The 71,845-nt window shown below is 47.7% G+C and overlaps 1 protein-coding gene across 1 annotated transcript; it reads left to right on the top strand.

Annotated features, from left to right (window-relative positions):
• The first annotated feature begins 40,310 nt into the window (after positions 1–40,310).
• Positions 40,311–50,313, top strand: BOD1 (biorientation of chromosomes in cell division 1). Its single transcript, XM_061188482.1, has 4 exons — positions 40,311–40,788; positions 44,349–44,473; positions 48,286–48,482; positions 49,462–50,313. The coding sequence occupies exons 1-3, from the start codon at positions 40,552–40,554 to the stop codon at positions 48,479–48,481; spliced, it is 558 nt and encodes a 185-aa protein (XP_061044465.1). The 5' UTR covers positions 40,311–40,551; the 3' UTR covers position 48,482; positions 49,462–50,313.
• The last annotated feature ends 21,532 nt before the right edge of the window (positions 50,314–71,845 follow it).

Here is a 71,845-nt window from a genome sequence, read left to right as displayed (position 1 = left end):
AACAAATGCAGCTTCTCAAAGGCGATATGAGCCTCCCTCTCTTGCAAACAGATTTCTTATCATATGACTGCTCTGCTGTGAGTGAACTTGCATTTCTCTTGCATAAGAGAGCAATTTCCTGAAGGTAAAAAAAAGGGGAAAAAAATCCAACTGCTGGCCGCTCCTCGTTTTCCATGTAAATATCTGGAGCCTCAGCTCCCAAATATAATGGGAAAGAAGCGGCTTTATTTTGGGAGGATGAATATCAATCTTTCAGATGGCAGTGAAATGCTTTCTTGCATTTGTTTTATTTGGCGGGACTCACAGCAGGAAGAAATTCGTTAACAATTGTAAGGGTTCTCCAGGCCAAAAGATACCTTCTGGTAAGATCTCCTAGCAGCTTAGAGTTCAACAATAATTAACAAATTAGAAAACTCTGCCATTATGGCCGAATATAAATTAGTGGCCTTAATTTAGGAGGCTTAAAACAAGGAATGAGATCTTAAAAGTAATAAAAATAATAATGAGCCTCAGGATTAAAAAAAAAAAAGGAAAGTGTAATTTCTGAAGTGTGCTCAGAGGTGTGAAAGGTGACAGCAGCCATCGATTAAATAATGAAGCACCAGCTCTTTGACAGACATTGGCCATACCATGAAGTCTCAGGGGAGCCTCAGATCTGTCTTGGCCATTTCACACTCCTTCTAGGTTCCGGCTACCAGCTTTATCCCACCCAGAGAGGACAGTGAGTCCTGTCCCGGGTCGAGTGTGAGGGTCAGCTCTGCTAGTGGGGGTGGAGTGTCAAAGAAACAGGAAAGAGGGAGGGAAGGAGACTAGGAGGGAAGAGACGACCATTCTACAGTCATTAACTGATTGAATAAAAGCTTGTTACGTATCCATTATGTGCCACTCACACTAGGTGCCCAGGAGACAATAGCGAGCAAAGCAAGACCCCACTCCAGCCCTCTTGGAGCTTATGGAGAAGATAACTTCAACCACATAAATACATAAATAAATAAACACAAGACTGTTGTTTTGCTGAGTGTCACTGGGAGCACATGGGTGCAGGAATAACCAGGAGACAAGACCTGTGTGGTGGGCAGCGTGTCCGGGGTGTGAGGGAGTTTGGGGTGAATGGCCACTAGGTTTGAGTGCTTTCACATGCCACGTCCTGCCTAAATATTCTTACAAGCATCATCTTATTCACTTCTCACACCAGCCCAGTGGGGCAGATGCCATTATAATCCCATTACAGACAAGTCCCCTTAGGCTCAGAGAGGTAATATTGCTCGCCCAAGGTCACAGGGCTTATGATGAGGAAGAGCTCAGACTCAAAGCCGGGTGGACCTGTCTCCATCGCCCATGACCCTGAGCAAACAGCATATACAGTCCTCCCAGGAGTGGCAGAGATAGGCAAGGCCAACCTCCCCGTCCTCGCCTCCCTGCACTTGCCTCCCCCTCCTCTCTCAGGCAAGCACACACGCACACACTCATGCTCTCTCACATGCACACTCACACACACTGTCTTACACACACGCGCGAGCGCGTGCACACACACACACGCACACACCCTGCCCTCCTGCTCCCAGAAGCCAAGGTGACCCTCAGCTTGCTGCCAGCTTCCCCACTTCCTTCCTCCCCAGTTGAAATGTTCCTTCGGGTCCAGTGTGACTCAGGCTATGAGCAAAGGGAGATGCTGAGCTCCCACCAAGGGTGCAGCTGAGCATCCCTGAGGAAGGGGCATCTGACCTGGACCTTGGAGCGTGAACAGGCATTTGGCCAAGAGAGCAGAAAGAAGAGCTTTCTGGACAGCTGCACGTGGAAAAGTGTGGGCATGTGAGAAGCAGAGCACATCTGGGGAAAGAGGATAACGTCGGGCGGCTGGCTCAGACGTCCCCCTCCCCACTCCCCTCAGCGCCCCCCCCCTGCAGCCTGCTTCTCCCCAGGATCCCCCGTCTCAGCAGAGGTACCACCAGCCCCCCAGGGTCACAAGCCACAAATACAGGCGGCACCCTGGCACTTGCCCACTCACTCGTCCAAGCTGTCACCAAATCCTCCTAAATATAACGCGAATCTGCCCACTGCTCCGCCCCATCTTTGCTGCTGCCGCCCGCCTTCCCGCACCCCCCAGCTCCTCCTGGACTGCCATCACAGGCTCCTGACGGTGCCCCCGCACCCATCACCCCGCGCTCCTGGAGCAGGCGAGGTGGCCTTCATCTCTGCACATCAGAATCCCTGCTGGAAACTGCTTCCCAGGGCACCGCTCAAACACTCCTCCCTGACAAAGGCTCCCGCCCCCAGACTAGGTCAGATCCCCTGTTTCATGCCTCATGACTCGCTGTTCTTTCCCTCCCTGACGCTCAGCAAAGTTGACACTTCCGCACACACATCTGTGATTGCTCGGTCTGACACTTGGAGCTACAGGAGAGTAGGTACTGTCCCCACCCATCCCCGGTCCTACACACAGCAAGCCTGCTGTAAATTTTTTTTGAGTGGATGGGTAGATGCTAAAGCCTGGAAGTATGGCACAGATGGGACCTGTAGGCGAGTGGGGGAGAAGGACGCATTCCTGGAGGGTCTCAGTCACCACACCGAGTGATGCAAGGACGGCCTTGGCAGTCTCTCTGGGATGGAAGGGCTGCACTGACCTCCTTCTTCCCTGGTGCGGGCAGACTTTGGAAAATGGCTTTGGGCTCACTGCAGGGCCCCTCTCTCCATGAGCAAATTTGGACTGCTGAGGAAACAAACCTGGGGAAGGTATCTGGAAGGCGAGGTGCTGACACCTGCCACCCATAGACAGGCGGCACCTCGGTCCCTCCCACAAGCTTTGATGCCCAAGGATGCCCAAGGCTCAATAGGGCCCTGGAAGCTGGCAAGGTGGCCAGCTCCTTCCTTGGGCTCCAGAAATTCCAGCCAGGCAGCTGGGGAAGATGGGGGGATGCCTTCTTGGTGGGCTGTACAATGCTAATAACATTTCTGCAGCTGCCCGAGAGGCAAAGAGGTAGATAGTCTTACTCGTGATGACTCCAGGCCCCCAGGCCAGCCAAAGGGTCCTGGCAGTCATATCAATGCATCCAAGAAAGGAGGATCCTCTGGATCTCACACCATGGCCCAGCCAGAAACATACCATGGAAAACATTCATTCATCCATTCCTTCATTCACACGGCAGACGCTGACAGTCTTCCTTGATCCGGGCCCCGGGGCTACAACAGAGCTGGTGCTGTCCCCGTGGTATTTAGAGCTGGTGCAGGGTGAACAGGTGGGGTGCTAAAAGAACCTGGGCCCTGGGCATGTTTGGTTTATTCTTAAAAGAAAATGGCTTCCAACATTTAAAACAGGCAATTTCACATCAAAGTCTAGATTTCTGGCTTCTCTTAAAAAAAAAAACTGGAGGATTCCATTCCCTCTTGGCATTAATTTCTGCCGTCCCACTAGATGGTCATGAGCTCTGCACCCCATCAGCGCTCCCACTCTCTGTGGACTTACACTCAGTCCTATTAGCTCTCTGGCCCCTGTCAGCACCTGAGACGGACAGTCAGTCATCAGATAATCCTCCTACTGGGTGATCACGTGTGCGATGAGGGACACAGAGGAAAAAGAGAAGAGGGTTCCTGAGCCCTTGGCCTGATGGGGCTGCGGCCCTCCCACTACGGAATGCAGGGAAGCCTCCTGTTGGCCCCCGTTCACCTGGGTCACCCAATCCTGTCCTCTGAGGTGGAGGAGCTTCAGACCCAGCAATGTTCTGGAGACCACAGCAGCCAGGTGTGGAGCAGGTCACCCGGGCCTCTTCCCAGTTCAGATGCCATGGAACACATTTCGAATTCCGACAGACGTCCCCCCCAGCTAATTCGATGGTGATAAACCCATCTCCCTAAACAGGTAGCATCTTCAGCAACACCAGGCATGACACCCACTGCACCCCTGATCTAAAACCCTCCATGACTCTCCATGGCCTCGGCTTGATACTCAAGGCCTGCTCCAGCTTGACCTTGTGTCCTCCTTACCTCACCCTACTCTTCTGTCCCACAGAGCCTGGTCCCTGCCAAACTGCCCCAGTGTACATCTCCCAGGGAACGAGCGTCCCCTTCCCTACCCTAGTTCATCACTCCCACCAACACCTTCCCTTCTCCCTGCCTTCATCTGTCCCTTCCTGACCTCTCTCCCAAGGACCCAAGCCAACCCCTCCAGGAGGCCTTTCTGAGGCCCTAACCGAGTGTGACCACTCCCTCCTGAGTCCTTGTGTTTAAGTCAGGTGGTTTTCCATGACAAAACCCAACTGGGAGAAGAGACTCACAAATCTATACTTGCCAGGGCCAGAGCAGACCCAGGGCTGGTGTAAGGATGGCAGGAAGCTGCCTATCTCTACACCTCTCACCCTGCCTCCCCGCCCACCTTTGGGCAGCCTCTGTCCAGGTGGCAGCCCCTGAAGGACCCAGGCTCACTTCTTGCCAGCATGACAAGTCCATGGAAAGAGCCCCCTTTCCCATAGCTCCAGCGAAAGTCCTTCAACTGACCCTCAGCGCCCTGGACCACTCACTGTGGCCGGAGAGAAGGGTCAGCCACGCCTAGATCACATGGGGTGAGACTAGAGGAAGCATCCTTTCCCAAAGGAACAAGTTTCTGGACGAAGAGGGCTTGGACGCCTTCCAAGCACACACAGTAGATGTCATCGGCTCTTTTGCTGTACGTCTCTTTAATTACGTACCTTACTCCGCCAGGGCCCACGGCTGGCTCACTTTTGCCGCCCCTCCAGGGTGTGGCTTTATGCCCTACACATAAAGCTTATGGAATTAAACTCTAGTAATTGACATCATCTCTGCTAAGAAAGACCCTGACATATATGTCCTCAAAGTGCCGTGTCTGTTCATTTTCTCTCTAACAGACAAAAACTGCCTGAGAGCAGGCCTGGTTTCTCTTTCTTCAGTGTCATCCGTGGTCTACCACAGCACTGGGCACCTGGCTGACCAACAACTCTCTATTGATGAGAATCCTAGAGCACATCACCGGGAGAATAGAGGCTTCCCAGTCGGACAGAGCTGGGTTAAAGTCGAGGTTTCTTCCACCTCTTAGTATCCGTGCCTTTGTCAAGGGATCAGTCAGGATTCAAGTGGGGAAGAGGCCGCTAGGGTCATGGGATAAGGGCTTTATTATTGGAGTTCGACCTTACACCTTGTGGGAGAAGGAAGGTTGGGAGAGGGGAGTGGGAGGGTCAGATGGCTGACGGGCTGGTGGATCCGGGAAGCCAAATGGGACTGGGAAGGGGGAGTTGGTGGGGGAGAAACCAGGGGGCTGCTGCCTTCGTGCATCTACCAGAGTGTCTGGGGGAGGAGAGCTGGACACAGAGCCAAAGAGAGCAAAGGCCCCCAGGCACCACTGGCCCTTCAGCATCTCACCGCCACCACACCCAACGAGGTCCGAGCTGAGTATGGCCGCTGCTCACCTCCACTTCCGGATTCTCGCACACACGTCTCCTTTCACCAGTCACACCCAGAGCCATGCAGGGAAGAGGATTCCAGACAACACAGTCCAAATCACCTCAGTCAAATATTGGACCCCTCTGATCCTCTGTTTCTTCATCAGTGAAATGCGGATGTTACTACTTAGTGCAGGACACAACAGGTACACAAATTTCATTTATTATAATAATTATTTATATACTAAAAAGGTATTATTACTTATTAACCTTTGCCAGAATCTGGTTACTAACGGAAACTTCTGGCCCTTCCCTCCCACCATGGCAGTGCCTTTAAGAATTTCCACCCCAAATCATTCAGGTAGAGAAAGACAAATACAGTCTGACCTCACTTAGACGTGGAATCTGAAAATGTTGAACTCATAGAAACAGAGAGGAGACAGATGGCTACCAGGAGCTGGGGGGTGGGGAAATGGGGAGGTGCCGGTCAAAGGGCAGACACTTTCAGTTATAAGATGAATAAGTTCCAAGGATCTAACGTACAGCATGGCAACTACAGCGAACAATTTGGAAAGTTGATATGAAGGTAAATCTTAAATGTTCTCACCACGACAACAACATGGTGATTATGTGAGGTGAAGGATGTGTTAACAAGCCTTATTAGGGCCAACACTTTGCAATATATCCATGTATCAAATTATCACATGGTACACCTTAAGCTTACAAATGTTACGCATCAATTACATCTCAATTAAGCGGGCAAAGAAAATTCCATCCCCAAAGCCCCCAAGCTCTGGCAGTGGCCTCAGAGAGCAATCATGACTAAGTTTAAGTCTCAAATTTGAACCAACATTAATTATTGCCCCAAAGGAGTGGCCTATCTCTGTAGTGCTCTGGCCTTTCACAGAACAAGGGTCCTCTGGTCCATGGGTCCATTTAGAGGTCATTCCCATTTCCCACTCAGCTTGCATCTGGGGTCATATTGGTATGAGAATTGGACAGGTGGCATGAGGTTCTAACCTTTCAGGTGTAGGCTAGTCACCACTTGCAGCCTGGGGAGAGCTGCCACTTCCTTGGGGAGCCCTGACTCCACAGCTCCTATAGCTACAATTTGCCTCCCCAAAGGATAAACCCAAACGAACACCTTGCCAGGAAGCAACAGCTATCCTGTGACTTCAGAAGACATCTTTCTCTGGGAACTGCAGAGCTGGGCTTTAAGGCCCGTGGGCCACCTCCTGGGGTGGGGCTGGAGGGGACTGGGAGGAGGAAAGGACTTCTCAGCTGCTTGGGGGAGACAGGGAAAGAGAGAGAGAGAGAGAGACAGAGAGAGAGAGAGAGCAGTTGTAATACCATGGCAACGCTGAATACTCCAAATAGATTTGTTTAGTTCAAAGACTAATATTCAGGGAAACAGGATAACTTGCTCTGGGCTGCTCACAGGTCCCTAAAGGCTGGTTCAGATGAGACCTGGGCTGGGTGGGTTGAGACCTGGTGGAAGGGACCCACTTCCTCGGAGCTGGGGAAACCGAGGCTAGGAGAGGGGAAGGAACCGGTCCATCGTTACCTAGTTTGTCAGCAGCAGCTCCAGCAAACACGTCAACGGCTCATTTGTTCATTTAGGCAACATATTTATTGAGTGTCTACTATGTACCAGGCGCTATTCTAGGTGCTGGCAGTATGGCGTGGGATACTTGAAGGGTCCATTGCTGGTAGAGTGAATGTGTAAAATTACCCCGTACCAAGCTTGCTGCAAGCGCGTGCGGTGCGCTGCTTGATCCTCGCAGACAAAACCCAAGCAGGTGCGATCCCGTAGTGCAGCCGGAGCTCAGGCACTCGCCAGGCTCACCCACCCAGTCTGCCTGACCTCTGCGACCACAAGGTGCTTTCGCCTCTTTCCCACATCACCACCACCCACACACTTGACTGGAGTGACTCTGAGCTCAGAGCCCAGAGACCCCAGTCACCTAAACCCCTGGGAGTTGGGTCACTGGGGGCTCTGAGAGAGGCACATAGGAAAGGATGCTGGGAACGTGGGACCGCATGGCAGCAGGTCCCATTACAGTAGGAGGTCACTTGGGTCATGAAAACTGGGAAACAGGACTTGCTCTATAGTCAGAAAGATCTAAGTTCTTTCAGAAAGGCAAGTCACTTGACCTCTCTGAGCCCCGGTTTCCCCATCTGTACAAAGTGAGGTAAAGAGGACAATGCACACAGAGGAGCCTGGTCCAGTGCCTGGCTCAGAGCAGGCGCTCTCTCAACGGCAGCTGTGATGCACTCACCTGGGAATGGGCAGGGAGTCCCAGGGCAGGGCCTCTTCCACAGGGCCTTCCGGCTCTGGCCTACCGGTGTGTCCCATCACCATCCTTCTCCCTAAAAAGCTGGGGAGGCCAACCACTGTCCAGGGGTCCAGCACAGCCCATGCTTGGCGTCCACTGGCAAGGGGCTGGCATTTATGAACTGCATACATTGACAGTAGCACTCAGCCCCATCTAGAGAACGTGTCATCGCTGCGGCCCTTCCAGACTGATTCATGGGGGTTAGCGATGGTGACACCGCACTTCTGATATCACCTTACAGTTCACAAGTCTCTGTCACATGTATTAGTCACTAATCCCAGGGCCTGAGTTTTAGAGCTGAAACATCCCCAGGAGGGCAAGAATCATCTAATCCAGCGGTTTACCAAGCCTAGGGGCTCATCAGATTTACCTGGGAGCTCTGCAGATGCTAGCATGAGAATGGTTTCCTTTTGCATGCACACCGCTGTACCCTCCAGCTGTACAAAAGGGTATTCAGTAAAGAGTCCCCCGGTGTCTCCTCTCCAGAAGCAACCACTCTTTCTTAGGTACCTTCCAGAAGGCAATCCATATATGTGCAAGCAAAACTATTCTCTACACTCCTGGATGCCCAGTCCACACACCATTTTGCTTCCTGTTCTTTTTGTTATCAGTGTATTTTGGATGTTTGTATCAATATGCCAGGACATGAAGATATAACTAATTTTTTTATGACTGCATAGTATTCCGTCGTACAGAATTGGCCCCTTATCGATGGACATCTATGGACATTCTAATTACGTGCTCAAACAAGGCAGCAGTAAGCTTCCTAGCACTTACATCCCCTTATATGTAAATCTTTGTGTACTTTTGTGAATTCACTAAAGGATATTAGGGAGGTTTAAAATGACAGATTCTTGGGCCTTCTCAAAGATATTTTGATTCCATTGGCCTGGGGTGACACCCAGGAATCTGAATTTTGGAAAGCACTCCAATAATTCGGATGGACACCCACATTGGGAGTTTCCTGGTTCATCTTGTAAAAGTGGAGTGTGCTGCCCTGTGAAACTGAGTGGCCTGAATCAGGCCGCTGATGCCCAGGTCAAGTGCTGGGTCCACTGTAGTACCCTGGTGAAAGGCCTTGCGTTGTCACCGCTACCAGTGACCAAGCATGGGCATCCCTGAGCACGTGCCAGGCTCTCCCCAAGAAGCAGTGATCATTAGTCAAGTGGCTGTGGAGCCTGGCTAATCCCAACCAGTCCCAACTTCATGTAATTTTATTATGTTTAATATCCAGATGGACACACAAAAAGCCAGTAACAGTGGCTGCCTCTGAGGAGAAGACTGGGCATAGGGGAATCAGGGTAAGAAAGGGGACTTTTCAATGATTAACATAGGAATTATTATTATCACTATTACTTTTAAAATCTGCTGAGTGAAAAATAGAAATAATCAGAGAATAGCTGGGTCTACTACGTTCACTAACCATATGATGTTGAACAAGTTGCCTCCCATTGGAGCCCTGGTCAGGCACCACTACAATACTGGTGGGCAGCAGTAAATGCTAAATCAGTTCATGGATGTGAAACACTTGACATAGCTGTAAACAGCTACCCAAGCAGCAGCATGAAGCATCAGGAGACAGAGAGAAGTGGGGGAGGTTTTTACCATTTTGTAAAAGGGCAGAAGAACACATAGAAACAAAGGCCATGAGCTTGAGGTTGGCCATAAGGCAAGGTCAAGGATGAGGACAGCATGACCGCCCAGACTTTCTGAGGGCCTCTGAGGCCATCACAGGCCTGGATCAGGCTCTCTGCAGAAGCCTCCACCTTCAGGTCATGGACCCAGTAAGCAAAGTCACTTAGTGGGATGTTTTCTGCCCAGGATGGCTCCATGGGACCACATGTATTCAGGGAGTACAACGTCCCTTCAGACTGCCAGGGGCCCCGTGCCTGGGATGGAGACCCATGGCTGGCTAGGCCTAGGGAAACAGGGGCTGCCTGCCTCTCAACAAGGAGTTTCCCTGGTTGGCCTTCCCTGGGAAGCAGCAGCATTTCACAAGATGAGAAGAGCTCAGAGAAGCAAAAGCCAGTTGGGAGGTGGAAGATGGGCCAGGAGTTCCCTGTGAATTATCTTAACTATGGAAAAAAAAAAATCGGAACATTTTGGAACCCTTTCTAGAGCTTATAGTGAAAAAAATTGCTTTTTTTCTGTTGGAACAAAGGCAGTGGGTATGTTTCTCTCTCTAGAGCCTAAACTGGGATGGCTCTTCGGAAAGAAAGTCAGACACTGGGCTTCTGTGGGTCAGATCTGCCATGCAAATGTCTTCTCCATCCCACTTCCCCCCGACTCAGACAAAATTGAGGGATTTGAATACTCAGTGCTTTTGAAGTATTGAAGGAGCTGGTGCTCTTGGGCCAACCTACACACCTAGCAGCAAAAGGCATGGCCTTCATGACGGCTATCTCTTTTAGATGAGGCATGCCCTCTCCTGTTTGCCACAGACCTCACCATCCCCTATCACAGCACAGCAGCCTACATCTCTCCCACTATGCTACTGATGTAGCCCCTACCTTATGTCCTACTATGCTAAATCTAGCTACCATGCTAAAGTCCTCAGTAAGAGTCAAACCAAATCCACTGACTCGCTCTAAGATGCATTCCTGTGATGTTGCCAAACGGTTTGCTTTCCAATTACTGATTTCCATTATTAATTGCTGGCAAAATTAGTTTCCACGGGCACATCCTGGCTGTAAGTCAGATGCCCTACTGTTTAAGGACTGTGTGATTGAAGGAAAGCTGCTTGATGTCTCTGAGCCTGTTTCCATAGGACTGATATGAAGATAAAATTGTATTATTATTATGTTTCACAATTTTGTAGATTGATTCAGTGGTTCTTTTGCTTCACATGGTGCAGCTGAGGCTCAGGGATGGCTGGAAAGTCCAAAATGGCCTTGCCCATATGACTAGTAGTTAGCTCTGACCATCATCTGGGATCTCAGCTGGAGCTGTTGGCTGGGAATCTTGGTTCTCCTCCATGCACCTCTCCACATGGCTGCTTCTGCTTCCTCATAGAATGGCCGTGAGGGATATTGCAAGAGGTGAAGACAGATGCTACAGCTCTCTTAAGGCCCAGAAGTTACCCAGTGTCACCTCCATCACATTCTGTTGATCATAACAGGTGTGAGGGCCAGCCCCAAAGGATTCAACGCCAGGGCAAATGGACTCCGCCACTGGTGTGGACATAGCAGTTCTCCTCACGAAGAGGCATGGGAGGTAGGGGATATTTTTGCAGCCACTTTAGAAACACAATTTCCTCCAAAAAGACTTTCGCAGTGCCTAATACAGAGAAGACTGTCAACAACGTTAATTTCATTCATAACACATTTAGTAAGTGCTCACTGCGTGCCAGGCCTTAACCTAGGCACTGGGAAGATGGAATTGGTTCCAATCATCAGGGAACTCACAGTTCCAGGTGGGAAACAGGCAAGCAAAGCAGTAATTACAGCACAACATGCTAAGTGCTTTGCCAGAGGAACGCATGGGGATTGGAAGGTGGATTCAGGCTGGGCCAGCGGAAATCAGCCTGGCAGATTGGCTGGCTCTACTGGGAAAGAAAGTCCCTTTTCACAGGAATGTTAGGCTGGCCGCAGGATGCCGGCAGCTGCTGCAGGCAGCCCTGCCATCACATGGGATCGGCCAGCGCCCGTCTTGTCATGTATGGGGAGGGCTTGTGACAGATGCGCCAACCAAATTTCCTTTCCTGCTAAAGTAATTTGGGTTCGGGTTTCCCTCACTTCTTGTCAAAGAGATCCCTACAAACACTCCACTCTGGCGGCCCTCATAAACTAATGGAAGGGACCGACGTGCTGCAAATAATCATGCTTCAGTGTTGTAAGGGGTAAAACAGAGATGGGGGAGGGTTATTTTGAAGGGAAGGACTGGGTTCGTTTTCTTGGAGGCAGGTAAAGAAGTTCTGGACCGTTTCCTGGAGGAGGCCACCCACCCACATACCTACCACAGGGCTGGTCATGTTGACAGAGGCTCTGTATGTACCAGTGGAAGAGGTGGCAGAGTCTTAAGGCAAAACTGGTAGAGACCAGGGGATCCCGTTTTAAACCTGCCCCCTTCCTAACTTCCTAAATTCCAGGGTTTTTAGAATTGGCCGCCCTGGCGTCTGTGTGACAGAAACAGAATCTCCTTAGCAAAAGCAGAGTCTTTTAATAGACCTCCAGAGGTTAATGGGCCTGACAGATCTTTGACATTTATTGGATTTTACAAGCTAGTGGATCCGACTCAGAAAGCCGATCAGATGTTCCAAATCGATGGCCCCTTTGGGGTACTGTCTTCACACAGAACCATAACGAGGTGACCTTGGATGCCGGAGTCGTAAAAGAACAGAAAAAGGACGTCAAAATCCTAGGAAGTGCTAAACTGATCAAGGCCCACACAGTGCCCCTGGGGTCCCTCCGGCCCAAGATGCTTTGCCCATAGAGTCAGTAATCGCGCATCCCTTCCACCTCACCCTGCCTGAACAGCTACAAGCACCAGTCTCCCTTTAAAAAAATCCCTTCCCTCATTCCACAAACATTTGTGGGAAAGCTTCGTTACGATGTCACTGAATAATGAACATTTCCTGGACCACTGCTCTGCACTAAACACGGTTCAAGCAACAGGGGACCCATATTTTCACACCCTTTACTGTGGGGGAAACTGAGGCTCAGAGGTGGTGAATAACTTGCCCCAACTCTTAAATGATAATAATGATTATTTATGTTACCATCAGTAATATTAAACGACTGCCTTTTATCAAGTTATTGTGCCGTGCACTGTTACATACTTTACTTGAACAATCTCATTTAAAGTTCAAAACAATCCTAGGACATAAATACTATCATTTTATTTATGCTATAGGTGAAGAAACCGAGGCTGAGAAAGGTAAAGCTGCCCAACTTACAAAAAAGGAGCAGAGTCTGGGACTTCTCTGGTGGTCCAGTGGTTGGGACTCCGTGCTTCCACTGCAGGAGGCGCGGGTTCGATCCCTGGTCGGGGAACTAGGATCCCGCACGCCACACAGTGTGGCCAAAAAATTTTAAAAAAAAAAGAAAGGAGCAGAGTCCAAGCAGAACCCAGATCTGCTCAAATCCAAAGCCCGACCTCTAAGCCCAGAGCGCACCACCAGTCAGGGATGAAGACCCATATGAGGGCATCACAGCCTCCCCGGAACAGGTAGGATGGAAAGGGGAAAGGCCTCCCCTGAAAGACAAAGAGGAGAGGAAAGGGAATCCTGAAGGGGCAACAGGGCTGTAAGAACAGGCTGAGAGCCATGCGCATTCCAGATCATTCCACTGAAGACACTGGTACTCGCTGAGACCCCTCTGTGTCTTCTCTAATGTGTTACTTTTGTTTCCTAACTGATTTGCCCCAGGATTCCTCAGCTGTGGTGAACATGTGTGGTTTTTCCTGCCCAGAATCCCGTCTTTTGGAAACGGTACCCTGATTTCCTGTGGGGGACAGCTCCACCCACTTGGGTCCATGTGGGTTTTATGGTCACCTTGAAGTAGGCTTCTTTATTCTGTGCAGTCACGTGTGGCTCATCTTAGTTATAGAAATGCCAGGCAGACACTCATGGTCCTGGGGGAAGGGGGAAGGAGGGGCCAATGGCTGTCCCTCTTCAAATCCCATGGAACAGAGCTACAGGGTGGAGATGGACAAATCTGCATAGAAGCCGTTGGTAACTGAGTATTCATTTGAGTGGCTCATTTTAGGGAGAATTCGCCATCCCGTGAGTCTACCCGGCGGGCAGAGACCACCTCCCACTACAAAAGCTGAAATTCACTTCCCAGCCTCCCGTGTAGCTAGGGAGATGGCACGTGAGCTAGGCTTCTCCTATCAGACATGCCCTCTCAGGACAGCATGGGCACTAATGACACAGGGAAGCAGGGACTGTATGGAGAGCATGGCAGCCACGAGCTGAATCCGGTTTCCAGTGGCAACATCCGGCCCAGATGCAGGGTCCAGCCCTGCTAGTGTTGGTGGTGCCAGTGGCAGTGTCTGTACCCAGTGGAGGAAGAGTCATGTGGTTTTGGAAGTTGTTCCTAGCTGAGCGACCTCCAAGCCTGGGTCTCTGGCCCTCAGAAAGACTCTGGAAGCTAGCCAACAAGCAACCTTTTAGAAATCTTTTCCTGCTTCAACTGGCCAGGTTTGGTTCCTGTTTCTGAGCAGGGACAGAGAATGCAGAGCTGGCCATGAGCAAAAGGATGCAAGAACTGGTAAGGTTCTCCAGAGCTCGCCTCACCCATCTTTGACTGCAGCCTGACCCCTGGAGACCAATGAAGAACTTGAATCTCTTGCACGATTCCAAGGGAGGGAGAGATGGAGCCAGGAGAGAGATTCTAAACCTTCTGCTAAACTGGGCAACTGGGCGCTACGGTGTGCATGGTAAAACGACACGTGACCTCTTTCATGCACCAAGCTGGGGGAAAAGTTAAACCGCTCCCATTCAATAGTTTAATAAATACATCTTCAGAGGTGAATTTCAGGCACTTGTGGTTAGTTGAAGGAGGGAGGGGGGAAGGATGTGAAAATTTGGGGCAATGGAGCCTTCCCTGGCACTGAGGAAAGGATAAATCCATTGCCTCCTCCACTCACTGGTTCTGGGGCTAAGTGATCTGGACATATGGGTTAAACTGGTCACCACGGGCCCTTCATGAAGAGTGGGGGCAGAGTGGTCCTGGGGTTCAAAGAGTCCCCAGTTCCTCCTGGCTGCAGTCCCTTCTGTGCCAGCACATGCCACGAAGTCAGGCTTCCAGAAAGCTTCGGGCTTTAAAAATGCAGAGTCTGGTGAATTCCGGACATTCTGAGCCACTGCAGGGACAGCACCCGCCACGTCCCAGCGAGGAAAGCCTTCTGAAGGCTCTCCTGGAATTCAACTTATTTGTCCGTAGGTTGTTTTGAGATTTTCAGTAGAGAATCAGTGTCTTAATTCAGAGAAGCCAAGCATATACATTTAAAATGCCAACAAGCAAAAGTTCATTATTGCTATGCCAAGAGAGAGGCAGCCATCCCACGCAGAACCCCTCAGCTCTAAATTTACAACTGCAGCCAACTTCTGAACTTCAAGCCCTCCCGCGAGGCTCAGGTTGGGGGCCCTGGCTAGAGGAATTGGGTTGTCTGGGGGGCTGCAATTGAAATGTTCTAAAACTGATTGTTCTGATGTTTTCACAACTCTGTGAATAAACTAAAAGCCATTAACCTGTACGCTTTAAAAGGGTGGATTGTACGGTGTGTGAATTATATCTCCATAAAGCTGTTACCACATTACATAAAAGGAGCATGAAGAGGGCGCACTGGGTTTGACTCTCAGCCCTTCTGTGGACTGGGGGGGCGTGAAGCTAGTTTTCTAACCTGGCTGAGCTTGGTTCCACTATCTCTAAAGTGACAGGAAATAATCAAATTATACTTACGTCCTGGACTCAAGATGAAGAGGAAATGAGAGGCCATGTGTGACACTGCCTGACCCATGGGTCACAGCCGGTAAGTGTGTGTGCCCTATCAAGTCCCTGTTATGCACCAGACCTTGGGGACACAGAGACAAATGACACCTTGCTCCTGCCTTCAAGGAGGAAGCAGTTTAGGGTGGGAGACAGGCAGTGACATTATAGTGTCATCAGTGCTGTGATTCAGAGACCAGATTATGCAGGTGAGATGGCTGGAGGGTGCAGAGAGGACAGATGTCACTCCTTAGACACACCTTCCCTGACCCCCAATCCCTATAGCCCCGTACTGTCTGCCTCGTCACCCTCCTCGCTCTCTCCATGGCACCGTCGGAATGTATTCTTGTGCACTTACTTGGGTGCTTCCTTCATGCCTGTCTCTCCACCGAGACTGGCAGCTCCATGAGAGCAGGGCTCTTGTCTGTCTTGGTGCCCAGTGGCCAGAACAGTGTCCTGTACTTGGCAGACACTCAATAAATATTTGCTGAATGAAAGAGAGTATCAGGACGAGGCTTGGAGGATGAGTAGGAATTCGCCAAGGGAAGAAGCCTGGGTCCTCCAGGCTGAGAGTGCCACAGCCAAAGCCACCAGGACTGGAGACTGTTCGGGGTAACGGGAGGGGATGGGAGGGGAAGTGGCAGGAGAGGAAGATGGAGACACAGGTGGGGCAGCCCCAAGAACAGACCTGGCCCTCACTGTGGAAGGAGGGCTCTAACCTCTACAGAGTCCCCCCTCTCTATCAACTCCAGTCTATGAAAACCCCCCACAGATCCCAGTAGGAGTGCTGAGTGCAGCCCGTGTGTTTCTATAGTAACCGTCACCATGGCACCAGAGGCCTGGATCCAACTTCCAGCATTGCTGAGGCCCAGAGCTCCTATCCCCCTCCCCCAGCATCCTCCATCCCACAACACAGAAAGGAGACACAGCTGGGCACCCACACTAGGGGTGTGCAAGGAGGGCTGCGGCCAGGTGTGTCAGGATTAAACATCAGCTGTCAGGATTAAACATCAGCTGTCAGGCTGTCAGGATTAAACATCAGCTATTTCACAACAGATGCACCTGCCAAGGGCGGGTGCAGCCTGAGCCTTTACTAGCAATTTCAACTTGCATTGCTTTGCCCAGGCAGGGGATGGGGAGTCAGGTTTGAACATGCAGCAAGTGGCAGAGCAGACTGGCCTCCATGTGGGCTGGCAGGGTGGGGCGTGGAGCTCAGGAGGCCTGGAAAAACCCCAGTTCCCTCAGCTCCCAGTCCTGTGGCCTCGCTGAGCATCGCTCTCCCATCCTGTACAATGCCAAAGATACACAATGATAGTAGCAGCCCATTCCAGATATCAGAGAAACAAGCACAGTGCCTTGTCCCTGATAGGTACTTGATAAATATTTAGTGAGTGAATTAGCAAATAATAATGAAAACTACTGTCAGCTCTCAGTCAGCAAAGGTACAAGTCCCCATCTCCTTCTCTCTTCGCCCTCTTCCTTGCCCCACGTTCTGTTCAAGCCCAATTCTGTCACATGAGCTTCCGATCATCTGTTCTCCACCACACCCCAGCCTCTCAGAGGAGTAATCACAGGTTCCTGAATCACAGACTTGAGTTCCAATCCAGCCACTGTGACTTGCTGGCCTTGTGACACCAGGCAAGTTGAGTCATTTCTCAACTGCCTGCTTCCACTGGGATCCCTTTAGTTGTAAGACTCAGACACCCAACCAGACTGGCTTCAGCCCAAAAGAGGCGTGAGGTTGGGGTTCCAGATTTAGCAAATAAAAATACAGAAATACAGGATGCTCAGTTAAATCTGAATTTCAGATAAACAACTGATAACTTTTAGTATAGATAGGTCTCAAATATTTCATGGGGCATACTTATAGAAAAAAAGAGTCATTGTTTATCTGAAATTCGAATTTAACTGGCCAACCTGTGTTTCATCTGGCGACCCGAGGTGGGGTGGGTACTTTTAACTCATGAAACAAGCTGGATCCAGAAGTTCAAGTAACATCGTGAGGACTCGCTCTCCTCACGTTCCCATCTTGGCCTTTGCTTTCTGCAGCCTCACCAAACCTGGCTCTCCACGCCTGAGCTATTTTCGCTCTGGACTTCAGTTTCCTGATCTGTGGGTTGAGGGGACTGGACCAGCCAGAGGCCGCAAATGCCAATGACACCAGAGTTTAGGCCAGGACTTTAAATAGCAACGGCAGCCCCGTGTGAAGGGAACAGGAGCAACCCAGCTCCGGCCCCTTGTCAGGTAGGACGGCAGGCCCAGGATCGCCAATGCTTCACATTTTCCCAAAGAACCAGAAAGCTGAATAGAAATGGAAAACTCTCAGTTTCGAGGGGTGGTCCCCCAGCTGTGACCTCTGAACTAGACGGCCCAGCCCTGTGATCTAGGGCAGGGCTCTCAGAGGTGTTCCCAGGCACCACCCGCCGTAGACACCTGAGGGGACTATTTAAAGTGCCTTCTCCAGCCCCACCCAGACTCTCGGGAGGCAGTACCCAGGAATCTGCATTTTAGGAAGCATCCTCAGCCGGTGCTTACGCTCACTAAAATTTGAGGATTACAAATTCTGGATTTTCCATTTTAACAGGAAATCAAACTCTTCATTTGCAGCCATTACAATGGGGGCAGGGGCACCTCCCCTTTAGCCTTTTCCTCCCAAGCCATGCCACCCCCCACACCCCACTGCAACCTCGGAGCACAGCAGGTGAAGGAACCCAAGCTTTGTGGAGCAGGAGCTCCTGCCACACGCCCATCACTATGCCGGTCCCGTTGGTACAACCTGGAGGGCAGGGATCAGGATGGAGAACCTGAGACTCCAAGAGGGAGGTCACTTGGCCAAGGTCACAAGGCCATCAATGGAGGAGCTAGGGTTCAAAACGCAGTCTGCATGGCATCAGGGTACCCTGGGGAGCTTCCTACCAGGCCAAACTATCTCTCCCCAGATGGGAACAGGAGAAAGGTAATCATGGTGTTGAGAGAAGAAAGCTCCTGTCCCCTCCTAATGAGCAGCTAAGACCACCAGGGCAGAGCACTAGTCATCTACGATGGGGAGGAGGACACGGCAGTGTCCTGAGGAGGAAGAAGGAGGATGAGTGGCTTTGATAACAGCAGATGGCTCCTGGGGACAGCACAAGAGCTGCCACAGACATCAGTTCTGATGAACTCCCAGGGCCCTTAGCTGCCCACGGCACCTCACAGAAACAGGGATAGTGGCTGCCCGCCTCTGGCCTTCACCGCCCAGCCCTCAGGCCCACTTCCCACCAAGTTCAGCTTGAGCTACGTGCAATCACTGCAAAGTCTTAAACCACAGGATGCCCATGCAACGGGCAGCTGGGGGTCCCACAGCACTCTGCCATGGGTTCCATCTCTGGCTCCATTTACCTGGAGCAGTGCACGTGCTTATCATCTGGCCATGGTTTAGGAAGGTGCAGATTCAGAGTGAACATTCATTGAGCACCTGCTGCATGCTCTGTGCTGGGCTCACTGCAAATGACTGGAATTGGGGGTGCACTACTCTAACAGAACAGAAAAGCCTCACTGCCTCCTAAGTGCTATGGGGATAGAGCAGGGAGAGAGGTAACTGTCACCTGGGATGGAACCAGGGAAAATCTGGTGAAGGAAGTGGCCCTGGAGCCAGGATGGGAAGGGTGTGTTGGATCCAAGCCGCACAGAGGTGAGAAGGCAGGGGCATTCTCTGTGTGCAAAGCGATGGAAGCAGGTTCCAATCCTGCCAAGTCTGCCTCCCTCACACTTCCTGTCTGTTTCCTTAAACCCAGGGCTTCTCAAACTTCAGCTACTCGTGGAAACCCCTTGCATGCTTGCCATATCCATGTGGGACCTGGGCTCTTAGTTATGTCACATTTTTCCTTAAATCAACTCACCAATTTCTATTTTATAAAATTTATGTTAAGAAGAATCTTTCTCTCGTCGTAGCAATTGGAAAATAGGTTTCACTTGCTATAGATAGATGATCATCATAAAAATAAGAACATTGAAAACAAGATAACGTTCCTGAAACCCAGCCAGGTTCTGCAACTCGGGGAGCTGCTAAGTCTGCAGCCTGCTCTCTCATTGTCGTTAAAAAGAGAGAAGAGCTACTGTTAGGGAGGCGTTAGGGACACCCCAGCACCAGCCTGAGAGCTTCTTGATATAATCAGGGTTGAGAGATTCTCTCTCTGATGCTTTGTCTGCGTCCCCCACTACAGGAACCCTAGATACTACTAGTGTCCCCAACACTTGGGGAAACTCTGTCCTAACCAAAATCTGAGCCAAACCCCAACCATACACGTGTCTCCACCATTTCTGGCAGCTATTGGTTTGTAACTATGCTCGTTGGAGACCTCGAGCTCCACGGCTGTACCTGGGGCCTGCCGCGATGGGCGAGCACTTTGCATAACAGCAATACCCACAACCCTTGCAATGGTACTACCAACCACCATCAGAGTGAACATTTATATAGCTCTTATCATGCACCGGGCACTGTTCTAAGCATTTACACATATTAAATTACTTCATCCTCACAAAAACATTGATGACGATGGTGCCATTACTAGTCCCATTTTATGGATGAGAAATTTGAAGCACAGAAAGGTTAAATACCTGCCCAAGAGCAATTCTATCCTTTGTACATATTGGATTCCCATATACAATTTCATTTTTCTATTCATTCTTTCATCCAGCCATTCAACAGATATGCATTGAGTATCTTCAGTGGTTCCTTTGAAGCAATGCTTATTTTTAAATGAAACTTGCTGTTTCCAGCTCCCTGCGTGCTTTGACTTGCATCCCTCTGTTCCCTGCATCCTCAAATGGCCTCCGATTGCCTCTGTGGGCTGTGCCATGGTACACTGCCCAGATGGCCCATCGGGACCCAGGCACTCGTCCCTCTGGCTTCCAGTGCTGTCGGCTGCTGGTGGCCCTCACTGAGTCCTTCACTGGGAATTGCACTAGACCGCAGAGAACTGCGTGGATGTCGGTTCTAGTCATTCCCCCTGGGGGCAGCCGGCAAGCAGGGACTGACCATTATGGGGGAACAAAACTGAAACCCCTGGATTCAATTCAGGACAACTCTGCGGGGCCACCAAAGCTCCCCGGGGGATGGGCTGGGGCCTCTGTTGCAGCTGCACCCCAGCCCACCTTCTCTGGCTAGCCTCGCTCCACTCCCTCCCTCACAGGTGTGCTTCCCAAGCCCGCTCCCCCAAACCCCATCTGTCTCAGAGTCTGTTGCCTGAGAAACGCCACCTAAGACGCTATCCAAAAGCATTTGTCCCCAACCAGCGCTGCAACCAGCCCTGTCTCCCCAGCGGTCCCACCCCAATAAGACCCAAGCAAAGGGAGCCCAGGTGCATCCGACCTTCTCCAAGGGCCCTGGCGGCACTGAAGCCCCAGGGTCACCTCAACCTCCACAAGCCAACCTTGGAGGTGGTTGGATTTCTTTATTTATACGTCTTAGTACATTAGCTAATTAGCTTTGTTCCCAGGCCCCATTGCTGTTTCCTCAAGTGGATCATGGCCTTGACTCTGACGGCGGGCAGCTGCTCAGGCCACTGGGGAAGATGCTCTCCTTCAGGCCCATGGGGAGCAGCCCAGAGAAGGACAGAAGGAGAGAGGAGATTGGATGGCTGGGTGTCAGGGAAGAGTCACCGCTCCCCCACCTCTTTCTGCCTTTGAGCAAGGAGAGCGGAATCAGCATTTCCCCTCCTGCACAAGGCAATATCCCACCCAAGCCAGGCCGAGGAAGGCCCTAGTGCTAAGTGGTCCACCTTTACTCTTCTTAAGTGGCCCATCTATAAAAATAGCCTACATCTGCCTCAGGCCTGACCCCTAACATGTCTTACATTTAATTGCAAACTACTGTCTCAGCAACTCTGCAGGCTTCCCAATCTGGCCTAAACCCAGCGATAAAGGCCGAAAACAAATGGAATTAGAACCTGCAGTCTGCAGAGGCGATTCAGGATGTGGATGTGAGGGCTCACGGGTAATCCTACTTAGCATAAACTGGGCAGCAGAGACTTGGTTTGAGGGAGCTCCAAGGTCACCACGTCCAGCCCCTGCTTAGAGTCACAGGAGGGAAGACCAGGCAGTCCAGACACTGTCCTTCAAAGAACAGAGAAACAGAGTGACGTGGGGACCAGGCGGCCTGGCCTGCCATCCTCCCCAAAGGCCTGGACTCCACACCTATTTAATGAGTACCTACTATGTGCCAGGCCATGAGGCAGCATCTCTCAAAAATCTTTGGTCTTTACATACTTAACAGTTATTGAGGACCCCAAAGCACTTTTGCTTCTATTTATCATATAAGAAACTAAAGTTGAAGAATTATGCAAATATTCATTCATTCATTCATTCATTCGTTTAAAAATAATAATAACATGGTTACCAAAGGGGAAAGGAAGAGAGGAGGGATAAATTAGGAGTGTGGGATTAACAGATACTACTACTATACATAAAACTACTACTACTACTACTATACATAAAATAGATAAGCAACAAGGATTTACTATACTGCACAGGGAACTATATTCAATACCTTGTGATAACCTGAAAAACAATCTGAAAAAAAACACATATACATGAACTGAATCACTTTGCCATATACCTAAAAAAAATAAATAAATTTAAAATAATAACAAACCCATTACATATTCACATATACCATATTTTACGAAACTAAACTATTTTACAGAAAGAAGATATTTCATTAAGAAAAATGTCATTGTTTCATGTATTTGTAAATCTCTTCAATGTCCAGCTTAATGGAAGACAACAGGATTCTCAGGTCTGCTTCTGTAATTGGTTTGTTGCAGTATCTTGTTCTGGTTTAAGTGTATAAAGAAAACCTGGCCTCACACAGATATGTAGTTGGAAAAGGAAGAAGTATTTTAATCGCCTTTTCAGATAATGATGGATATTCTTTGGTACTATACCAAAACTTGACAAGTGTTAGGGGTTGTTGCAATGGAAGATCTGAACCATGTTGATGAACTCTTTTACTCTGTCACGTTAAAATCCACTGGTCTGTCTTGGACTTTGAATGGATCTTTTACCCAGGCATGATTTTTTATAACATTTTATAACATTGTTCATTTGAAAAGGATTGCTTCACTGACCTTGCAGATCTTCCAAATACTGACACGTTACACAGCATCAAAAATTCAAATTCATTACTATCACCATAGTTCTCATCAGAGACTGTTTCATGAGAAGATGTCAAGCTCAGAGTGGCAGATAAAGTTTTCCAAACTTCTAATTTTCACTTAACAGCTTGAATTTTATCACTGGTGACAAATACTGCCTGTTGCTTTCGTTAAAGTGACAGGCTCACTTTGTTCATTTTTGAGAAAAATATCTGCCCAAATTTGAAAACCCTGGTGTGTCAGCTGTTCTTTGAAGTAAAAATGATGTGCCATTAAAAAAGTGACCAATCCAGTGGACAATTCAATTACACGTGTTTTTCTCGTCCTTACCTTCAACCATTGTGCTTTGGTATGCGGCAGAAGTGCTTTCTATGTAGCTTTCTTTTTTTTTTTTTTTTCTAAACACAGATCATTAAAAAGACAGGTACTCAAGGGAGGAGATTTCTAAAGTTAATCATTTTACTGCTTCATTTAGGACATTCTTAAGTGAAGCTGGTGTATGTGTGATAGTGAAGGACACAATGATTCCTTGTACACTTTGGTGCTGCTTCCTTGATTTGTACTAAGATGCCAGCAGTTTTACTCACCACCAGTCCAAATATCAACAGGATGAAAAATGCAAATAATGTCCCAGAGTTATTATGAAAACAGTTTTAACCGCAAGAACCCCCTAAAAGAGTCTGGGGGAATCCCTAGGAGTCTGCAGACCTGCTTTTGGAAACAGGTACAAAAAAGAAAATAAACAAGAGAGTTCATATTATTAGTAAATAATATTGGCCTCCATCATGGAACACCTACTATACACCTTACACTTTACATACATTATCATATCTAATGGTCTCCAAAAAACTCTGAAATGCAGGTAAGTATCTGCTTTGCTTGGAGAAGTTGGGTAACTTCCTCAAGGACGACAGAGCAAATGTGTGGGAAGATCAAGATTAAAGCCGACTGCCTGACTCCAAAGGTCACCTTTGTTCCTTCTACTTCCTTCCCTAAGCCAAGAGGAAGAGCAGTGTCCTGGGCCTCCAGGGCTCCAAACTTCAATTGTGCCCTACAGTTGACCAAAAAAGACCTAGTCCCTTCCACTCGGCATTCAAGCCCTCCCAATCCAGCTCCACCTCCCTTTCCTAGCCCTGCCTTCTATGAATCCCAAGTCCAGCCACACTAGGATCCTTTCGTCCAGACTTGCTTCGGGCTTTTCCTGAGCAGTGACCTCCACCAGAAGTCCCTTCTTCCCCCTTCCATCTTGATCAACTGTTGGAATCCTACCAATCTTTTCAGGCTCAGACAACCTCTCCTTTCTAATTGTCTGCATCTCTTATTTGCGTTCACGTCATGCATTATGGTCTGCCTACAGCTACTGATCGATTCATTTATCCACTCCTCAAACCTAATGACCCATCACTGGACTGCAGGCTCTCTGATGGCTGGGACCACACTGGTCTAAGAACATTATCTCTTGGTTCTTGCACTTGCTCTTTGAGCCTCCTGTTTCCCCCTCTGTAAAATCGATATTAGCACCCTACCTCACAGAGTTGTGGTGAGGATTAAATGCATTAATGTATGTCAAGTGCCTAGAAAACTGCCTGGCACATAGGAAGGACTCAATCAGTGTAAGCTGCTTTTGTTGTTATCATAATAATAATTATTGCTGTCAAATATCATTGAGGGAGAGGGGGTGAACACCTTCCTGTTCTTATCAGTTTCATGGCCCACTTTCCCATCATAAGGGCAGGCTCCGGTAACATGATGCATTTTAAGCCGGTCTAGAAGCATGAAAATATGTCCAGATATTTATTACTTTGATTTTCCTGCAAGCAGTTCTATTCCTGGGGACTTATTCCAGTTGGGTCCCTCTGTTCTGTTCCTCATGCCTGCCAAACCTCCATGGACCTGAGAAGTCTGAAAATAACTGAACCAGGCCCTCCAGGCGAGTCGCAGAGAAGGCCCGGGGCACTCAGAGCCCTGATTAAAACTTCAGTGGGGTTGGCTTTGTTATCAGCTGAGCGGCCTTCCTTTCTCAGTTCTACCCAACCACCCTCTCCGGGCTCCAAGCCCCTTTAGTCCTGCTGGGCACCCCGAACCAGAAAGATAATCAGTGCCTTAAACTTTGATCTCTGCTGCTGTCACTCTGATCAGCAGGTGAGGAGAACTCTCCAGTCCCTGGGCTCTGCCCCGCCTGAAGCAGGCTGGCGGGTTGTTGTCAGTGTGCTGGGTTTGTTTTGAAGGTCAGTGAACAAAGCGCCCTAGAATGCGAGCTGCCTCAGGTTTGGTTACTCTGTTCTCCAGATATGATGAGCTCTTGGGATTGTGTGAATTCTGAGGAGGGCAGGATGTGTGCATGAGCTCCAAAGGGCAACGCAAGCAAATCAGTTACATTCGAGCTCCCGAGTCCTATTTCCAAACATGCTTCCGGCCTGCAGATACCGTTATTAGAGATGGTGAGCCACTCCATGCAAAGACCTGATGCCATTTCCAACTCGTTTCATCCTCTTTCTAAGATTGGTACAAAAGTTCTGCCCGATGCCATGGAGGGTACCATTTCTGAGGCCTTGGATCAGCCGCGGTCACCATAGCTAGCACTTTCTATACTCCAGCCACTGGGTGCAACTCTTCACCTGCATTGTCTAGTTTCACGCTGAGCACGGCCCTGGGGGGACCCTGGATACCTCTGTTTGACAGAGGAGGAAAGTGCAGCTCTGGATAAGTCACTCATCCAAAAGATACCTCTCCTTGACCCAGGAACCAGGAACCAAGGCCAGTGTGATCAGCTTCCATGGTGTGAGGGCTTTCGCTCTGGCCCCCTGGCTGGTTCTCTTTGCCATCCATCACGCTTAGCTGAAATGAACTGGGGAAAAGTTGGAACTAGTATTTTGGGAGAGTCTTCACCTGCACCAGACCCATGCATTATCTTATTTCCTCCTGAAAACAGCTTTGCGAGGTGGGGATTATCACCCTCAGGTTAGAGGAGAGGATCGGGGGGCTCAACTTGTCAACTGGCTTGCCCAGGTCCACAGTCAGAGCAGGATCCAGACTCAAGTCAGTGTGAGCTCAGAGCCCAAGCCCTTCCTGCCACGTTCATTGCTCCCGTTGTACTAGGACATCTGGTCCTCCTGGGAGAGCCGAGGGAAACCTCTCCCGGACAATGGGCACAGCTGACAGGGCTGGTCACTGTCAGTGAGAGGAAAGGGGAGAGGAAAGCCCGATACCAAAAAGATTTGGGGGTAGGGGACTGCAGTGCAGGGCAGACGGGCAGGAAAACAAGAAGGCAGGTCCCCGCAGTGTAGGAACAGGGAATCTAGGGACAGACAAGTTGGTTCTATGACCATACCTGTTCCTTCCATCAGAATCAGGAGTGCCTAGCCCTCCGATTCCAGATCCTTCCAACTTCAGGACTCAGTTTAAGCACCACATTGTCTACAGAGCCTTCCTCCAGCCCACAGTGACCCCGATCTCTGCTAGCATCTCATGTCTGTGCCCCTCGATCTGTCTTTCAATTATGTACATACTGTGATCTGTCTCGAGTGTCCTGAGACAGAAAGTCCCCATCAGATAGGAGGTTCCCACTGAGATAGGAAGTTATTAAGAGGGAGGATATTGTCCTATTAATTCCTTTTTTTATTCCTCACAGAACCCAGAAAACTGGCATAAACAAATATATGCGCAAATACATGTGGTATTGAACCATTCCCATTTTACAGAGAAAAACAGAGGAACTCCTATAAATTAGGTCAGCAGCTCCACGGTTATCTGATTTTCCTCTAACATTAAATCTCCTAATTGCAACTATACCCCAAATCAAAGCCAAATAAATGTGGATTGATTTTAAAAGGAGGAGAGGGAAGAGAGGCAGAAGGGGGTATGGGAGAAGAGGTGGAGGAAGGGGAGAAAGACAAGGGGGAGGAGGGGAGAGAAGATGAGGAGGGAGGAGGAAAAGGAGGAGGAGGCGTGGGAGGAGATGAGTGGAGGGAGGAGGAGGAGATGAGTGGGGGAGGAGGAGGAGATGAGTGGGGAGAGGAGGGGGAGGAGGAGATGAGTGGAGGGAGGAGGAGGGGGAGGAGATGAGGGGGAGGAGGAAGAGGGGGAAGAGATGGGGAGGAGGAGGGGGAGGAGATGAGTGGGGGGAGGAGGAGGAGATGAGTGGGGGGAGAGGAGGAGATGAGTGGAGGGAGGAGGAGGAGATGAGTGGTGGGAGGAGGAGGGGGAGGAGATGAGTGGGGGGAACAGGAAGAGATGAGTGGGGGGAGGAGGAGGGGAGGAGATGAGTGGGGGGAGGAGATGAGTGGGGGGAGGAGGAGGAGATGAGTGGGGGGAGGAGGAGGAGATGAGTGGGGGGAGGAGGAGGAGGAGGAGATGAGGGGGAGGAGGAGGAGGGGGAGGAGATGAGTGGGGGGAACAGGAAGAGATGAGTGGGGGGAGGAGGAGGGGAGGAGATGAGTGGGGGGAGGAGGAGGAGATGAGTGGGGGGAGGGGGAGGAGATGAGGGGGAGGAGGAAGAGGGGGAAGAGATGGGGAGGAGGAGGGGGAGGAGATGAGTGGGGGGAGGAGGGGGAGATGAGTGGGGGGAGGAGGAGGAGGAAGAGGGTTTTGCACTGGAATGGGACACAGCTTCAAACTGAAATGGGTACAAAATGAGACTAGAGACAGAAATAGCACTCTTCTCAAGCATGAATTCTATTCTGCCCAATCTAAAAAGAGATTTTTCTGCCACGCAAACCTCCCCTTCTGCGCCTGCTTCACGGAGATGTAGGCATAATTGACTTCATCGACTGTGGAAACCTAACCCGCCGTAGAATGAAGTACATTCAGAACTCTGTCAGGTTAATCTCGACAGAAATCTGGCAACAAGGTCAAATCTTGAAGCAAAACAAAACAGACAAGCGGGAATTTGCAGCCTGGCCATGCCTCACATGGCACGGCGCGGGCAGGCCCTGTGAGGTGCTCCAAGGGGCAGGCAGGCAGGAGCACTTTACTTCTAGCTAACATTTAACATCCTGGGGACCCCCAGTGCCCCCCACAGAGCCTGACACAGGAGATGCTCCATAAACCTCTCACCTGTTCCCATCTCTGAGTTTACGAACACAGTCAATGATTGTCAAATTTAACCACTTTCATTAACATCAGGATTCGCCAGCTAATCTCAATACTGACCACATTTCAGACTTTCTCAACAACATGGTTTTCATATTTATTCATTTTGGCAGTATTATTAGTAATGAACTTCACAGATGATACGGGCATTCTGGGTATTTATATGTGGCTGGCACCTTACCTGAGCCTTCATACCTGGACCATTAGATCAGTTTTGACCAAACTGGATCTGTAACATATGCTGTATGTCTTGCTCTTGTGTTTTCTCTCACTTACTGTGTTCAGAATTACGTATTTGTAGGTTTCCTTGTTTTGTGTGTCTTCACCCCCTTAAAAATACTGATGTCTGTGAAGACCAGAATCATTTGTATTTTGTTCACCACATAGTTCTCCATGTATAGTACATAACATGGCACTAATATAATGCATGACACATGGTAGGTACTTCACAAACATTTATTGAATGAATGAATGAATGAATGGGGCTGGGTTAAATGTCTCTTAGCTCCTTTCGACAGGAAGAGCCTCAGGCTCCATATCACCAGAGGGTCTTTGGTGCCTGACCCCAAGCAGGCAGCCCTTTGTGAATTGGCTGGTCACGCCAACGTGTGTTGGGACCCCAGACCCAACATGCAGGGTGGTTGCAGGTCCTCTGTTTGCACAGCTGGGACCAAGGAAGTCTTGGTCATGGGAGTGATCTCAGGTTGGGGGCCTGGAGGATGGGCCCACCGTGGAGCTTACTTGACCACTGCCCCAATCAGGACCCAGCTGGGGAAGGGTATCTCCGATTCCAGCAGGACTACCTGCACCCCTGGCAGCCAGCACCAGGGTGTGCTCCACATGCTAACAGCAGCAGGAGAGCCTGGTGGCAGACAGGAAGGCATATTCATCCCCTCCACCCAGGCGTGACCCCCAAGGTCAGGGAGACAGGCACTGTGAGAAAGTGGGCCACACATAATAATGGCGGAGCTACACCTCTATTCTGAATGATCTGTCCTTTAGTGCAGAGTCACAGCAGGTGTAGGGCAAAGAGGGAGCCAGAGCAGGCCTCCAGGGAGACATTGGTGAAAGCACTCCACTCTCAGTACATGTTCTGGACTCTGGGCCCAGCCCCAGTCCTCCGGGCAGCCTTCCTATGAAATGAGCTCTCCCGGGGCTTCCCAGAAACCATCTGCTACCCCCATCCTGCTGTTCCATCAACCCTGGCCACACTTGCCCCCTAACCAGTCCTGTCCCCACCTCCAAGCCTTTGAACTATTGCTTCCTTCCCAGGTCCCTCTTCCCTCCAGCCCGAGCATGGCTGCTCCTTGTTATTTAGATCTCGGTTCAAATACTGCTTGCAAGATAAGCTTTCCCTGACCACCTACTGATCTGGACCCCAAATGATTTTGATCTTGACTTTGCTTGTTTGTTTCTTGCTGGCTTAGGAGCTTCAAGAACTGAGATCAGGCCACCTTTCACTTACTCTTTTAGCCCAAACCCCAGCACAAGGCAGCATGTAGAAGGCACTCAATAAATACTGATATTTGTATGAACGAATGAGAGACTGACTGAGTGAATGCACGTGCTCAGTTAAACAGCAAGGACCAGCCCAGCTTCCCGGGGTCCCTTCGATGCCAGGCCTGTCCAGTAATGAGACTAATCCCAAGATCCGTGGATGATGAGGCAGAAGCTCTTGAGAAGAGTCTCCCTATCTCAGGATGGGCTCTGGGTCTAGGCCTGGTTAAGTTTTTCTTTTTATTGAGCACTGACTATACAGCAAGCAGACATGCAGGCCTTTGTTTAATTCACAGCCTCCCTCTGCGTGGTCACCATGGTGATTCCCACGTCAGAGATAAGGAGACACACTTGAGGATGTTAAGCGACTTGTTCAAGGTCTCTTGGCTATGAAGTCACAGACCCGCTCGGCCTGGCCCTGAAGACCCAGTGCTTAGATACCTCTCTCTCCTGCTTCCCTGCAAATCCCCATGTCAGTCTGCAACTCCACGCCCCGGGGGGATGAGGCAGGAACAAGAACTCTCTGAATGAAGCCGTTCCTACTCCTTCACCCAACAAGCACCTGCCAGGCCTTTGCTCTGTGTGGGTCCCAAAGCCAAGGGCTGGGGACACAGAGCCACGAGGCTGAGCCCCACCCTCCTGCAGCTCAGGGACACCCATGTCGCAGTGAGTCACCCATCACAGTGGTCTTCTAGAAAGTTTTTTCTTAATTAAGGGTAATTAAAATTCCTCCAGTTTTTGAGGATTTCTTAAAATTCCTTTAGCGGGGTGGTGAGGGGGGGCGGTGATGGTATGTGGAGTGAGTACTAATGTCTGAAATCAGGGGAGACCCTTGAGGTGGTGCGGGAAGCTTGGCCAGATAGCAAGCTGACTAGGTGGGCCGGCCTCCCAGGGCTTTCCCCACTTTGGAGCCATTTCCTCACCAAATTCTGACTGCCCCCCTCTCCAGCCCAGAGCTCTGTACCCTGGCGGAGGACCAGAGGGCAATGGCGTGGGGAAAAGCGCCCTGCTCAGCATTTGGCAGAAGGTCTTGGAGTACAGACACCAGGACCTCTGCTGAGACACTGGAATTTTTTAATTTGAAGCCCAAAGTTTGTGCACTCGCGCTCGCTCTCTCTCTCTCTCCCTTTCATTCATTCATTCACTCCTGGCACACTGCACATTCTCCCCTCCTCCCACGGCAAAGCCCATTGTCATTCTGGTGGCATTTCAGCCCACTGCAGGCGTAAGGAGGCTCCCTCTTCCAGATTTCTCTGTCGAATCGCTGACAAGGACAAAGCCGTTAGGAGCGAGACTCGGTAACTAGTTTTCTAATTTTCATGGCCGGAGGTTGTCAGGACAGTGCAGAGAAAATTGCCAACGATTCGGAGAGTGGCCCACGAATCTGGGGCAGAGCAGGCAAGAACAAGGGAGCACTTCAGCTGGGGCGGGGGTGTTGGCAGCCACTCGGATGAGAAAGTTCTCTTCTTCCAAATTTCCTTGATTCAGATCCCGTGCTAATTGAAAAAGATCGATTCAGCAATTTTTCACCCTTCCTCAATAAAGTGTTTTAGAGGGCTGAGAAAGAACAAAGAGAAGGGGTACTCCAGGGATCCTTCTGTAGGGGGGAATAAGGATCAGTTGATCATAGGTTGCTAGGAAAGGGGGGTTATTAATTTGAGGGAGAGTTGTCATATTCCCAAAATTCACTTTGCATCCTTGGATTACAGCACAAACACATCTCCAGATTAAGGCACACTGTCAGAGTGAAAAGATCTGCATCCCAACCCCAAGCTCAGCCACAGAGGTGCTGTGTGGCTGTGGGTTGGTGGCTCTCCCTCTCTGAACTCTGAAAATGGAGGGGATTGAATAAAACAACTCCTAATGTCCTTTCCCAACTCTGTGCTTCTCTGTCTTTACCAAGCCCATCAGGAATCTTTTCATTACCTCCAGTCTGAGGTCTCTGGTCTCTTGAGTAGACTCTCAGATGGATCTGAATTGTAAGGACTGGTCTGTGACCTCCCAAGAGGTAAGTGATAGAACGGTGGCATCAGGAAGAACAGTTTTCATTTAACCCTGTCACGCCAACCAAGGTTCCCCAGCTGGATATATTCGGGCAAGCTAACACAGAATAATGTGGTGAACTTGCACTGGGGTTTTGTTTTATGGTTCCCAGAACTCTCTCAAATACATTCTCTTTCAAATACATTCCTTACAACCACTCTATAAGTGAGGTCCTAAAATTGGCCCCATTTTACAGATAAGAAAAGTGAGGTTCACATGCCCAAAGGCTGACCGAGTCTGACCACAGCCCCTACCCAGCACCCTTTGGCTTGCTCTGGCCTAAGACAGACAAAGGTTGCTCCCAGAGAAGCAGCTCGCGCAGGGGAGAGAAGTCAGGTGCATCTCGCCAGATCCTTCTTTCCAGCTCCTGGCTCCCATGCCGCCCCACGCTGCCCTCTAAATTGGTTGTATCCATCCAAGTCTCTTAGTCGGGGAAGCAACATAAATGAACTCGGTGATCTAAATTGAACGCGAATTTATCAAAAGGATACTGAGCAGCTCACAGATGAGACAGGAAGGCTGGAGAACTAGGCTTAGAGAGTAGGCAAGAGAAAAGGGAGGTCACACAGCCATAATCACAGCCCAAACTCTTGCAACGGAACCAGCCCAACAATGTCACCACTGCAGCTGCTACAAATGCCGAGCCCATGGTACTGCCGCTGTAGCACTATCTTCTCTGGCCTTGGCCACGTGCCTGCACCTGAGCTGCAAGGCGAGCTGGGAAAGTGGTACCTGGCATTTTCATCTATAGGAAGGCTCTGCCTCCCAACAAGTCTCAAGAGGGTAGAGGTTACCCCCAAAATAGGAAGGGCATTGAGATGCCAGGCAACCAAATAGATGGTAGGTGTGTACTGTTAGGTTAGGATGGGTAATGCTGTGATAACAAAAAAAAATCCTAAATTTTTAAAACACCAAAGATTTATTTCTTGTTCACTCTACAGATCCATCAGGGGTCAGCTGGGGGCTCTGCTGCTGGTCACAGGCTGATGAAGCACCCACCATCATCGCCCACGGTCACCTCAGCAGACAGAAAGAGAGATCTGGAGCAGCCATTGAAGGCTCTAGTCCAGAAGTGACATCACTTCTACTCATGGCTCATTGGTTGGAACTAGTCACATGGTCCTGCCTTGGGGCCAGCAGTTACAATCCTGCCTTGGGTCTAGAAAGCAGAGAGCTGGGACTCTCCAGTGAATAGCATTAATGATGCCCACAGTCTGCTACATGGAGCCTGCCAACCAGAGCCTTCCTAGGGAGGGAGGAGAAGAAAAAGGCACTGAAATGGAGTCAGGAGACCTGAGTTTCATTCCAGGTTGAGCCACTGGGACCTGTACATTCCTCTAGCATCCCTAAGGGACAGAGGCAACCCCAACTTTGGAGTGTGATCACGGAAGTGGTCCACTCAAATTGCACGTGGCAGCAGCAAATGCTCAGAGCACAGCCCACCAATGAAGCGCTGGAGGGGCCAGGAGCAACCAGAGCCAGGAGCCAAGCCAGCCTCCTGGAGCTCAGGCAGGCAGGCAGCCTCGTCCTCACTCACAGGCTCCTTAGCCATTGCACTGTCTCCCCAGAAAGACGGGCACTTCTCAGTGGCCCTAGTATCCCTCTGGAAATAAAGTCTCTATGGGTAGCAGGAGCTGAGATATCTGGTGTATCCACAGGCCTCTTGGGCCCATACTCTATTTCAGCTACAGAGAGGTGACTGGCCAGACTGAGTCCCAGGAAAACACAGGGAAGCGAAGCACTATGAGTGAGGGTCTGCCTGTACCTACGAGGGGCCTCAAACACCCCGGGTCTGACTGGCCCCCAGCCCTTCCTGAAGTTGCAATGTTGACACTTCTAAAGGAGTGAGAACAACTATTGGTACCATTGTACACCATGACCAACAGACTAAACATTTAAGCTTCCTTCAATACCCAGTCCAGGGAAAAGTGCGGGTTAACTTCTGAGATAAGTGGTCTTCATAGATACAGCACAGACCACTAGTTTCCTCCCAATGTGCATTTGCCACTTCTTCCTTAATAACATGAACACCAAATTTTAACCAGAGGTTGTACCGAAAAGGTCCAGCAACACTTCCCAGCCTGCCCGCAGCTCCCTCGGGCCTGGAGACTTGGGCAGCCACCTTGGATCAGAGCTCTCAAGATGGCGGAGGAGCCTGGGAGCCCGACGGTCATGGAGCTGCCCTGTCAGCCTTCCTCCAGACTTTTACATGAGATAGACAAAATTCTTCTATTTTGTGGTTTACAATTATTAGCAGCTCAGAATTCCCTGGCAGTCCAATGGTTAGGGCTTTGCGCTTTCACTGCCGAGGCTGCGAGTTCAATCCCTGGTCAGGGAACTAAGATCCCGCAAGCCACGCGGCACAGACAAAAAAATAAAGTAAGTAAATAAATAAATAAAACAATTACTAACAGCAAAATTCAACTGTGAAAAGCTATCATAGAGGCAGAAAAATAACTGTTAACACTCCTGTCTTCAAAGGGGTGTGGAGCTTTTTAAGAGGATAACCTCATGTTTGGATGGCCTCTGCCATGGGCCCGGAGGTGCAAAAGTGGGCCTGGAGCTGAGTTTGGAAGAGAGGGCTTGAGAGGGCTGACTTGTGGTGCATCCCATCAGGAGTATCTGGCATTTCACAGGCAAACCATGAGGGTGGGAGTGAAGAAGGAGGCGGAGCTGGGGTGGGGAGAGAGGAGGTAATGAGTTGCACTGAGGCTGGTGCACCCATGAGGAGAAATAGCTGACCATGAATCCCTCGGGACATGTAGAGTCCTCTAAGAACAAGACGGTTGAAAGTACAATTTGCAGCTTGTTTGTTTTTAATGTTGCTGAAATGTCAGTCTCTCCTCTGATACTCTCAGAACTTCAATCTGTGCCAAAGAATCAGGTGCTGAGTTTCACATGAAAATCCATAAACTAAAATGAATACAGCTGAGGCAGGAGCTCCGACGCAGAGATGACCACGGAGAAGTTGCAGAAATTGTGGAAGGGGTCCTGCTTGGCCTTCTGCAGGGCCTAGGAAGGCAATGGGGCAGGGCGGGGGGAGGTGATGAGGAAGGAGTGGGCAGTTTTAGCCAGATCTCAAGAGGCAGGGACGCCCTAGCCAACACCTAACACGTGAGATGCCTCTTCTAGCTTCCTCATCCGTCTCCCTGCCCCCGGCTTCACCGGGTCCAGTCACACTCTGTGCTGTCCCAGAGAAATCTTTGTCAATTTTGCCTCTGATACAGCTCCTGTCCTATCTAAAACCCATTGTCCCCACTCCAAGGTCACGTTCAACCTCTGAAATGGTAGCATTTGAGGTCCCAGCTTATTTCATCAACCTCATCTCTTTCTGGTCCCCACTCCACCCCAAATACATGCTCTGCAACCCATGGGACTGGCAACCCTTTTCAGAATACATCCACGTTCTTCAAGACTCTGGGCCTTTGCTCAAGCTGTACCCTCTGCCTGTGACCCTGAACCTCTCTCCTCTCTACCTACTTATCCAGGAAAGGTCCTTTAGTCGCAGCAGAAATGAATTCGGGCTGGTTTAATCAGTAGAGGTATGCAGTAAAGAATATGGAGTGGCTTCCAGAATCCCTGGGAGGGCCAGAGATCCAGGCTTGGAGACGACGTGGACAAGAGCCACCACCAAGTCACACCATGGAGATGCCACTGTCCCAATGCTGGCACAGAACAGCATCAGGTGCCTCTGATGTTGCCCGTGCAGGTACTGGACACCCTGCGGGACCCCACCATGGCCCTTCTGGAGGCAGACACCACCTCCCCCAATTATGGAGCTTGCTTCTTCACATGCCACCTGCTGTGTCAAGTGCCAGATTGGCCTCTGATGGCTGAAGTCAAGACCACATGTTTGGGAAGCCGGGAAAGCAAGTCTCTGGGCTCCCAGGTAGAAGGGGGTCTCCCCATCCTGCCAAGACTCATAAGGTGGGGTGGGCCCAAATGCAGGAACATGTTCAAAGGCACTTCTACAAAGAAGGGCAATGCCCACCACACTCATTAGGACCCTGTCTGAATGCCACCGTCTGTGGGACGGTCCCAGAGCTGCCTCGATCAGTTACCGGCACCCCTCTGCACCCTTCGTACCTGCCTCCGTTCTCAGGCACCATTATTGATGGCCTCGCTCTAGGTATAAACTCCCTTCTTTTTACAGACAAGAGATGCAAGGGCCAGAGGGGCGATGTCACTGATATTTTCAAGGGAACCTTTAATCAAAGGCAATCACTTAGGTAGAGGTGGCCACCTGGGAACAAGGGTGAGGGCTGCGAGTAGGAGCTGAGGCAGGGATGACTGAGAGACGCTGAAAATCCCACATGCCAAAAACCATCACCCTTTCAGACCTGTTGATGGGGGTCTGAATTTTCTACCCAAAGAGGCAACCGTTCCTAACTTTGGCCCATTGTCAGAACCTCCTAGGAAACTTATTATAAATGCAGATGGCCAAGACCCACCTCTAAGGATTGATTCTGCAGGTCTGAGGGGATGGCAGGGCATCTGTATTTTTAATGAGGTCCTCAGAGAATTCTGATGAACACCAAAGTTGAAGAAAGACTGAGCTAAGCTGTCTACAAAGGTACACAGAGTAAACTAGGTGGATTTATAGTCATTCCTAGACATGATCTGAAGGGATGGGGCCCAGGAGAAGGAAGCTAATTCATTCATGCTTTTAGTTAGTCATTTGTTAGTCAGTTTTTACATTCAGTCATTCCACAAATGATGGGTTTAGTGCAGGAATGGGGTCAGGGTTATATCAGTCAGGATGGGCTAGATTATGCTGCAGTAACAAACAACTCCACAGCCTCAGTGGCATAAAACAACCAAGGTTTATTTCTCACTCCTGCTGGTCCATTAGGGGCCAACCAGGGCCCCTACTCCATGTCCCCTCACTTTGGGGCTCAGGATGATAGATCAGCCACTATCTCAAATTGTGCTGGTTATCATGGCAGATGAAAGGAGAATTCTTGGAGGGTCTCATGTTGGTACATTTTTACAAATTTTTTATTGGAGTATAGTTGCTTTACAATGTTGTGTTAGTTTCTGCTGTACAGCAAAGTGAATCAGCTTCATGTTGGTACTTAAATGTCCTGGCCCAGAAGTGACACAACTCTCACTTCTGTTCACAACTCGCTGGCCAGAACCAGTTTGTAACTGGCCCCTAACTAACCCTAAGGGTGTTGGTTTAGGACTGCTGCACCTCGACGCCACAGCAGGAAGGGGCAGTGCTTCTATCAGCAAGGCAAAGCTTTCCCAGATACCCTCAGCTTCTATCTCCTTGGCCAGAAATGGCACCTATGGTCACTCCTAGCAACAAAGGAATCTAGGGAAGTACACACTTCAACAGGGCACACCGAAGCCCCAGACAAAATTGGGTTCTGTTGATAAAGAAGGGAAATGGATACTGGATAGGCAACTAGAAGTAAATGATTCGATATGTGTGCCACTGAAGAATGAGAGACGGCATTGTAGGTGTGAAGACAAAGGCAGAGGACGGATCCAGACCACAGCAGCAATAGCATGGAGGGCTCGACTGTGAACTTGGCTTCACTGAGCCCACCAATTTAGGGACTGGCTGAGTGGTTCTCTATGTCATCACAAGATTAAAACTAGCAAAGTAATTAAATATGTATTAATTCTGAATATATATTATTCAAGATTTCTGCCCACAACAGACTACAAATGAGTACATTAGGATGTTGTTTCAAGACCATATTATTAGCTATTAGTGCCTACCATGTGCCACCTTCTGCATATATATTATCTCTACATTTCACGACAAACTGAGGCTCAGAAGATTGTCCTAGGTCACATAGACGATAGCAGAGGTGCTGGATCCAAACCCAACCCAGATTCCAAACTTCCCATTCTTTTCTCTACATTATATCAGGTTGCCTCTTCCACTCAGCATTTTTAGTAATAATAATTCAAAATGACAACGTGTTAAAAACACTGCAGCCTGAAATGTTATCTAAGATGCATGTTAGGTGGGAGAGGCAGTGGTAGTATTGATTGGTGCTGAGGACGCCTGCTTATCAAAGCCCTGTTTTCTGAGTGTGTATTTGGATCCAATCTGTCATTAGAGATGCTGGAAAACATCGCAAAGAAACAAACAAAAAGCAGCCAAGATCCTTTGATGCAGATATAGCCAATACACTACAGACAGGCAATCTCGAGAAACGCTGGATGCTGTCAATTAAGAAATGAATACCTGTCCAGCCTAAGAACTAGTAAGGCTCTTTGGATGAAAACAAGGAAGCAAGGAGAAAAAGGGCCACACATGAACATGAATAAGGACCAACAACCTGTCTACCCCAAGTGGATGTGGTGTCTAAATGCAGCCCTGGGCTCTGGAATGCTCTTGCTTAAATAACCGGATCTTGGATTAGAAGGTTGGAAGGTTACCAAGGCAACACATAGACTGACTTCTAACCTTGGGGCCTGCTCCCAGCCCCAGGCTCCTAGTTCAGTTCAGTCACACATATGGAAAGCTCACTAGAACACCTGACCCCTCTGTATATGTAGTCAATATTTCGAGTATATTCTGCCATTTGGTGGAGGGAGGTATCAAAAATCTTGAATGGCCTGATCCTATACTTAGAAGAGCAAATTTCCCATTTACTCATTCATTACTTTTTTCATCCGTCCATCTATCATATATTTACAGAGAGCCCGTATGCACCAGACACTGTTCTAGGTGCTGGGGACACAATGATAAACGAAACAGACAATCCATTCCTTCATGGAATTTAGAAGTTAGCAGAGGAGACAGTGGTTAATCAAATAACTTCCCAACCCAAATGTGAATTTGTGACTGTAATATGTTATCAACATTTGCTGAGGACCAGGAATTATGCTAAATGGATTGCTAAAATGGAACTGAGGCTCGGAGAGGTGATGCAGCTTTCCCAAAGTCACACCACCCCAAAGTGATGGAGCTGGGCTTCCAATCCAGTGCCACCTGATACAAAAAGCCCACACACTTGGCTGCTTTTTCACATCTCCCTTGGCAAACTGTGTATCTCATTTCTAGTTTCTGCCCTTTCTCCTTTGAGATCTGGGTTTGGCCTGCAGTCTTTGACATAAAATATTCCAACACCTAATATGTACAATTCACTGGGCTCAGGCAACTTGTTACAGACAAATTTTAACAATGAGAGGCAACAATTATTTTTTCCTAAAGGATATCTGAAAATGAGATCACCACCTGGGCCAAAATTAAAACAGTATTCTGCATAGAAATTTCTAAAGGTCCTGGATTATTAATACAGCAATGGCGCTCCCTGGTGACAATTATTGTGTATTACATGCTCCTTGACTTGGGGGAGGAATGCATTTTGGATGTAGTGGAAGCTTCCTACTGCAAATTTGGACGAACAATAAGCCTCCCCTAGTCTTGATTTCCTTCACTCCTCGTTCCCCCGACCCCACCACACCCAATTTATATCAATTCCAGAGGCAAGGTCACAGGTATAGGGTGCAGCCTCTTTTCACAGTTGAGAGTTCTAGCAACTAGGACACAAGGTCCCCATGCGATTGACAAAGGGTTAAACCATTTGCTGCCAATCTCCAGGATCACTTACCCATTTGGTCATGATGGATTAATCCATCATCTCCTACTTTCTTTTCTGAAAGTAGTGGCTACAAATGACACCCTCCTCCACCCACCTCCCCCCCTACACACACACACACACACACACACTCACTCTCTCTCTCTCTCTCTGACTCTATCCCATGATTATAGGAAATAGACAAAAATTTACACATCTACTTTGAGCTAGGCATTGAGCTATGGGCTGGGAACACAGTGATGAAGAGCAAGCTGTGGTCCCGGCTCTAAAGCTTACACTGTAGCAGGGGAAACAGGTGGCCAATTAGCCTATAAATTATTCACTTTTGATTACAATAATTGCTACAAGAAAGAGGCTCTGAGAGTCTATACCAGTGAGACAAGACCAGATTAGGTCAGAGGGTCAGAAAAGTTACCCTGGAGAAAGAGAGTAAGGTGTGCTGTGCCAAAATGGAGAAGAGGCTGGTCAAAGTCAGGGAGCTTGGAGGAGAATGGACATGAGACCCAGGCGGTCTGAATGGGGCCTCTCCTGGGGCTAAAGGTGGGGGATGAGTGTGGGACAACTAGGAGGAATAGTCATTAGGTAATCTCCAGGATGGTGAAGTATTAAGAGAGAATGTTGGTCATTAACTTAACCTTTGAGGAAGATTTAGCTTGAGTTAAAGGATGAGTATAAACTAACATCCCGATTTTCATTTTAAGGGTTAAACTCTGTTAAATAGGAAATGGTGGAGTGGAGAGCATCCCAGATCTCTGTCTATTATGCCTCTTCCCAGAAGGCAAGGATATTGAAGAATTTATTATTTACAACCCCTCCACTGCTTATGGAAGATGAAGAAATAACAAGAGCAGGCAGAATTGCCAGGGGTTGTGGGCAGGAGTTCAGTCAATAATGGACAAAAGGCTGAATGGACGAGAGGACAGTGGTGGCAGTTCCAACGGTAAACTGGGGCTACAAAAAAAATCAAGAAAAAAGCCTTACCTTTGATGTCAGCTAGCTCTCAGAATGTAGTACACCTTAGGTTAAACATTGCCAAGATTTGAATCCAGGAAACCTTTGTTCAAACCCTCCTCTTCCACCTCTAGCTACGTGATCAGGGTAACAAACTTTCTGTGCCTCCATTTCTGCCTCTGTAAAATAGCGATGACAAGATCTGCTTTTTAGATTGTGAAGTAGTGTATGTGAAGTACTTAGCATCATGCCTGTAATATTCCAATTACTCAATATTCGTTTATTATTATTATTATTATTGACAATATTTAATATCTGGAAGGAAATACACACATAAAATAGAGAATCAGGGAAACTTTTTTTACAGCAGTTTTCCATTATTTTTCAATTTTCTAAAATAAGTACGCATTTCTATTAAAATCAGAAGGGGAAATAAACCCACAATTTCTGAATAAAAGAAATTTGACTAGTCCACTGCTTCCCACATTTCCTGGATCGTATTGTTCAAGAAAGGCGCGGGAATGCATGTTAAAAGCACAGATTACTAGGCCCCGACCCAGAAATATTGAATCAGAATCTCTAAGGGACAAACCTGTTAATCTATACTTTCAATCAGCCTAGCAGACGATTCTTATAATCAGGCACTTTGGGGACGCGCTGATTTAAAGCGAGAGGGCAGTAACGGAGCGAGGAAGGCCAGCCCAGGCTGCAGCAATCACGAGGGCCTAAGCCTACAAGTCCCATACTGCCCCGCAAAAGTGGAGACGAGAGTCCGGAGCCTGCCGGGAGATGTAGTTTCCGTCGGCCAGACCTCTGCCTATAAGAAAGCCGGAGATGACTGCCGGAAAACCTCCTGCCCCACAATGCAGAGGTCGGCGGTGTCGTCACCCGGAGAGCGCCCTGGATGGGGTGGGTGGTTTCTGCCGCCTCTACCACCACCTCTGCTGCCTGAGAACCTGCCGTCGCCGCCGCCGCTGCCGTCCCCGCTGCCACCGCTTCCTCCTCCCCCGCCGCCGCCTCCTCCTCCTGCCCCTCGGCCACCTCTACACCACCCAGGCCCTCTGTCCTTGAGAGGAATCCGTATTCAGTCTCCTTCGCGGGCACGGGGCGCAGCTATGGCGGACGGCGGGGGCGGAGGGGGCGCCGGCGCGGTGGGCGGCGGCGGCGCCGGCCAGGCCTCGGCGGGGGCGACGACAGGCGCGACGGGGGCCGGTGGGAGCGGCGGCCCCATTAACCCGGCCTCACTGCCTCCCGGCGACCCGCAGCTCATCGCGCTCATCGTGGAGCAGCTCAAGAGCCGGGGCCTGTTTGACAGCTTCCGCCGGGACTGCCTGGCCGACGTGGACACCAAGGTAGATTAGGCCGCCTGGGCTCAGGCGGGCCGGGCTGGGCATGAGGCTGCCAGGGTTGCATTTCACATTTCCAAAGGAGAGAGGAAAACAAAAGACACCTTAAAAATGTCAGCAGCGAGGAGACCGCTTAGGGCAGTATAGGAAGCTTTCTGAGGGATGCCCACGTGGGTTCGGCTCCCAGCCCCATCACTATTGTGTGCGACTTAGCCCAGTCGCATCTCTCAACTTGGGGATCCAATACCGGTTTCACAGCCTATCTCCTGTCTTTCCCAAGATGGGACTCCTTTAAGGCCCTCAGTAACAAATCTCAGTATGTTAAAAACAGTGGAGAAAACCAGGTAAGTAAGCGTGAATGGTTTGAATGCACAATCATCAGCCTATAATAACTATTTGTTTCTTTTCTCTAGCTTAGTGATTTGCAGACTTGCATGCACAGTTAATTAAGGTACATTGTTGCAGAACCAGCGCCCTGTTTTGTTCTCCAGGGATTTGGTGCCTATTTTAGATCCTAATGCCATAGGTCAACCAAGTCAACAGCTAGTACAATGCTGTTTCACTTTACCTACTTGCCAAGGTTCATTTGTATTCAGTGAAGTCACGTGTGTTAAGTGTCAGACAAACAGCAGTTGCTGGAATATTCGTTTACTCCCTTTTCAGAAGCTTCTCCAACAAGACTGTGGTTGTAGACTTAGGAGGCTCTGTTACTGAATGGGCTACTAGAGGGAAGTGATTTCTCCTCTCTGAGCCTATCATGGAAATCTTTTGCATACCTCACAGCAAGATTGTGAGCTTAAAACTAGGCCTTAAAAATAGGGAAAGACCTTGTCCATGTACCCATTAAACATTTATTGGTGGGGTTTGTGGATACAGGAATGAGCAAGTCACTACCCAGTCCGCAAAGATCGTATTCTAGGGTAGAAAACTGAAACGTAGACCAGATAGTATAAATAGTAAGTGGTGTATGCTGTTATTCTCCAAGATTAAAAACTCAAGGAGAAGTGCTATCCTTGAAATGGGGTATTTAATTTTCCTTATTTAAGGTTCCCAGGTACATATTGACAGAGCTTTCACCTTTTCCAGGACTGGGTGTTCTCAACGTCCCATTGCAAATTCTCCACTCATGTTTCATTTGTCTCACTGGGTTTTGTGCAGCTTGATCAATGTAGTATACATTTCTTTAAATCGGTTTTGAGAATCTGTTGGGGGAGAGGGAATTGGAGCCTTCACCACTTAACACCTCCTTAGATGTTCTTTCTGGTAGTCACCTGGTTGTCTTAATTCTTGAAGATAGTGTATTTTAGGCACATCCTTTGTTGCTTTAGTCCCGTGGTTCTCAAAGTGTGGCCCCTGGATCATCAGCATCACCTGACAGCTTGTCAGATTTACATCTTGTTAGGCTCCACCCCAGACTGCAAACTTAGTTAAGGAAAAGTGAACTGATGGTGTTTGTAATTTACTTTGCAGTGCATCCAAAATATAAACAAACAGAACAAACTGATAGGTGAAGAAGAGAGGGAGATGGCGATAGTAAGTATAATAAAATGTTAGTGGCAGGCACATTAGGTCCTTTCACTTCATGAACTGAAGGGATTATTCTATATTGTCAGGGTCTATTAAGGTTTGGTGGTGACATTAGCTGTCCTTTGTCCTTTTTCCTGGGAACCATTTCTATCTAAAACTGGGTGAGTTATTTTGAATCATAGAAGGTATAGTATCAGGATTAATGGTTAAAAGCTACAAATCTAATTCTAACTCCTGTAAGCAAAGGGGAGAATCTGTTGCCTCATGGGATCTAAGGAAAGATAGAACGAACAAACTGCCAGAAGGGTAGGGATGCATTTGGAACCAGGGATGCTCCACTAGGGCTGTCTCTCATGCCTATTCTTCATAACCCTTTTAACTGTCACTGCAGAGCAGAGTCATCCATTTGGTTACTAGTATCTATTGGTTACATCTTACAGCTTCTTCCTCTAGAAACAGCTCCAGTTCAAAAAATCCCAGGAAGTGTCTGCATTGTCTCAACATGGGTAGGCACCCACCCCTGTAGCCAGGAGAACATGGCACCCACTGCCCTACCCACAGTAGTGGGTAATGAAGAGGGGAAGATGGTTACCAGGAAATAGGAGTTGCTAGGCAGACAGTACATGGGTATCTGTGAATTTTAGTCCTCACCCGTCTCCCTGCCTTACTCTCTCCAGGTTTGGTGGAGAGTCTTTATGTCTGTGAGTCACGGCCTTTGGGGAGAGCCCATTCATGGAATTGAGACCTATTGATTCCTTTGTCAGTTTCATTTACCTGACTGTTAGCAAACTTTTGTCACAGTAACACTACATAATAAACCAAATCTCAGTGACTTATAACAAGCATTTGTTCTCATGCTGATGGGGCTACAAGTCAGCTAAAGTTCCTCTGATCTAGATAGGCTTGGTGCTCAGCTGTAGGTGGCCTGGGCTTGGGTCCAAGCTGTGGGTTGGGGTAGGTCTGCTGCACATGTGCTCCTCCTAGGTCCCAGGCCAAATGGACAGGGGCTGCAAAGGACATACCATCATCAAAGGTCACCAGAGTACAAGAGCCAAGCCAGGTGGCACAGCCACATTTAGGACCTCTTGTCACTAACACTCCGTTGGCCAGAGCAAATCACACTGCTAAACGCAGTGTCACTGGGGTAGGGAAGTATTCTCTGCCCACAGTGGGAGGAGAGAGGAATGAAGTGTGAACAGCAATGCACACTGCTACACCTGGTTTGGAGAAGAACAGCTGGTGGTGCCAGAAGGTCTTGGAGGCTTAGAACATGCATTCCTTATGTTCACATGGATTCCTTGTGTTCGTCAAGTTCCTTTCTGATTTTGTTCTGATCCTAGTTGGGTCTAGAACATTTGAGACCAATAAGTGCCTCTCAGGCCCCTTTTGGGACTTAAGTTTTGCTTCCCTTCAGCCTTTCCCAGTGTTCCGTAGGCTTTGACTTCAGTCTGCATTCATGAGTCATGCTGAGGGTTGGGTGGCCCTTCATTTTATGCAGAGAGCTTTCCTGAGGCCTTGCTTGTTGCCAAGAAGACCCTATGAGGTAAGCAGGGCAGTAATGTTTGTTTTACAGACGGAAGTAACTGAGACTCAGGTTGGCTGACCTGTTGAAAGTCAGAGAGCTAGTAAGCAATGGAGCTGAACTAGAACCCACTTCCCTGGATTTGGAAACGGCCTGGGTCTCACCTTGGCTTTGCCACATTTTAGCCTTGTAGGCCAGTTGTTTACTTTTTCTAAGCCTGTATCCTCTAACGTGAGAGCAGGAGAGAGCCAATAGGACCTCCCTCGTAGAGTTATTTGAAAAGTAAGTGGGGTAATAAAGCATCTGGCATTGTACCTACCCACCATGAAGCAGGCACACATGTTGGTCATTAATCCATGCTCTGCCATGCTGCGTGGTGATCTTCATGGACACGATGGGAGTGTATTTAAGGACCTGAAATTCTGCGTTTCTATGAAAAGCAGTGTTCTGAATGACTAATTTCCAAAACTTTGGTGCATGTAACTTCTGACCTTGCCCCTTCTTTTTAATATTTTAGCCAGCTTACCAAAACCTGAGGCAGAAAGTGGATAATTTTGTGTCAACACATCTGGACAAGCAGGAGTGGAATCCTACGATGAACAAAAACCAATTGCGAAATGGTCTGAGGCAGAGTGTGGTTCAGTAAGTAAGCAGAATTGAGAGCGAAAAGGCAGTAATCACAAGTGTGACTCGCAAGAAGGCCAGTGCAAGGCACTGTTTGGTCAAGGTGCATGGTACTTTCCAGCAAATATGACATACAAGTTACAGCAGACCCCGCCCCTATTAAAATTAAGGTTCAGTAAGCAAAAGAGCTCAATTGAAATTCTTGCTACCCACATAGGGCTCCCATGCACACCTCTGCCAGGAAAGATATTCCAAATTGTAAGACATATTTCACAGTCTCTGAAGTTTTCAGTGTAATGTGAACATACGCTGGAGTTCATACCGATATATCAATGTTTGGGTCTTGGGCAAGAGCTGCTGGATCTTCTCACAAGTCAGTGTGGGTTATACAAATTTTCTGAATCCACACGGCCCCTCTGAAGTGTAATGGCAGCTTTCAGGAAGGCATGGAGTCTCATTAAAGTATATTCTTCACAGTAGCAAACTGAACCTTAGTTAATGAGGTGCTACTGACTGCTCATCCAAGTGACTTCTCAGTGTCACTGGCACAAAAGTGGTGGTGGCTCGTGAAATCCAGTGTCCTAAGATAAGCCTTTTCTAATCCATTCAGAATCCTTTTTTTGCTCTTAATACCAGCGCTTATGTTCAGGTTTTCTTGATCCACTATCTCTCCTAGAATATCTAAAAGCTTGTGAAGCCTTCCTCTTTAAAAACAGAAATATCAGGGAATTGTGCTGAGTGAAAAAAAACCCAGTATCAAAAATATAGTGGTGCACGATTCCATTTCTGTAACATTCGTGAACTAACATATAATTATAGGGATGGAGAACAGATTAGTGACTGCTAGGGCTTAGGGTCAGGGGGGCCGGTGAGTGTGGCTAGAAAGGGGTAGCATGAAGGGGGTGGGGTACAGGTGAGTATCTTAATTGTGGTGGTGGTGGTTACATGAAGCTCCTCATGATAAAGTTGTGCAGAGCTACCCATGCAGACGCACATGAGTGCAGCTGTAACTGAGATGTAAACGAGGTCGGGAGAGCACCCGTGCTGGTTTTCTGGGTTTTTGCCCCCACCCCCTTTTTTTTGGAGGTATAATTGACATACAGCATATTGGTTTCAGGTATAATTAGTTTCAAACATAAAGATTCAGTATTTGTATATATTTTGAAATGATCACCACAGTAAGTCTAGTTAACATCCATCACCACATATAGTTACAGAATTTTTCCTTTTGCCTGTGTTCCTGGCTTTGATATTGTACTGAAGTTGTGCACAGTACAAGCATTTGGGGTCGCTGGGTAAAGGAGTGCGTGGACCTCCCTATGTAATTCTTTGCAACTTTCTATGGATATATAATTTCGAAATAAGAAGTTTTGTAAAATAGAAAAGGATGCTTGTTAACAAGCTGGCACTTTCAGTATGGCTGTATGGCTGATGAAATCTGAATCTTTTTAAACGAAACTAAAATTTATAAAAGCTCTCAGAGTTAGGGAAGAAGCACGATACCAAAAGATGCCCAGTGCCTTGTCATTCTGGATTTATCACCCATTGCCTTTCTGTTTCTCTAGGGAGCAGACTGTGGCACAGGGATCCTTCAGAGAGAAGGGGACGATAGCTTCCACTTACTGAGCAACTATTTCGTGTCTGGCACTGGTCCCTATATGTGTTATTGCTGATCCTTACAAAAAACCTGTTTGACAGCTGTAGTAACAAATCAGATGAAACTTTTTTTTTAACCCTACCTTCTAAAAGATTGGCAAGCATATTAAGAAACTAAATCAAAACACCAAATGTTTGACATATTTGAAAGGGTGCCATTAATGGTATGAAAACTGTCAACATTACTGTTAATTTCTAATACACAATGATGTCATTCTTGAGGTATGCACGTGACGCTTCTCTTTATATACCTTTAATATGAAGTGTAACACAGAAAAGTGCTTAGAACAGAGATGCAGTATAACAAGTAATTAGAACATCCCTGTAGTCACCACCCAGGTTGAGAAATAGAACTTACCAGCACCCTCCAAAACACCCCGGCCCTGCTTCCCTCCTTTCTTGATATACCTTCCTCCTCTCAGAAGGTTACCATACTTCTGAGTTGGATGGTCGTTCTTTCCTTGCTTTTTTTTCATAGTTTTACCACCTATGTAAATATTTCCTCCTTTTTGATTTGATCTAGAATGTATTTCACCTGAAAACATGAATTTGGATGTGATACTGAGACATTTCTCTGTGATTCTTGCTAACATTTTGAATTTGAGGCAAATTCTAATGAAGTTTTAAAGTGAAGATTTGCTACTTAACCCTATAGATGAAACACTGCAGCCCTCAGCATTGGCTGGCTGGCCTGGCCGTTCAGGCCCAGAAGCTGTATCCCAGTTCTGCAGCGTGGAGGGCTTAACAGGAAATCAGCCTCTACTGTTGAACCTAATTATGACTGATAAGTCTTTTAACTGCGTATTTGTTCATTTCATCTTCTGTTTTAGGCTCCTGACAAGATGCTGTTTTCTCCAAACACTTTTAACATCTCCAGGAAAGGGAGCTACACTCTTGGTACTTTGTTTTCCTTGGTCAGGCTTTCACCTCCAGTAAAGACCCCTGTGAATCTGACCTGGGAAGCAGGGTGGTGTAGGTGGACAGCCGTTGGCTTGTGCCTAAGGAGAGGTGGCTTTGCTTCCCCACCGACCCATGGCCTGCTGCTGACCTCGCTGTGTTCCACGGTGCTCATCTCTAAGGGCACACATTGTCTGTTGGGGTCTGCCCAAAAGTGCCCCTGTACTCTAGTGGTGGTCTGTTTACATAAGCTGTCAGTTACCACTGGATCTCGGAAGCACTTTATTCACTACTCAGCCTAACCAGTTCAAGGCCTGTGTCTCATCTCACTTATCACTGTGTGTGTTCACCCAGTTGTCTCCTTGGCTGTACCCTGACACACCATTTTCCCCATTACTGCAGGACCTATTTTTACCCAAGCAAAAGCTTGAATGGCCTAAGAACTCAAGTCTAAAGGAAAGTAAGTAAAACCTGTCCACCATGCTTGTGATGGTATTTGACTGTTTTAATCCTTTGAGGAGAACAGTTCAGTTTGACCCTGCATGGACTATTTTCCAGACTCTTCAAATGAGATTTGTTTCCTATGACCATAATCTTCCGCACTACCCACCCCTGGTGTTTGAATATAGACATCTTGACTAATTTTTGCTCTATTTCAGAAAGGATCGGGGATGTATTTTAGCCCATTAGGAGCTGAGAACCAGTCTGTTTCTTGTCTGTTTACTTGTTTGCTTCCAGGTTACCTAGTATGTGTCATAGGTAACAACCACAGCCGAAGGCCTTGTTGAATTGCTGGTGATGCTGTAAACATTCCCAGCCCTGACTGATTTGTGTTATATAAGATTTAGGGCTTACTAGCCAGGTTGCTGCTGGAGGCTGCTTCTCCCGCTTTGACTTGTGAGAGGATAGATATTGAAGGAAATGGAGTCAAGTAGGAGGCTTGCTGGCTTTGACAGATTGAGGTTTTCAACTCTCCCCGTGCCGTCGGTTCTTTCCTACCGTATTGTTACTTGCTCTTTGTCTTTGGGACAGTTTTGTTTGGTTCTTTTGTACAAGGTTGAGGTGGGAGTGGATGAGATTGTGAATTAGGAATAATGATAGCCGCTGGTCGTGAATTGCCCTCTAAAGATATCATTGCTTGAACCCTATGTGGTAAGTGGACCGCCCTGTGAAAGAACTCCCTCAAGGGGCTGTACTTTGGACCAGGTGGACATTTATTGGGCTCTCCCATGACACTTGGAGGCTAAATAATGGAATGATCTATTTATCTCCTCAAGGTCAGGGATGTTGGAAGCTGGAGTGGACAGAATTATTTCCCAGGTGGTGGATCCCAAACTAAACCACATCTTCAGGCCACAGATAGAACGAGCAATTCACGAGTTCCTGGCGGCCCAGAAAAAAGAAGCTGTGCCAGCACCCCCTCCAGAGCCTGAAGGCCAGGACCCTCCAGCTCCATCCCAGGATGCTTCCTAAGGTCCAGTATCCCGTCTTTTGTCCAGTAACATTCACCTCTGGCTTATAGATATAGAAAATGGATAGAAAAGGGGTAAGCCATTATTGGGGGTCATGTTTCTTGCCTATTCAGAAAAGTATTTACTGCAAATGGACTTCATTTTGTTATGAGTCATTTTTTACTGAGAACTAATTAGTAATGTTTTCCTGTGTCCGTGAGTATGATTTTCTGTGCCAGCAGAGCTGAACGTTTAAGCTGTGAATAGATGTTTCGTTAGAAACCACCTGGGATGATTGATGTGCACAAGGCAAATTCAGATGAAAGTCTTGTTGTTCTGAAATTGTTTAAATGAGGCTCTCCCCTGGACATGAGTTAACTTGGGTTTACAGTTTTTATATAAAATCAAGCAATGCATTCTAAAGCGGCATCCTAAATGGGGCTCAGAGTCTGCTTTAAGCCCTGCTGGGTTTCCTTGTATTTAGTAAGGATTTCAGTTCACCATTGTCAGTTACCGTGGGATTCTTCTGATATGAGCACTCCTTTTTTTTTTTTTAACATTTGAAATTTAATTTTAAAAATCAGCTAGATGCACAAAACAATGCTTTTTGCAGAGCTTGGGAGACATGAGTAAACGTAAGCAGCAATCACCAAGTAAGCAGTGGCGGACTCTTAACTTAGCCATTGTTGGTAACCATCAGGGTGTGCCTCATCCCCTCATTCTACTTCGGTGTTCTCTTTATAAGATTCTTTAAGATGTCTGTTACTTTTGATAAATAAAATAAGCATCAGTGAGTGAACAAAGTGAGAACATCAGGCTCACGTGGGGCACTCGAGAGAAATTGTCCCTTTGTACCTATCTATAGTAGGAGAAGACCTCAATTCCATTATGGAGTGTAAAACATTCATTTCAAGTCTTTCTTTCTAGTTTAATTCCTTTGGGGACATAAAATTAAACATAACACAAAACTAACATTTTGATATGATTATCTTTTCTTTTTAGAATATGCCTGACACGTTTTGGAAGCTCCATTGAATTAATGGTGAAGAACTGGATTCAGTTACATAAGAGTACAACTTCAGAGTGAAGACAGGCCAAGGTCATCACTGACTTCACAATTCAACGTTGACTGTGGGGCGGTGTCCAGATAAAGTAGGGAGCCAGTGGGCCAGTAGGAGAGTTGACCATGTGGGCCCCACGTCGTGCTGCCCTCTGGCCAGCCTGTCCAAGGGGTGACACCCAGTAGACACTACAGATACATTAAGAAACACTACATCAACTTGGGGTTGTCCTGAAACAAACCTTTGTACTTGAACTTAGAGACTGTGTATGAATTTTAGGGTTTGTTCTTGGGGATAAGCAAGAGCTACAATGAAGGAACATAACCAGTCCCAAAGATGCAATTTCAAAGAATGACAGTAAAGGTTAGCCAGGGGTAGGTATTTGACAATGCTTATTTGATACTGTTTCTCAGAGTTGCAAATAAGAGTGTACAAGCCATTAGCATCAGATAGCTTTAAGGTTGTCGTGACCCTCTTGTCCATGACTCTTTAGCTTCTGTTTCCTTTCCCCTGTAAGAGGTGTCAAAACATGGGACCCTAGAATGCATGAGGAAATGTAGACTTAGGTATAAGGAAAAACATTTGCAGGCTCTCTGTCCAGGGCTTCTTCCTATCCTGCAAGGGCTAGTGAGTCTTGGGTGTGTTTATTTTATTCTCATGTTTGTGTTTTTTAGAAGGTGAATAATTAATAAGTGGCTGAAGTTTTGTAATTAAATCATTTGATACTCTGAAGCTTCGACTAATTCTTAGACCCCAGGTGCGCAGTGTAACCTTTTTCCTCGGCCTGCGTGCCATTCCTGTGCACAACACGACTTAATGGCAGTGAAGGGCTGGTAGACACGCCTTGGAACTACCGTCGTCCTGCAGCTAGTGGGTGTAGCTGGAAGTGAGCAAGACGTTCCTCTCTTCCCCAGACTATTCCTGATGCCGGTCTTTAGTTGAGCATAGTGTGCTCTATCAGTGTTTCCCAAACTTGTTTGCGGAAGTGTCACCTGGGGATTTTAAGGAAAAAATGCATATTCTGATTCAGAAGTTCTGGGAGGACCTGAGAGTGTTTCTGACAGGTTCCAGGTGATGACTCGGCATTTTGCATCCCAAGCCTTGGATGATATCAAAAATTACTTCAAACTAAGTGTCTTTCGTTCTTAGTTGAGTCTACTCCTGGATATTGTTACTCAGACTTTAACCTGTTTAGACTTCCACCTTTACCATCAATACCTGTAAGTTAGGACTGCACTTCCATATTTAGCAAGATGTTTGGGCAACATGTGCTCTTAGTTTAAAGCAAGCTGACCACGTGTTTAGGGCAGGCGGCAGTCACTTCTGAAGTGTGTTCTGCTTCCAGCTGGAACAGGTTGGTGTCCTTTTCAGTTTGGGATTCAACTACCAAGTCCTCAGTACCCAGAGAAGGGCCCCTCTAGTCCTCTTCACTCTACTAATAGGTAAACATGCAATGACCAGTCTTACCAGTCCTATGCTCTGCAAGGAAGCTTCTCAGACTAGAATCCCCTCTTCAAGACCATGAGCCTCCTTCCCTGGGAGGCCTCTGCCACCAGAGGGAGGCCTCAGCAGAGCCCCTTTCTGTCGACCCGGCCAAAATCCTGCCCATCCAACGCCGACCTCAACCCAGTGACAGGGCAGAATAGAGCAACCCAGAGAAGGTGTCCTGCCCACAAGTGCCCAAGTGACTGTCGTGTATGCTTTTTGGCGGACAGTTTTTGGTCCATCTCAGTTTTCTTTTTTTCCATTACTAGAGAAGGGTGTACCAGTTGATGAGAAACACCCTAATTTTCACAGAATGTTAAATATGCCACGATACCAAGGAGCTTTGTTCTTTTTTTGTAAATCAGTGTTATAGCCACTAAGTCACTCTAGACTAGAGATAATTTTTTCAAATGAAATCATCAGATTACAGGAGTAACTAAACATCACTACTGTTGGGACAGAGGGCTGACTTTGACTCTTAGCTGAGCCAAATTGAAATGGAAGTAGTGCCCATATTCCCTTGAGTAAATGTAGTTAAATCGGCAGGCTGGGAAAATGAGACCAGACAAACAGCACCAGAGGGGCTGGGAAGCCCAGAGCCACCTCTGCCCTCTTCTTAATAGCGGGTCACCCGCTAAGCCTATTTGCATTCTCAGCGGAGTCCTCATGCTTGTGTATTAGGTGAGGCATGCAGAGCCTAGACAATTCGTGTGTTCTGAGATAAAGTAGAAGAATTCCTCCCTGAGGAAGATGAGGCCACCAAAAATATCTCATCCCGAAACACCCTTGCTATATTCACTCCTAAACAAGAAACTAGTTGTCTCGCACCTCAAGGCTTCTCTCCCTGTAGTTGGAAAAACCACTGCCATTTGCAAAAGCCTCGTGAAGCACGGAACTAACCTTTGTAAGACATCACCAAATATTACCAACCTTTAGAAACCATCAAAGCCTTAGAGTCACAGTGATACGAAGAACCCCATGCTCATTTTTGTAGTCCAGCTCTTTGACCTGGGGCAGTGTCTACAATTACTACTGGAGACGATCGCCCCCAGCACGTTCCCAGTTACCAGCCTAAGTGCTTGACTGGTATTGCCAAACCGCCATGTCCACCTGGTCGTGACTGTCTAACTCTTTCTTGGCTTATAGTGAAGTTTGTGGCTCCTAGATAAGATTTTCAATCAATCATTGTTTTATTCTATTTCTGTCGTTTAACATTAACTTCTGTCTACTCATCAGGGGATGGATGTTGGGATTCCCATGCATTCTGTAACACTCATTAGCACTGTGGGCTGAATAAATACTAGCAGATTCATTACAGCAGTGCTTCTGAAAGCATACCACCCAACCACCGGCAGGCAGCATCAGTATCACCCTGGAATTGTTAGAAATGCAGCCCTGATCCCAGATCTACTGATTCAGAGACTTGGTAAAGGGGCAAACAAGCCTTCCAGATGATTCTGATGCACACTAAAAATCATTTTCACTTCAGGACAACTTTGGAAAGTCAGTGATGCTGACTGGTAATGATGGTTTAATTAGATGAGTGGATAAACATAGTGTCTACATAGTGTATAAAATCAGTGTCTCTTCTGCTCCTGAGGTGCAAGACTATCATCTCTCTCTCTCTCTTTTTTTTTTTTTTTTTTTTTTTTGCTAATTCTCCCATTAGTCCCTTGCAAGGACTGTGCATTTGGCCATTTTGGCTTAGAAATGTCTGCATGTAATTTAAACCTCCTAAGCTTTCAAAAGCTATAAGCCATCTTCTGAAGATGAGTTTGCTAAGCAGCTCAGAATTTTGCCAGGAACTCTGCAGAAAGGCCTTCAGTGGCTCCTAAAGATAGAGGAGAGATGTTCAGGGACCCGGCAAAGGTCAGGGCCTGGCTGGTGCCTGAGGCTGGCACTGAGGTTTGGGCTCAAAAATCACATCTGGATCAGCACTGGCCAGAGGCCAGGCTCTGCCTCCCTCGGCTGCCCTAAGGCTGCCGAAGATGGGGTGGGAAGCAGACGGGAAAGCTGGCGCAGCCAAGCTTTCTTTGGCACTGTGCATTGCACACTGTCCATCATCTTGCCCGTGGAGGAGCCAGTGGGTCAGCTTTTATGGTCTTGTTCCTGGGGATGGGCTCAACTCCAAGGCCGTGCAGTAATAATTACCTGTCCTCTCAAACTGGTTACACCGCCTGAGACCTAGCCAGTCTTTCTGACTCCAGTCTCCAAGCTGCCATTTGGCCATTCCTCCTGAAACACTGCTTTCATCAAGTATCATCCTCACTCACAAACCTTTGAAAGGAAGAAGCGAGTGAACTAGGCACCTACGAGGTGGTAGACATTTTCGTAGACACAACTTCATTTAATTCTCATGACCCTGTTAGGTAGGATCTATCCTCCCTTTTATGGATGAGGAAACCAAGACTCAGAGAGGTGACGCATCTTACTCATTACACAGCTATTAAGTAGGGAAGCAAGGTTTGAAGCCAAGCCTCTCTGAATTCAAAGCCCATATTTCCCCGTCCCCCTCGCTGTTTGCTACTCTGCCGCCCTATTACTTAACAAGTTCCAGCTTGTCAGTCCTCCGGGGTCCTCCCTTCATTCCAAAGGTAGGCCCAAATCAAATCAACTTGACCTCCTTCTACATCTCAACACATGCCCTTAGTTCTAGCCAGCCTTTGCTCCCCTCACTCAAGTGCATGTCACAGGGCAGAGTTTGCCAACTGACAGGCTGCTCTGCTGTGCCCTCTAACCATGTTCTATTGGCCAAGGAGTTGTGACCGTTGTCTATTAATTACCGATATTTTTAAATGGGGAGATTTCTGTATAGATCTGTATTTCTGGCTCCTAAAGGAAAATGTCAAGGTTTGGAAACACTTTCATATTCCCACTGGATAGCAATCAGCCCAAGTTTGATAGCAGCTCCCCATTTCAGATGAGTGGGACCCGCAGATGCCACTGGCTGGCTTCACCCATTTCCATCACCCTGCTGGTCCCTGAGGACATTTGAGTTGGAAATACTTGCCCTAGAGGGTCATTATCTTGTGATTATTTTAAATTATTCAAAAACATCTCTTTAGCTGTCTTCTAGACCTTAATTTTCCATGAGACTAGATTGTTAAGCTACCCGATTTTGGTTCTAGAATTTTCAAGATAGGAAGGGGGCCTGCGGTTCCCTCACATCCCTGTCTGGGTGTCTACATAGAACCACCCGAGGATGCATGAGGGTGACAGGATGTAGATAGCATGGAGAGGCGGGTGTGAGGTACAAGGAGGAAGCAGGCAGAAACCAGCACCCAGTGTTCTCAGAAGCCTCTCAGAGGTGCCCCAAGAGGCAGTCTCCCCGAGCCAAGGCCAGAAGAAGGCTTATGTGTGGAACTAATCAGTGTATGTAGGTTAACGTCTTGTAAATGAGAGCGAAGGGTAGCAGGATATGCCGCTCCAAAATACGGCGGTGGGAGTTGAGGACGCGCCTCCACAAAATAAGCTGCTTCAGTACACTGATTACTTTGCGCTGTAGGCCCTTGGAAAAGAGCAAATGCAGGGAGAGGCTTTCTCTGAACTCCTCTTATCTGCCTAAAGACAGATCCTCCAAAAGGAACTCAGTTGTCATTGAGGGTCCCTCTTTGGGTAATTTGTTTGATTGATTGATCCAGCTAATTATCTTATTTATTTAAAGGAATAATGCTTGTATGTGGGAAGATATCCCAAGGGTACGAATGGGTTTAACGGGAGAGGTTTCCCACCGTGTCCCTCCAGGGTCCCAGATACCCTCGCTGTTACCCAGTCTATACAGACCCCTCCAGAGACAGTCTGTGCATATATAAGCATGTAAGTTTTCATGTCTGTCTTCAGCTGGGATACACTCCACCACTCTAACTGTCCACAGAAGAAGTTCCTAGGAAGGGGAAGATAGTGGGCTGGGGGCTGAATAGTCCACAAGTCTTGGAGGTGGGAGGAGGGGTAGTGGGGAAAACGGCAGCCGCCCTGAGGAGTTATGGAGTCAGTGATGCGTAATGATCAGAATAAGAGGAAGTAGTCTGTTTTGAGAACTTGCTCTATGCTGTCCACTACAGCCGCTACACGAAGGGCTTCCCCATGGGGTCTCTGACTCTGCACCATGAAGACAGTGTCCTTGTCACCAGTAACAAAGAAAGAAGCAAGCACTCACCTGAGATCTCAGTAACAAGTGTCAGAGCTGAGAAGCTGTTCACCTCCAAAGCCTAGCTTTTTATCCCCCTCCAATTTCTTTTATTGTGGCAAAATATACATACCATAAAATTTACCATCTCAACCATTTTTTCAGTGACATTAAGTACATTCATCTTGTTATGCAAGCATCACCACCATCCATCTCCAGAACTTTTTATATTCCCCAACTGAAACTCTATACCCATTAAAGGATAACTCCCCATTCCCCCTCCCACAACCCCTGGCAACCACCATTCTACTTTCTGTCTCAGTGAGTCTGACTGCTCTAGGTACCTTATGTAAGTGAAATCATACAATATTTGTCTTTTTTGAGACTGGCTTATTTCACTCAGCATAATGTCCTCAAGGTTCATCTATATTGCAGCATGTGTCAGAATTTCCATCCTTTTTAAGGCTGTATAATATTCCGTGGCATACACACAGCACATTTTGCAAAGCCTAGCTTTCAACCACAGCACTGAGCAAAGATGCCTGACTCTTAGTAGATGTTTAATAACTCTTTAAAACTTTTTCCTTTTCCTTTGAAATGACTTCAAACTTACCGAAAGGTTGTAAGAATAGTACAAATAACTCTTTTTCCTGAACAATTTGAGAGCAGTTCTTGACCTGATGCCCCATCACCCCCAAGTACTTCAACATGTAGTTCCTACAAATAAGGACAGTCTCCTACATAGCCACAATAAGAGCATCAGGAAATTAACATTAATACATTACTACCATTAACCTGCAGACCTTCAGTTTTGCCAGTTGTCCCGATTATATCCTTTACAGAGAAAGGATTCCGTTCAGAATCACATGCTACATTTAGTTGTCACGTCTCCTTTGATTCCCTCAATCTGGTATAGTTCTTTATAAAGACAACAGGCCAGATCTTTGGTAGACTAGTCCTTGGGTTTGTCTGACAATTCCTCGTGGTTAGATTCAGATTCTGCATCTTTGGCAGGAATATCACGGAAGTGATGCTGTGTTCTTTTCATAGCATCCTACTAGGTGCATGATTTAGATTTGTCCCTTTGCTGGTGATGTTCGCCTTGATCACTTGATTAAAGATGTGTCTGCCAGGTTGCTGTTTTATCCCTTTGTAATTAATTAATATCTTGTGGGGAGATACTTTTAGACTTTGTAAACATTCTGTTCATCAAACATTCACACCTATTGATGTTTCTCCGCTGAACTAAGTATCACGGTGACAAGGGCCAAGTGGTAATTTTCTAATTCCATCATTCCTTCTACAATTATTAGTTGGCATCCTACTGTAATGAAAACTTTCCCTTGTCCTCATTTATTTATTCTCTTATTTATTTCTATTTGTGTTGAACTATGGATTCCTATTTAATCAATGTGTTCTATTAGTGTTAGAGTTATTTCTTTTGATGCCCAAATTGTCCCAGATTTGGCCAGTGGGTTTTTGTGTCCGTGGGACATTTCTCCATCTCTCTTTCAGCACTTCCTTCCTTTCTGGCACAAGAAGATGCCCCAAGCTCATGTTGTACTTTCCCTACCCCGACCTTGGAATCTGCCATTTTTCCAAGGAGGCTTGATTCCTTTGGCTGGTATTTAAAAATCAAATCTGAGTGTTAGATGTGCCTCTGCTCCCAGACCCTCTCGGGATTCAACTAGTTTCTTTCCTTCCTTTAAGAGTAATTATTGCCTGCTAATGCAGGGGACACGGGTTCGAGTCCTGGTCTGGGAAGATCCCACATGCCACGGAGCAACTAGGCCCTTGAGCCACAACTACTGAGCCTGCGCGTCTGGAGCCTGTGCTCCGCAACAAGAGAGGCCGCGATAGTGAGAGGCCCGCGCACCGCGATGAAGAGTGGCCCCCGCTCGCCGCAACTAGAGAAAGCCCTCGCACAGAAACGAAGACCCAACACAGCCAAAAATAAATAAATAATAATTAAAAAAAAAAAAGAGTAATTATTTTTCTACCGCTTTCCCATTATCGTAAACACATTAACACTGGATCAGTACCACTATTCAGAACCCATCTCCCATCACTGTCACCACCTCAAACTCCCACTGACGCCCCTCACCCTGTTCTGGCTCCGGCACCGCACTCTGATCTCCTGCCCCCACTCTCCCATCTCCATGCACGCTTACCTTGCTCAGTCCCACCTGGTGGCCCTGTGACTTTGCAAACCCTTGACCTGACCCCCACTTCAAGGTCCTATGGTATGAATGGGCCAGCGGATGGTGACAATGAAGAGATGAAACGGCAGGAGCAGTGGAATCGAATCCACACCACATGACAGCCCCTGCCCGGTGAAGCAGGTGGCTTGGCCGACTTCAGGCTTGTCCGCAAGAGGAAACGGTAGGGTCACCTCCCGGATGGTGTGGACCACAGAGAGAGGCCTTGGGGTCAAGCTCACTCTTTCTTTTTTCTTTGTTCACGCTGTCTCATCATCCCCACCCCTCCCCCATCCACTTTTTGGGTCCTCTTGCCATGGCTCAGTGTCAGCCCCTCGGGTGGCAGGCCACCTGTCTTTCTGATGTCTGCTTATTCCTCATCACCAAGTTAGACCACCTGGAAAATACCCACCAGTTTGGCGAAAGTCCACAAGCTGTGGAAACTAACAGAAACTTATTTATATTCCATAAGTTATTAATAAGCTAGGATTTCACTGATGTCCATTCCAAGCACAAATCTCTCCATAAACGCTTGGCAAGCGTGGATGAAAACACAGAGAACATTATTCGCTGAAATCGCCGTAAAAGGAGTATTGTGTTACGTCACTGCACTTTTCCTCATTAAGTTCACCCTGGGAACATTTTGTGGTTTGCAGTTGTAAGATGAGTCCTATGCAACCTGGAGACCCAGGACCACTTCTCTCCTGCCTTGGCCCAGGCTCCCACCTCCTTACAAGTCCCTGAGGAGATGTTTGCACAGTTGATGCTGGCAAAGTGGTCCATTATGATCAGCAGAGCCTCTGGCCCCAAACCCTGACACAGAACTCCAGGGAGACAAGCTGGACCACACGAGGGCTGTGTTCACCCCAGCCAGCTCTCGGATGGCATGGCCTTGAACCAAAGCCAGCTTGAAGAAGGTGGCTCTGCCTGCTTCCCTGTGCTGCACCCAAGTCTTGGAACTTACCACTCCAGGGGGATGCAGGCCTCTCCCACCTGAGGCAGAGGAAGAGAGGGAGAAAGATGGGCAGCAGGAAGGGCACGTGGAGTGAAGCAGAGCTGAGTCCTGGAGCTAGAGAGGGAGGGACAGCGTGAGATATGGAGAAGGCCCTACCAGGGCCTATAGAGCCAGACTGTGTTCTCATCAGATGCCTCCAGAACAGAAAAAAAAGAGGTAGAGGATGCCAGGGCCTGCCCTGAGGGAGCAGAGTTACCTCTGTGCCCACTCTAATCTCATATGACAGAGAAAGGCAACGACCAGGGCACTGGACCTGTGAGTGGAGACCAGCGCCATCACACTAGCCCTGCCGCCCCGCTAGGGCCCTAGAATTGAACTGTTCCAACAAGGGCTGTTCCCCCTGGCCAGGGGGGTCTCCTCGGTGGGATAAACCCAAGTGCAGAGTGAAGGGGACTGGAGGGGCCAAGGGAGGCAAGAGCAGGCCTTCCACAAATCTGTCAAGGGTTGTTGTAAGATGGAAACAGGGGGCTTCCCCGGTGGCGCAGTTGTTGAGAATCCACCTGCCAATGCAGGGGACATGGGTTCGAGCCCTGGTCCAGGAAGATCCCACATGCCGCGGAGCAGCTAAGCCCGTGCGCCACAACTACTGAGCCTGTGCTCTAGAGCCCACGAGCCACAACTACTGAAGCCCGTGCACCACAACTACTGAGCCTGAACTCTGGAGCCCGCGAGCCACAACTACTGAGCCCGTGTGCCACAACTACTGAAGCCCGCGCGCCTAAAGCCCATTCTTCGCAACAAGAGAAGCCACCACAATGAGAAGCCCGCGCACCGCAACGAAGAGTAGCTCCCGCTCGCCACAACTAGAGAAAAGCCCGCATGCAGCAACAAAGACCCAATGCAGCCAAAAACAAATAAATAAAATAAAATAATTGGAAATAGGAGGTGCATGGTTCCCAGAGGTTACCTAGGGGATGGTTTTTAGGTTCCCTCATGTAAGACTGACTTGTGGCCTGTCCATTCGTGAGGAGTGACACAGCTACATCTTCGAGGGACAGGGTTGCCTCACTCAGCCACTACCTCTGTTATCTGGCGGCTTTCTTGTTCCATGGGCTCTGAGACGTGGCACTCCACTCGTGGCCAGGCTCCGCGGGGATAGAAAAGGAATAGAATGTAGAAATAGGAGAGGAATAGGAATAGGGGAGGGAACAGCAGCTAAGAGGAACCTCAGAAGCACTCACGTCCCTTAGTTCACCCCTTTCCATCATTTATCCCTTAGTTACCCGTGCCCGCAGAGCACATAGTAAGCACTCATTAAATACTGTGATTGCTCATAGTAGCAACAGAAGAAGTAGGCGTTGTTGTTGGTGACTCATTTGACCAACACCCCAGAGTGCAGACTAGCCATTATACCCCCATTTTACAGAAACTGAAGTCCAGAGCTGTGAAGTAGGCTGGTTGCCTGCTGGCCTGAGGGCAGCAGAGCTGGGGCAAGGGCTTGTCTCCTGCCGGAGATCAGGCAGCCTAGCTGAAGGCGTGGAACTAGAGCAAGATCCAAAAGATGGGGGGAAAGGGAAAAGAGAGATAGGAAGCGTGAGGCATGGACGCAGCCTGGGAGAGAGGAGAGCTGGGGGACAGGAGGGTCCCCAGCAGTTTGGGGGGGGGGTTGCAGAAGGCAGGAGGCAGCGGCGACCGGTCTGGGCTCTGAAGTGAAACCCACCTGGGTGAATGCACCGCATTCAGTAGCTGGGTGATCTGGGGCAAGTCTTCCTAACGCCCTGAGCCTCCGTTTCCTCTTCAGTAAAACGGGGGAAATGGTGGTTCCTACTTCACGGAGCTGCTGAGGGAATTGATGAAATAACGTGCAGCACGCAGCTCTTAATCACCACTCAGCCAAGCTGCGGTTATTATCGTAGAGCCAAAGAGAGATGGCAGACCCGTCCTTCTCAGATCCACTCCACGTGGTCATGATAGGAGAAGGAACCAGTGAGACTCTGCCATGCATTTTCCTAGAGGAAAAGTTTCTATCAGAAGAGAGCTGCTTGGCTCCTTCCCTCGCAATTTGGAGGAGCTGGGTGATGAGCCCCAGCTCTGTCACTTCTACCTGTGCGACCATAGGCAAGCGACTGGTCCTCTCAGAGCATCAGTTTCCTCGTCTATAAAATTGCCTTGAGGACTATAGAAATTCTTTAAACAGAAATACTGGTATTAATTTTTACCTGGGGAGGCAAAATAACCAAGCTGGAGAAGGCACAGACTTCCGACTTCAGAGAGATCAGGCTCAAATCCCAGCTCCCCTAAGAAGTAGCTGAGCAGCCTTGGACAAGTTTCTCAGCCTCTCTGTTTCCTCCTCTGTGTGGCAGAGCTCCTCCGTGTGGCATAAATTACTGAGATAATGCACGTGAAGCCCTGAGTACTATCTGGTATGTAGTAAGGACTTTAAAAAGAGTAGTTGTTATTATTACTGCCTGTCTGTTTCACTCTCGGCCTGAGCCAGATCCTGGCCTGACCTTGACCTCTATCTCACCCTGCTTTTGCCCCAGTTTTCCAGCCGAGTGTGGCCTGAAAGCTGTTTTTGTGGGGCAGCCACCCAGGCCCAACCACAGCGCTGGTCTCATCAGTGCCACCGCTATAAACAGACAAAGGCAGTGTAAGTAAACATGGGCTCCCTGCTGGCCCTGGAGGCCACCGGCCTCGAAGGAGGTCAGGTGGAGGGTGGCAGCCTGGTTGGATGGAAATAACGACCGAGCCCAGGGACAGGGCAGGCCACGAAAGACCCTTGGCCAGGCAAAGTAGCAAGACAGGTGCTGAAGGCAGAGGGCATCCAGGCCGAGTCCCCAGCTTCTGTCTTGCCACCCCAACTGGGCCTGGCATCACCCGCCCCACCCCAGAGCTAGCATCTGCCTCTCAGTGCCCCCCGCCGGCCTTGCCCCCAGGAGTGACCACAACAGCAGCCTTGACAAAAGTACACACCCCGGGTACCTTACACACAGCATTTCGTGAATACCCTCACCATCCGAGGTGATGGGTGCCATCACTGATGAAGCAACGACGTCTCAGTAAGACGACTGGCCCCAAATCATAAAGTTGGAGGGATGCCTGGAATCAGAATCCAAGTCTGGCTCCAAACCCCAGGTTTCACCCTGCTCCACCCTGGAAAATCACTTCTACCTGCCCTGGAGTCAACCCTCAGAGCCACGCAGGCTCTGCTGACCCTTCTTTTGTCAGCACCAAGCACACTCCAACACCCAGTGAAACAAGCAAGTTTGCTGAACGGCTCTACAAATGGACATAGAAACAAGAATCCGAGTGGGAAATGTTTCTCTGAGGGAGAAGGGCGTGGATTGAGCACTCATCAGGACATCACATACTGCTTTGCAAGTGCTCATTCATTTCACCCTCAAGACCACCCGATGGGGTCAGTGGTCTGATCCCCATTCTACAACCGAAAGAATGGAGACTGGAGGTTAAGTAAGGTGCCCAAGGATTGCATTGCTCTTAAGTGGCAGGGCTGAGTGTGGACCTGGGACTGGGATGCTGACATGGTGAGGACCACAAACGCCTTCCCCTCTGTGGGGCCACCACCCGGCGTGGACCTGGCCCAGCATGGGTGAGCACCACGAGTCTGGTCATTGAATAGACCCACAGGTAAACAGATTACTTCTTAGGCTCCTTGAAGTTCTAGAAGGACAGTATAGGTGTAAAAAGCTTGGACTCCGGAGCCCCACGACCTAGATTCCTCATCCCGGCTGCCCCCAACCAGCTGTGTGTTCTTGAGTGAGTTACTTCATTCTCCTGTCCCTCAGTTTTCCCATCTGTAAAATGGGGGTTATAGTAGTGCCCGCCTCAGAGGGCTGATATGAGGAGCCAGTGAGTCAACATTTGTAACATTCTTAGAATGTTTCCTGGCACAGAACAAGTTCCAATGAAATGTTTGTTAAGTTAAAAAAGTTATATGTATATATGGTTGACTGACAGAAAACGCACAGCCTAAAAGTTGAGAGTTGTTTCATTCTGCGGACATTCTTAGGACTTCAAGCCTGGGAGACAGCAACTCAGATAATGCTGAGAAAACTGTTCTGAAGAGGAAGGCGGGGAGCCAGGACATATAGGAGTTTTTGCAACAAAACCAGATAGTTCAGAACAAAAGGTTACTGTTAATAAAAGAAAACTAGATATCTCACATTAAGGAATTTAGTGCTCTTCTATGTATGGGAAGATGCAAGAGCCTGGGCTCACTGAAGTCATTCCTTTGATATGCACCTCAGCTATCTGGGGCCAGTATCCTCTGCTTTCTAATCCTGAGTTTTTCTCAGGTGCACAGTCCGGGGATGGCTGCAGTCTGATGACTGCTAGATGGCGGGCAATCCTTGTTTCCATCCTGAGTTCCCCTCAGGGCTCACTGCCCACGTGGCAGTAATATAATGGCTTGAAGGCTGCAAAATCCTTTATTTACTGATTTGGTTTTAGTTCTCAATATAATAGAAAGATATATATATATATATATATACATATATTTATACCTCTACTTCATAGCTGTCTCAATTCATTTTTGGAGGTCACATTGTGTGAACCTTTAAAATTATGCAGTTATCTAAGCTAGTATCTGACCTGATAAAAAATATTACCTCTCGGTTGCTTGTGGATTTAGATACCTTTGCACAAAATCTTAATTTATATTTTGTTTTACATCAAAGATGGACGTCAGGCCTTGATCAGGAACCCTTGCGGAGGGGGGGATGTTCCCCATTAATCTTGGCGCTTGAGTTGCTTTGCTCCCTTTCTATTTAAGATGAAACGACGCAAAAGGGGTGGTTTTAAACGCCAAGGCTGAGAACATTGTGTTGCTAGGGAAAAGCACAGAGCAGAGCTTCTCAGAAGCCCTCGGGTGAAGATTAAAAATGCAAGGGACTAGTGGGAACTAGAAAGGGGCCATTCCCGGGAGGGAGCTTGGTGAGCCCCCCTGTTCCTGGGGACCCATCGGAGACCAAGGGCAGCGCCCACACAGCCATTCCACACACACCCGCCGTCTGTGCCTCTGGAAGCCAGGCCCTGGTGTCTGTAATAAGGTGTCAGGCCTGCCTCTGCGGAGCTCACTTCAACTGTGGGTGCAGAGGCAGCATTGAAATAGTGTAGCTGAGCCTCACAAGCCCACCAAGGCCCTGCTTTCAGTCCCGCACATAGAAGGACGGAGAAAATGTCCTCTGTCAGGATCCTCAGAGGGAGAATGCTTTATCTCCTTGAAAGAAGTACTTTGATAGAATGATTGGGATGGAGGGTGAGACCCATAGCACATGTACAAATAAAAAACGATATGACTGAATGGTTCAGAGACCAGGAGCCAGGAAAGGGAATGAGTGTTCTCCAAGGACAAAGAGGGTAAATTCTGTTCATGAGGAATGAGAATGGTAGGGGCTGCCAGGGGGCCACCGGACAGGCAACCTGCTGGCAGGATAACCAAAGAGAATGCAGAGAACAGAACTTCCTGAAAGGAGAACTTTAGGGTTTTTACTGTGGAAAGCATAATGTAACCCCAGGCCTCTGGCCCACTTACTAAATCTTGAGTAAAGGCTACATTGACCACTGCTGCTATGTGTGAGTGGACGATTTTGAAAGCACGCAGAGTGGCTGAGTTTTATAAAAATAATGGCTCTCATATGTCAGGCCTTATTCTGTGTGTTTTACATGGATGGACTCATTTAACCCTCATGACAGTCCTGTAAGGTAAGTCCTATCATTACCCCTATCTTCCAGGTGAGGAAAGTAAGGCTCAAGGAGAGAAAATAACCTGCCCCAAGCTCACAGTTAGTGGATGGTGGAGCCGTGATTGAGCTCAGGCAGCCTGGCTCTAGACCTGGGCAAAAAGGACCCCTGCTCCAGGCCACGCATTTTAGAGGCCCCTGCTCTGGTTCTGCCTTGGATTTTCACTTTTAAAAAGTATTTGAAGCGGGCTTCCCTGGTGGCGCAGTGGTTAAGAATCTGCCTGCCAATGCAGGAGACACAGGTTCGAGCCCTGGTCCGGTAAGATCCCACATGCCGCGGAGCAACTAAGCCCGTGCACCACAGCTACTGAGCCTGCGCTCTAGAGCCCGCGAGCCACAACTACTGGAGCCCATGCGCCATATCTACTGAAGCCTGCGCGCCTAGAGCACGTGCTCCGCAACAAGAGAAGCCACCGCAATGAGAAGCCCATGCACTGCAACGAAGAGTAGCCCCTGCTTGCCACAACTAAAGAAAGCCCGAGCGCAGCAACGAAGACCCAACGCAGCCAAAAAGAGAAAAACAATACCGTATGCAGCCAAAAATAAAATTAAAAATAAACAAATTTATATTAAAAAAAGTATTTGAAGCATTTTATTTTATGAGAGAGAGAACCACTAAAGTCTTGTGCCATGTTCTGTGGATATTCAGGTGTGCCTGTGCTCTTATGTACTCTGAATATATTTAAAAGTTAGCCAATGTGAACAGGTGAAATCCTTTTATTACCAAGTTGCTTAACGGCTATGCAGATGTATTCTTTTCCTGAGGAACTGGTAGCCCCTATATCACCAATATGAATCTGGGCATATCTCTTTTTTCCTAACTCATCACTTGAATCCTCCCTCCCTCTCAAACTCTATTATTATAAAGTTTAATATCTTGCTTTTGAATATTCCGATGACGCCAGAGCCTTAGTCCTGCTTCTGAAATACCAGATGCAGGGAGAACTGGAAAGCCCACATCCTTCTTTGATAAGAGCTCTTGCCTCTCTGCACCACAAGGGGGCACTGCTGAACACCAGTTCTGCACAGCCCTATGGACACATAAACCACTGTGGGGTGGTCCCTGCTTTTCTGTATCTGCTGTTTCTGCAGTGGTGTCCCACACTTGGGCTCCAAAGTTGGCTCCCTTGGTTCATGTTCAGACATGATTCCCCCAGATGAGACTCTGAGCAGCTTCCACTGCTGTCCCACTGTTGAGCCTGAATCATTCACCACCTAGCCTCCCATGTTTTTCTTGGTAAGCATTATGGGCTGAATGTTTCTGTCCTCTCCTCCCTCTGAATTCATATGTTGAAGCCCTAGCCCCCAGTATGTCTGTATTTGGAGACAGAGCTTTTATGGAAGTAATTAAGGTTAGGTTAGGCCAGATCCAATTGAATTAGCGTCCTTATAAGAAGAGAAACAAACCAGAGAGCTTTCGTGCTCTGACTCCTTGCCATGTGAGGACACAGTGAGAAGGTAGCCATCCGAAAGCCAGGAAGAAGGCTGTCACCAGAATCTGACCAGGCTGGCACACTGATCTTGGACTTCCAGTCTCCAGAACCACGAGAAAAAGAAATGTCTGTTGTTTACGCTGCCCAATCTATGGTACGTTGTAATTGCAGTCTGAGCAGACAAAGTGAGTTTGTCTGTGAGGCGCTTCATCTCCATTCCTTCCAACATACTTTGATCAGGGTCACCCGGGTCCTACCTGACAGAGCCATTTGGGGAGGGAATTCCAGGGCACAGAGTACCCAGGGCCTGGTTGAGAAGTAGGGGAGACATAGGATCCAGGTGGGCACATCCCTTGGCCCTTGTCCTTTGGGGAGGGGCATGGCCAAATACTGTATGTTTTCACTTATATGTGGAGTCTAAAAAATACAACAAATGAACAAACGTAACGAAACAGAAATAGACTCACAGATAGAGAACAAACTAATGGTTACCAGTGGGGATAGGGAAGGGGGGGGGCAAGATAGGGGTAGGGAATTAAGAGGTACAAACTACTATGTATAAAATAGATAAGATACAAGGATACAAAGGTACATTCAAATGTACAGCACAGGGGATATAGCCAATATTTTATAATAACTTTATATTGTGTATAATCTATAAAAATATCGAATCACTGTGTTATACAGCTAAAACTAATATAATATTATAAGTCAACTATACTTCAGTAAAAAAAAAATGGTATGGCCACTTTGGAAGACAGTTTGGTGGTTTCTTCCAAAACTAAAGATACTCTTACCATACGATCCAGCAATCATGGTCCTTGGTATTTACTCAGAGTTAAAAACTGTGTCCACACAAAACCTGCACACAATATTTACAGAAACTTTATTCATAATGGCCAAAACTTGGAAGCAATCAAGGCATCCTTCAGTAGGTGAATGGATAAATAAACTGTGGTACATCCGGACAATGGAATATCATCCAGTGCTAAAAAGAAATAAGTTATCAAGCTGTGAAAAGACTTGGAAGAAAGTCTTAAACGCTTTTGGAAGAAAGCATTTCTTCCGAAAGCAATGGAAGAAACTTAAATGCATATTACTAAATGAAAGACGCCAATCTGAAAGTGTTACATACTGTATGGTTCCAACTAGATGACATTCTGGAAAAGGCAAAACTATGGAGACAGTAGAAAGATCAGTGGTGGCCAGTGGTTGTGCAGGGGGAGATGAACACAGAGGATTTTTAAGGCAGTGAAAACACTGTGTATGACATTATAATTAATGATGGATACATGTCATTATACTTTCATCCAAACCCATAGAATGTACAACACCAAGAGTGAACCTTAAGGTAAACTCTGGGCTGTGGGTGATTATGAGGTGTCAATGTAGATCCATCTTTGGTAACAAACGTACCATTCTGGTGAGTGATGTAGGTAATGGCAGAGGCTGGAAACGTGTGGGGAGGGGGGTATATTGGAAACCTCTATACCTTCCTCTCAATCTTGCTATGAACCTAAAACTGCCCCCCACCGCACCAAATGAAGACTTTTTTTTAAAAAGGACTGGAAATGTGGAATCATTTTGTTTTTTAAGAATCAAGAGCTGGAGATCCATGCCAGAAGAGGAAGAGGAAATGTATTCTTCACCACGCACTATCTTTGTTTGTGATCCGCCTTCATGTCATCCCCTCCAGCAGTATCACTCTGCCCATCTTTCTGGAAGAGGCTGCGAAGCCTGCAGCAAGCATTTGGAAGCAGCTGAAAGCTCATTTCAAATAGCTGCTAGGAGAGCAATGGCTTATCTAGACACATCTTCTCAATTCAGGATTCAGGAATGCAGAAATCTCACTCAGCCCTGCACCCGGCCACAGACAGCCCTCAGAGAATATTTTCTGTCCCGTTGCAGTGGAGCCGTGCACAGGGCACGTGACCTCTGCGAGAAACTTGCATCTCAGGTCTGGGAGAAAGACAGAGCAACCCAGAAATTCGTGTCTCCTGCGGCCTGTGTGCTGGCATGTGGGCGGAGCGCAGCACCAGGCAGCATGATGTGACGAACAAACAAACCCCAGCCCTTAGGTGACACCACCTCCGTTGGCAGGGACTGTGTGACCTTGGCCAGGCTCTCACTTAACTCCTTGAGACACTGACAGCAAGTGAGCTCTGTAATGAAAAGCACCCATAACATTTCCCAAGGGCCTGACAAACTTTGGCAATGGCAGCATTTTAATAGATGACCCGGTCTCTGCAGTAAAAAAAAACCTTTGCCGTTAGTAGCCACAACTTGTTTTTTCCAAATTGCTTTTGCCTTTCATTGCACAGCCCAACCCAGAAGAGCCTTTCCTTTCATCACAGAGTGGAAAAATTCTTGGTGGCATTCTCCCAGAGCTGGGACCCAATCACGAGTCCCAAGGGCCCCATCTCCCCTGACCAGGTGCTTCTGGGGCATTCATGGGAGAGCATGTCATGTTGGGAGCTCTGGACACACAGTTCAGCGCTGACCACACAGTCAAAGAGGGGAGGAAGGAGGAGACAGATTATTTTGCTGTGGTTTTGTAACTGTTTGACTTTTTTTTTTTTTAAACAATCTGCTCAGAGCAGAGAAAAGAAAACTTTTCCACTATTGTTTGGGAAACTCATGGGTATATTATGGCAGGACTCTGGGTCATGTCAGCCAGCCTGACATGGTAGGGTTGAGACAGCCCAGGGCTATAGAAGTGATGTAGCTACTCCTCCCTCAAGGAGGGGCAGCATAACTCTCCCTGCTCTGTAAGTGTGGGCTGCACACAGCGACTTCCTCCAAAGAGGACCTACAGAAATGAGGAAAAGGTAACTTGACAGCCAGGTGTCAAGGTCAACATCAGCAGTGGTAAGTCATGTCGATAGTATGTTCCCTTGACATGAGGTGATGTGAATGGCACTTTACCTCTGTGGTCTTCCTTCCCAAAGCCTATAACCTCAGTCTAATCATGAGAAAAATAACAGACAAATTCTAGCTGGGGGCTGTTCTGCAAAATACCTGAGCAGTACTTCTCAAACTGTCAAGGTCATAGAAGCGAGAAAAGTCTGGGAAACTGTCACAGCCAAGAGGAGCCTAAAAAGACATGGTCACTAATATAAGGTCACTAAATATAAGGATCCCATCTAGGATCCTGGAACAGAAAAAGAACATTAAGTAAAAACTAAGGAAATCTTGGGACTTCCCTGGCGGTCCAGTGATTGAGACTCTGCGGTCCCAGTGCAAGGGGCCCGGGTTCATTCCCTGGTTGGGGAACTAGATCCTGCATGCCACAACTAAGAAGCCTGCATGCCGCAACTAAGGCCCGTTGCAGCCTAAATAAATAATAAAATAAGTATATTTTTAAAAAACTAAGGAAATCTTAATATTTGTTAATAATAATATATCAATATTGGCTCATTGATTTTGATTACCATGCTAATATAAGATGTTAATAACAGAGGAAACTGGGTGTGGAATAAATGGGAACTCTCTGTATTATCTTTGTAAATTTTTTCTGTAAATCTAAAATTGTTTGAAAATGTAAAGTTTCTTTTACAAAATGAACGGATTTGGTTTCCTCTTTTGCCTTCCTTGTTTGCCCCCTTACATCACCTTCTTACAAGCCTTGGCATCTTAGATCTGGTCTTACATCTTTTTAAATCTATTTACCAGTTTATTTACTTTGCTCTCCCACTTCGGGGGTATTTATAAAAGTTTAGTCTACCCAGCCAGTAATTCATCCAGAGATGGACACACCAGTATCCATCAGTCCTCCTCAGGCATTTTTAAGGGAGCTCCCAAGGGTCTGGCACCAACATCCTATTCGAATGCGTATTGCATAGCTACTTGGCTAAATCAGATATTTCACAGGGAGCTCAGGCTCTCCGGGGAGGAGGGGGAGGGGGAGAAGTAGGGGGAGAAGAAGAAAAAGAATATTTATAACTTGTGTACTGCTAATATTCTGCGGATAGTTTTGAAAGAAGATACAGGAGCCCCCCAGCCCCTCAAAAGAATTGGACTGCACCCCAATCCCATGCCCCTGGTGGTTCAAAGACCTCTCAGATTTACCAGGCTCTCCAAGGAAGCAAGAGACTCAATGTCCCCAACCCAGTTCTCCCTCTGCGTCCCTGTCCCTGTGTATGCAAACTCCGGGAAACTCATCCGCTCCCTTGATTTCCACAAAATCTCGCTGACTCCAAGCATTCGTTAGAAGAAAGAGATGTTTTTGAAATTCAAGGGCATGGAGGGAGATGAAGGAGGATTTTTTGTCTCAGCAACTCAAACACTTTCCAGCTAGACACTGGGCATTGCTATCTGTAAATGGCCACCTGCTCTGGAGTCTCAAGGCGCTTTCCACTGGTCCCCTTGCCCCACAAGATCCCCAAAGTCAGCCCCATCCTGGGCTCGTCTCTATCTCCCCCTCTTAGGAAAAAGAATAAACATATTTTTATTGCTAGGGTTCTTGTCCATACCCTTGGAGTCTGGGTCACACCTTATATCCCAAGCCGCTCGCCAAGATATGTTCCCAAAGACAGTCCGCTTCCTAAGAGGGGTCCAGCTGCCAGCAGTTAAGAAAATCTTTGCCTAATCATGCCTGGCATCATTTGTCAGCTCATCCTCTACCCTGACCCTGTTCCTTCTGCATTCATCTACCCTCTTCCAACCAAGAATAAACCCCAGCTTTTAATGTTAATCTTTGAGGCTGGGTTCATATAAAATATTTGTCCATGTCATCATCTTATTAAACTCCTATCCATAAACTTACCTTCAGTCAAAGTTGTAGGCGAGGCAAATGCGCTTCGCTGCCTTGGATTACGTACACATTTCTACTCAACACTAAAGGGAAACTAACCCATTACAGAACCACAGTTCTTACTGCCCAAGTCAGTCTTGTCCTCTTTGGATAAAAATTTACACCTGTAAATATTAAAGTCAATAATAAAAAGAACAAGATATGAAAAAATATCTTTGGACCCTTACAGAATTACTTTTTCTTAATCATGCTTTGGTATTTTGCCTTGGGCGCTGAAAGATGCCATGAGAGGATGTCGTAAGAACTTCACTTTTATTTACTATGAGATTGTTGCTGAGGATAACACTGTTTGGATCTCGTTTCCTTCTTTGCTTTGACTACTAGGAAACTCAAAGTTCAAGTTATAGCCCACCTCAATTAACTGGTTGGAATCTTATGATAAACGTGGTACAAAAATCTCATATATCATACAATTTATCCAATTAAAGTATAAGGTTCAATGGCTTTTAGTGTATTCATATGCTGTGCATCCATCACCACAGTCAATTTTAGAACATCTTCATTACTCCAAAAAGAAATCCCATATCCCTTAGGTATCACCCTTCAACCTTTTTCCCCCAGTGCTTGGTAAACACTAATCTACTTTCTGTCTCTATAAATTAGCCTATTCTGCCTATTACAAATTTGCCTATTATGTATAAAAGGAATCATACAATATGTGGTCCTCTGTGACCAGCATAATGTTTTCAAGATTCATTCATGTTGCAACATGTATCAGTACTTCATTCCTTTTCATTGACAAATAATATTCCATTCTGTGGATACACCACATTTTATTTATCTACTCATCAGTCTATGGACTCTTGGGTTTTTCCCACTTTTTTCTATTGTGAATAGTGCTTCTATGAACATAAGTGTACAAGTTTTTGTGTGGACATATGTTCTCCTTTCTCTTGGATATGCACCTAGGAGTGCAGTTGCTGGATCATATGGTAACTCTATGTTTAACCATTTGAGAAACTGCCACTGTGTTTCCATCTTTGCTTTGACTGTTTGCCAAAATGCTACACCACTTTATATTCCCACCAGCAGTCTATGAGGGTTTTGTTTTTCCATATTTTTCCCAATGCTTCTTCTTACCTATCTTTGATTATAGCCATGCTAGTGGGTATGAAGTAATATATCATTGCGGTTTTGATTTGCATTTCCCTGATGACTAATGATGTTGAGCATTTTACCATGTGCTTATTGGCCATTTGTATATCTTCTTTAAAAAGCTGTCTATTCAGATCCTTGGTTCATTTTTTAAATCGGGTTGTCTTTATATTATTGAGTCGTAAGCATTTATAAAGTTCCTCATGAGATATATGATTTGCAAAATTTTTCTCCCGTTCTGAGTTGCCTTTTCATTTTTTTCATTGATGTCCTTTGAAGCCCCAAAGTTTTCCATTTTAATGATGTTCAGTTTATTTTTTCTTTTGTTGCTTGTGCTTTTGGTGTCATATCTAAGAAACCATTGCCCAATCCAAGGTCACAAAAATTTATACTTGCTTTCTTCTAAGAGGGACTATATCTTCTCATTCATTAGCCAGCACCTGCCCATGATCCTTGTA

The sequence above is a fragment of the Eubalaena glacialis genome, chromosome 4 (genome assembly GCF_028564815.1).
Source record: "Eubalaena glacialis isolate mEubGla1 chromosome 4, mEubGla1.1.hap2.+ XY, whole genome shotgun sequence".
Classification (NCBI taxonomy): domain Eukaryota; kingdom Metazoa; phylum Chordata; class Mammalia; order Artiodactyla; family Balaenidae; genus Eubalaena; species Eubalaena glacialis.
The sequence above is the reverse complement of the archived record's forward strand: the minus strand, read 5'-3'. Positions and strand labels throughout refer to the sequence as shown.

Bases quoted from the DNA above. Each gene is read 5' to 3' on its own strand.
- BOD1 (XM_061188482.1), top strand. From the start codon at position 40,552: ATGGCGGACGGCGGGGGCGGAGGGGGCGCCGGCGCGGTGGGCGGCGGC. The intron at 40,789-44,348 runs GTAGATTAGGCC...TTAATATTTTAG, and splicing joins TGGCCGACGTGGACACCAAG to CCAGCTTACCAAAACCTGAG. The intron at 44,474-48,285 runs GTAAGTAAGCAG...TATCTCCTCAAG, and splicing joins CTGAGGCAGAGTGTGGTTCA to GTCAGGGATGTTGGAAGCTG.